This window comes from Carassius auratus, chromosome 21, assembly GCF_003368295.1.
Source record: "Carassius auratus strain Wakin chromosome 21, ASM336829v1, whole genome shotgun sequence".
Classification (NCBI taxonomy): domain Eukaryota; kingdom Metazoa; phylum Chordata; class Actinopteri; order Cypriniformes; family Cyprinidae; genus Carassius; species Carassius auratus.
This window is the reverse complement of record NC_039263.1, coordinates 26,027,429-26,099,517: the sequence shown is the minus strand read 5'-3', so window position 1 is coordinate 26,099,517 and position 72,089 is coordinate 26,027,429. Positions and strand designations below refer to the sequence as shown.

General features: G+C 37.6%; 7 long non-coding RNA genes across 7 annotated transcripts in view; 3 read left to right on the top strand and 4 right to left on the bottom strand.

Moving 5' to 3' along the window:
- Nucleotides 1-14,154: 14,154 nt before the first annotated feature.
- Nucleotides 14,155-18,041, bottom strand: LOC113039123 (uncharacterized). Its single transcript, XR_003274873.1, has 4 exons — nt 17,769-18,041; nt 16,228-16,277; nt 15,862-16,037; nt 14,155-14,925 (listed from the first exon to the last, which is right to left on the bottom strand). It is a non-coding gene; the product is annotated as an uncharacterized LOC113039123 (long non-coding RNA).
- A 10,289-nt stretch (nt 18,042-28,330) lies between these two features.
- LOC113039120 (uncharacterized) lies at nt 28,331-30,076 on the top strand. Its single transcript, XR_003274871.1, has 3 exons — nt 28,331-28,544; nt 29,268-29,436; nt 29,548-30,076. It is a non-coding gene; the product is annotated as an uncharacterized LOC113039120 (long non-coding RNA).
- Nucleotides 30,077-32,923: 2,847 nt separating this feature from the next.
- LOC113039124 (uncharacterized) lies at nt 32,924-35,468 on the bottom strand. The gene is made up of 3 exons (XR_003274874.1): nt 34,405-35,468; nt 34,053-34,136; nt 32,924-33,442 (listed from the first exon to the last, which is right to left on the bottom strand). It is a non-coding gene; the product is annotated as an uncharacterized LOC113039124 (long non-coding RNA).
- A 532-nt stretch (nt 35,469-36,000) lies between these two features.
- Nucleotides 36,001-39,938, top strand: LOC113039122 (uncharacterized). Its single transcript, XR_003274872.1, has 2 exons — nt 36,001-38,332; nt 38,516-39,938. It is a non-coding gene; the product is annotated as an uncharacterized LOC113039122 (long non-coding RNA).
- Nucleotides 39,939-41,628: 1,690 nt separating this feature from the next.
- LOC113039242 (uncharacterized) lies at nt 41,629-45,011 on the bottom strand. The gene is made up of 3 exons (XR_003274915.1): nt 44,878-45,011; nt 43,335-43,476; nt 41,629-43,151 (listed from the first exon to the last, which is right to left on the bottom strand). It is a non-coding gene; the product is annotated as an uncharacterized LOC113039242 (long non-coding RNA).
- A 1,974-nt stretch (nt 45,012-46,985) lies between these two features.
- On the bottom strand, nt 46,986-53,223 carry LOC113039241 (uncharacterized). Its single transcript, XR_003274914.1, has 3 exons — nt 53,101-53,223; nt 47,236-47,417; nt 46,986-47,073 (listed from the first exon to the last, which is right to left on the bottom strand). It is a non-coding gene; the product is annotated as an uncharacterized LOC113039241 (long non-coding RNA).
- An 18,092-nt stretch (nt 53,224-71,315) lies between these two features.
- Nucleotides 71,316-72,089, top strand: part of LOC113039116 (uncharacterized) — a 3,676-nt gene continuing 2,902 nt past the window's right edge. Inside the window, exon 1 of the long non-coding RNA XR_003274867.1 lies at nt 71,316-71,913. This is a non-coding gene — a long non-coding RNA (uncharacterized LOC113039116). The remainder of the gene's footprint in view (nt 71,914-72,089) is intronic.

The window sequence follows — 72,089 nt, the reverse complement described above, 5'->3', positions numbered from 1 at the left end:
ACTCCTCTGGTACTGCTTGGTGACTTCAACATCCACTTAGATAAACCCCAGGCTGCTGACTTCAAAACTCTGCTCACCTCATTTGATCTCAAGCTAGTGTCCACTACAGCGACTCACAAATCGGGCAACAAACTTGACCTCATCTACACGCGCTGTTGCTCTGTGGACACCACTTCAGTTACTCCACTGCACACATCTGATCACTTCCTCATTACTGCTAACCTAGCACTTACTCCTGAAGTGGCACACACTCCAACGCAGGTCACCTTTCGACGGAACCTACGCTCACTCTCTCCATCTCACCTATCTGCTGTGGTTTCATCCTCTCTTCCACCATTCTCTCAGTTTTCTGCTCTGGACATTAACAGTGCTACGGACACTCTTTGCTCCACTTTAACATCTTGCTTGGACAACTTTTGCCCACTGTTGTCTAGACCAGCACGCACTGCCCCATCTGCCCCCTGGCTGTCCGAGGTTCTCCGAGAACATCGCTCTAAACTCAGGGCTGCAGAGAGGAAATGGCAGAAATCAAAAAACTCTATGGACCTCAGTGTGTATCAATCTCTCCTCTCTTCCTTCTCTGCAAATGTCTTCACAGCTAAAACATCCTACTACCACAACAAAATTAACAGCTGCTGTGATGCTCGGACACTCTTCAAGACTTTCTCTTCTCTTCTTAATCCGCCGCCTCCACCTCCTCCATCGACTCTTACAGCGGACGACTTTGCAGCTTTCTTCACAAATAAGACAAGGTCCATCAGTGACCAATTCTCCACACCGCAGACTGAGGAAAACTTCACAATGACCGATGCACACTCTTTATCTTCCTTCTCCCCACTCTCAGAGATGGACGTCTCCAAAATTCTCATGTCCAATCATCCTACTACTTGTCCACTTGATCCTATCCCCACTCACCTCCTTCAAGCGATCTCTTCTTCAGTCATACCTTCACTTACTCACATTATCAACTCTTCTCTTCAATCTGGAACATTTCCCTTAGCATTCAAGCAGGCTCGGGTAAGCCCACTGCTCAAGAAACCATCTCTAAATCCAGCGCTTCTTGAAAACTACAGACCGGTATCCCTGCTTCCATTCATTGCAAAGACACTTGAGCGGGCTGTGTTCAACCAGCTTTCTATGTTCCTTGGACAGAACAACCTCCTGGACAGCAACCAATCTGGCTTCAAAAGTGGCCACTCAACTGAGACTGCTCTGCTCTCGGTTACTGAAGCCCTGCGACTAGCAAGAGCAGCTTCAAAATCCTCGGTACTCATCTTACTGGACCTGTCTGCTGCTTTTGACACTGTTAATCACAAGATTCTCCTGTCCACCCTCAGAAAGATGGGAATCTCTGGAACTGCTCTCCTGTGGGTTAAGTCCTACCTCTCTGACAGATCATTCAGTGTGTCTTGGAGGGGTGATGTTTCAAAGTCACACCACCTTGCTACTGGGGTTCCTCAAGGCTCAGTACTTGGACCACTTCTCTTCTCCATCTACATGACATCTTTAGGATCTGTCATTCAGAAGCATGGCTTTTCTTATCACTGCTATGCTGATGACACCCAACTCTACTTCTCATTCCAGCCTGATGACCCGACGGTAGCTGCTCGCATTTCAGCCTGTCTGAGTGACATTTCTAGCTGGATGAATGACCATCACCTTCAGCTTAACCTTACAAAGACTGAACTACTGGTGATTCCAGCTAACCAATTGATTCATCACAACTTCTCTATACAGCTGGGCTCTTCAACCATAACTCCTTCGAGGACAGCCAGAAACCTAGGAGTTGTGATGGATCATCAATTAAGCTTCACTGACCACATTGCTACAACGACCCGGTCCTGCAGGTTTGCCTTATACAACATTAGGAAGATTAGACCCTTCCTGTCAGAGCAAGCAACCCAACTTCTTGTCCAAGCTCTTGTTCTCTCTAGACTGGACTATTGTAATGCTCTCTTGGCGGGCCTTCCTGCATGTACTGTCAAGCCCCTGCAAATGATCCAGAATGCAGCAGCGAGGGTTGTCTTCAATGAGCCAAAAAAAGCTCATGTTACTCCTCTCCTCATCAGGTTACACTGGCTACCAGTAGCTGCTCGCATCAAATTCAAGGTACTGATGCTTGCCTACAAGACGACCACTGGCACGGCACCAACTTACCTAAACTCACTGGTTAAATCCTATGTGCCCTCAAGAAGTTTGCGTTCTGCAAGTGAACAACGCCTTGTGGTGCCATCCCAAAGAAATTCAAAATCACTCTCACGGACCTTTTCCTGGACTGTGCCCAGCTGGTGGAATGACCTCCCAATCTCAATTCGTACAACTCATTTTCAAGAAACATCTAAAAACTCATCTTTTTCGCCTGCACTTAACCTACTAATACCAGTACTTTTCCTTTTCTTGTCTCTTTTTTCATTTAAAAAAAAAAAAAAAAAAAAAAAAAAAATTATATATACCTGGCTATGCGTTCTATACTAGACTAACTGAGACTTGTCATGGCACTTGTATTCTGTTGTTGTTCTCTTGTTGACCTGACTGCTTCTATTGTTCTCATTTGTAAGTCGCTTTGGATAAAAGCGTCTGCTAAATGATTAAATGTAAATGTAAATGTAAATGTTAATGTAAGTACTTTCTCTCCCGGTGCAAATTTGCGCAATCTAGTTCCCCTGTTATACAGCTGGCTTTTGCGGTCCTGGGCCTGTAACAAATTCGCCATTGATAGCCGCCCCAAAGTGTGGAGTTTTGTTCTCAAGTCCAGCACATACTGAATTTCGTTTTTTTCCCTGAGATGGCCCCTCCTCCCAAGTTTCTTTCAGTACATCCAGCACCCCTCGAGGCTGGCATCTGTAGAGAAGCTCAAAGGGGGAAAACCCCGTGGAGGCTTGTGGGACCTCTCGCACAGCGAATAACAAGGGCTCTAGCCACTTATCCCAATTCTTGGCGTCTTCTTGAACGAATTTCCGGATCATAGATTTAAGGGTGCAATTAAATAGTTCGACCAGGCTGTCATCTGTGGGTGATAGACGCTAGTTCGAATCGATTTAATGCCCAATAATCCTTACAGTTCGCGTAGCGTACGTGACATAAACACCGTGCCCTGATCGGTGAGGATCTCTTTCGGAACCCCCACCCGGGAGATTAGACGAAACAGGGCGTCCACAACACTTTTAGTGGAAATGTTGACATTCCGGACAAGACGCGCACCACCTGCGCACGTTGTCGTGAATGCCCGGCCAAAAGAAACGGGTCATGTGGCGATCCAGTGTTGCTGCCTGTCCCAAATGGCCTGCAATAGGATTAGAATGAGCAGCATGGAAAAGCATTTCCCTGCGGCTCTTCGGGAATCAACAACTGGGTTGTATTTACTTTTGTCCGTGCGTCTTGGGTCACTCGATACAAGCGATCTCTTAAAATGGCAAAATATGGATAGGTGAGCGGGTGGGCAGGTTGGAGAGGCTGGCCATCGATGGAGCGGACCTGCTGAAAAGCATGTTTTAATGTTTCGTCCTGAGACTACTCCAGAGGAAAGTCATCACACTGATTTTGCTCGGTTCCTCTGAAGCAGAACCCAGCGGTCCTGGCTCAGTTTCCCCAACCTGCACCCGCGCGGCCCCCTTCTGTGCCTTATTTCCCCAAGAGGCATCCGCACATAACGACCCCAATAAAACAGTAAACGCGGGCCAATTCGTTCCCAATTATCGCCGGAGGTGGGGACTAACCGCTACCTCCACTCTATGCTTTTGACCCCTGAACTGAATAATTATCTGGACCACCGGATACTCCACCACATCCCCGTGTACACGCCGCACCTTAACCACGTGGCTTGTATCCAATGCCCCCGGTTGAATCAGGCTTTGATGGATTGAGGTTTGGTTACATCCTGAATCCAGGGCGGGAAACGAGAAGGGCCGGGTGGCAGGACCTAGGGAGAGGGACAGGTCGTGATGCAAAAAATTTACTTTCAATCCATGTCAGACGGTGGGGTGGTATTTTAGTATGCAAATTTATTCAAAGAATATAGGAAATGAGAATACAACTCATAACTTGCAATCAGATTAGTATTAAAATCAGCTTCAAATATAGAAAATACAAATCCCAAAATTAATTTAGTTTTAAAAGCAATCCATATATGATGGATGTTGCCCAATTAAGATTAATACAAAATGCATTATAATATTCAAAAGTAATCAAAATGTTAAAATAATAAAACAAAGTATATAACAATACCTGTATATCAAAAAAGTCAAAAGTTATAATAATATTCAAATAGATGATAATTGATAAGATAATTGAGATGAATAAACCTGTAAGAAGTTCAAAGTATTCAAGTGAGCCCGGAATCAAAGATAAAGAAGAAGGTGAGGAAAGACTAAGTCCAGCTAGAAGGGTCTAGGCTGAACTCAGTCTGAGCTGAGGAAGGAGGGGTTTGCACCTCCTTATGTAGTCCCTTCAAGCAAAGAGTTTCGTGACCCAGAAATGAAATCATGTCTCAAATAGATAGAAGGACATTGGTCATATGCCTCTGGTCCATATAAAGATACCAGTTCTTCATACTTCTCATTCCAGCCTGATGACCCGACGGTAGCTGCTCGCATTTCAGCCTGTCTGAGTGACATTTCTAGCTGGATGAATGACCATCACCTTCAGCTTAACCTTACAAAGACTGAACTACTGGTGATTCCAGCTAACCAATTGATTCATCACAACTTCTCTATACAGCTGGGCTCTTCAACCATAACTCCTTCGAGGACAGCCAGAAACCTAGGAGTTGTGATGGATCATCAATTAAGCTTCACTGACCACATTGCTACAACGACCCGGTCCTGCAGGTTTGCCTTATACAACATTAGGAAGATTAGACCCTTCCTGTCAGAGCAAGCAACCCAACTTCTTGTCCAAGCTCTTGTTCTCTCTAGACTGGACTATTGTAATGCTCTCTTGGCGGGCCTTCCTGCATGTACTGTCAAGCCCCTGCAAATGATCCAGAATGCAGCAGCGAGGGTTGTCTTCAATGAGCCAAAAAAAGCTCATGTTACTCCTCTCCTCATCAGGTTACACTGGCTACCAGTAGCTGCTCGCATCAAATTCAAGGTACTGATGCTTGCCTACAAGACGACCACTGGCACGGCACCAACTTACCTAAACTCACTGGTTAAATCCTATGTGCCCTCAAGAAGTTTGCGTTCTGCAAGTGAACAACGCCTTGTGGTGCCATCCCAAAGAAATTCAAAATCACTCTCACGGACCTTTTCCTGGACTGTGCCCAGCTGGTGGAATGACCTCCCAATCTCAATTCGTACAGCTGAGTCTTTACTCATTTTCAAGAAACATCTAAAAACTCATCTTTTTCGCCTGCACTTAACCTACTAATACCAGTACTTTTCCTTTTCTTGTCTCTTTTTTCATTTAAAAAAAAAAAAAAAAAAAAAAAAAAAAAAATTATATATACCTGGCTATGCGTTCTATACTAGACTAACTGAGACTTGTCATGGCACTTGTATTCTGTTGTTGTTCTCTTGGTGACCTGACTGCTTCTATTGTTCTCATTTGTAAGTCGCTTTGGATAAAAGCGTCTGCTAAATGATTAAATGTAAATGTAAATGTAAATGTAAATGTAAGTACTTTCTCTCCCGGTGCAAATTTGCGCAATCTAGTTCCCCTGTTATACAGCTGGCTTTTGCGGTCCTGGGCCTGTAACAAATTCGCCATTGATAGCCGCCCCAAAGTGTGGAGTTTTGTTCTCAAGTCCAGCACATACTGAATTTCGTTTTTTTCCCTGAGATGGCCCCTCCTCCCAAGTTTCTTTCAGTACATCCAGCACCCCTCGAGGCTGGCATCTGTAGAGAAGCTCAAAGGGGGAAAACCCCGTGGAGGCTTGTGGGACCTCTCGCACAGCGAATAACAAGGGCTCTAGCCACTTATCCCAATTCTTGGCGTCTTCTTGAACGAATTTCCGGATCATAGATTTAAGGGTGCAATTAAATAGTTCGACCAGGCTGTCATCTGTGGGTGATAGACGCTAGTTCGAATCGATTTAATGCCCAATAATCCTTACAGTTCGCGTAGCGTACGTGACATAAACACCGTGCCCTGATCGGTGAGGATCTCTTTCGGAACCCCCACCCGGGAGATTAGACGAAACAGGGCGTCCACAACACTTTTAGTGGAAATGTTGACATTCCGGACAAGACGCGCACCACCTGCGCACGTTGTCGTGAATGCCCGGCCAAAAGAAACGGGTCATGTGGCGATCCAGTGTTGCTGCCTGTCCCAAATGGCCTGCAATAGGATTAGAATGAGCAGCATGGAAAAGCATTTCCCTGCGGCTCTTCGGGAATCAACAACTGGGTTGTATTTACTTTTGTCCGTGCGTCTTGGGTCACTCGATACAAGCGATCTCTTAAAATGGCAAAATATGGATAGGTGAGCGGGTGGGCAGGTTGGAGAGGCTGGCCATCGATGGAGCGGACCTGCTGAAAAGCATGTTTTAATGTTTCGTCCTGAGACTACTCCAGAGGAAAGTCATCACACTGATTTTGCTCGGTTCCTCTGAAGCAGAACCCAGCGGTCCTGGCTCAGTTTCCCCAACCTGCACCCGCGCGGCCCCCTTCTGTGCCTTATTTCCCCAAGAGGCATCCGCACATAACGACCCCAATAAAACAGTAAACGCGGGCCAATTCGTTCCCAATTATCGGATGCCGGAGGTGGGGACTAACCGCTACCTCCACTCTATGCTTTTGACCCCTGAACTGAATAATAATCTGGACCACCGGATACTCCACCACATCCCCGTGTACACGCCGCACCTTAACCACGTGGCTTGTATCCAATGCCCCCGGTTGAATCAGGCTTTGATGGATTGAGGTTTGGTTACATCCTGAATCCAGGGCGGGAAACGAGAAGGGCCGGGTGGCAGGACCTAGGGAGAGGGACAGGTCGTGATGCAAAAAATTTACTTTCAATCCATGTCAGACGGTGGGGTGGTATTTTAGTATGCAAATTTATTCAAAGAATATAGGAAATGAGAATACAACTCATAACTTGCAATCAGATTAGTATTAAAATCAGCTTCAAATATAGAAAATACAAATCCCAAAATTAATATAGTTTTAAAAGCAATCCATATATGATGGATGTTGCCCAATTAAGATTAATACAAAATGCATTATAATATTCAAAAGTAATCAAAATGTTAAAATAATAAAACAAAGTATATAACAATACCTGTATATCAAAAAAGTCAAAAGTTATAATAATATTCAAATAGATGATAATTGATAAGATAATTGAGATGAATAAACCTGTAAGAAGTTCAAAGTATTCAAGTGAGCCCGGAATCAAAGATAAAGAAGAAGGTGAGGAAAGACTAAGTCCAGCTAGAAGGGTCTAGGCTGAACTCAGTCTGAGCTGAGGAAGGAGGGGTTTGCACCTCCTTATGTAGTCCCTTCAAGCAAAGAGTTTCGTGACCCAGAAATGAAATCATGTCTCAAATAGATAGAAGGACATTGGTCATATGCCTCTGGTCCATATAAAGATACCAGATGAGCCTTGCAGTCCAGTTTCACTTCCACATTTTAGAAGATCAACAGATAGTTGTTGCCTTTGGGTGCTGCTCAGCTAAATGCAGGGTTGCAAAGACCTCAGGAGATTGGCTGTATTCTCTCCCTTATCAAAAAACCCACAAGGATCAAAAATAACTCAAAATACAGACGTGTGAAGCCAAAACTCAGACAAACAGCGTCATAAGCGCAAAACATAAACGTTCTGAGACTAGATGGAAATCTACATCTTTTTTTGTTTTTCAATTTCTATATTAATACAGAAGTCTTCTAAAGTTCAGCTGAGGCCTTCAGAACAGACTGTCCTGTACTTTTAAGCACGTAGCAAATGTACACATGACAGAAGTCAAAATTTGGGTTACACCAGGTCGAGAGAGAGAAGGAGAGGGGAGAGAGGGGGAGAGACTGAGGTTGCGGGTTCGCCGACCCCTGGGCACGCCACCATGTGGTCCTCCGCTAGATGGAAGCCGAGCGATGAACTGTGTTTCACGTCACTTCCCTCGGCCATCAGCCGTACTGGCCATTGGTCGCGGGGCCAGCCGCACGCTTCCGCTAACTTTTCAAAAAGTTCTTAGGGGGGCCAACTGGTGCGGTCGCACCGGACTCCACACTTGAGGGGTAAACAGACTGAACGCTCCGGGAACGCTCCTTACCTTGTACCTTCGCATCACCTAAGTACGACCCTGCATTCAAGTTTAATGGTAATGAATCAGATGCTGTGGTTTAAGCAGATAAATATAAGCACTATAAACCTAATAAAATTCAGAATACATATTGACAAAATAAGATTTTGCACTGATTTGCTTTGACTTGCCTTTATACTGATTTGCTTTGACTATATGTTTACATTTTTTAAGAACATGTTGTTTAAATGTATTGAAAACACTGAATGTGAAGACATTTTGGTGCAGGGATAAAGAGTTAAAATGTTTCAATTTAAATAAATAATTGTTAACGCATTGTTTTGTGGATTATTATATATATATATATATATATATATATATATATATGTTTTTTTTTTTTACTTGAACACTGAACACCTGAACACCACACAATGAACTCAATTTTAACACTCCTGAAATGTATATATGACTCCCTCCATTTTGGAGTTAAAATAACACTTTCAAAAGTGTGAAATATGTAAATTATGCACAGAGTACATTTTAACACCATGCTGGATTTACAAATAAACTCTTTCAGTGTTAAAATGTACTCTGTGAGTAATGTACACATTTCACACTTTTGAAAGTGTTATTTTAACTCCAAAACGGAAGGAGTCATATATACATTTCAAGAGTGTTAAATTTGACTCAAATTGAGTTCAATGTACACTGGCGTTCTTGCTGTGTGACATCTGAAAACCACGTGACTGCTTCAGTATCTGTTTAAATGAAGCGAACCTCAGTGTTGTTTCCTTTACATTGTTTTTTAATATCGTTATTTATATGTTAAGCTCAAATAAACTTTGCCTATGAAATAACAGTCTAAGGACTGAGGCAGAGTTAAAACAGACAAATCGCATTTGTTTTTACTTGATGAATTTGTTTGATTTACTTATCTTAGTGGCAGTACTACAACACAAACGAATGGCTTCTATGTATTTATTTTTAATGACCATTATTTATATACATTACAATAAAATGAAATAAATCAAAGAGTCAGCTTTAGATCCATATGTGAAACCAGCTGCTGTAATGGAACACAGTACTTTGGAAGGTGCCCTTCATTTTAATGACCACTAGATGGACACAACGTAAACCGTGCTGAAAAGCTTCGAGTAATGAATCTTTTCCTGATTTTACTGTGTTGAAAGCTTTACTGGTTCAGAAAGCTTCACTTCACCATCATAACTAGAAACAAAAAATAAACCACAAACCACAGCGAACAAACTGTGGATGTGTATAGACAGATTAACTGACTCTTTTAGTGAAGCTGAGGTCTCGCTTTATTCTGAGCCCTCAGCTCTGCTTCTCTAATCTAGGCAAGTGATGCAAAAATGCTGTTTTAAAAAGCTGACACAGAAGTCCTGAGTGTGTGTTTTCTCTCTTCAGAAAGCAGCGCTTCCCTTCATCAAACCAGCAAAGTATTCTTCATCACATTCTGTCAGACAGCGCTCTGCGTGTAATATAGTGTTGTGCAGCACCAGTGTCATACATTTGATTCTCAGTGAAAGCATGAAGTCATGAGATATAGAGCTTTAATGCAGTGATTATCAAACTTATCAAAACCCATATACTGTACACTTTTAATGTCTCCTTAAAGTCTGATACATGCTTTTAAAGTTGTGGAGTGAACTAGAATACAATTTTAGATATATAACTGCACTGCAATAAATCTTTAATACGCAAGGGAGTAAACCTATTTTACACTTGTAAAAATAAATACAAGAACAAAAAGTATTTCCTTCAAATGTTTGTTTGTTTTCATGAAGTAGTTTATTGTTCAGTGGATAAACAACAGCAAGAGTAAGAAATGTGTTCAGACTGAACATCATTAAATCAGGGATCTGTTCTGTCTTGAGTTCTTGTACAAGATCAGACATTAAAACAAAGACAATCCAGTCATCTCCAGGAGATCATCAGAGTTACAGAGGAGACACATCACATCTACAACTACAACTACATCTAGAAATGGAGATTACAGGAGTGATGATCACTTTAATCAGTCTGAAGATTATTATCTGATTTCACATAATACTATATCCTTAAATTGTACTGTACTGCTGTATGATATTAGATGGAATATACCGTTGAAAACATGAAGTCATGAGATATAAAGCTTTAATGCAGTCATCATCAAACACATATACTGTACACTTTTAATGTCTCCTTAAAATCTGACACATGCTTTTAAAGTCGTGGAGTAAACTAGAAATGAATTATTTATATCAACAAGTCTGTACTACTCCAGGAAATAAAACCATTTCACACTTTTAAAAATAAACACAAGAAGAAAAACAATGCTTCAAATGTTTGTTTGTTGTGATAAAGTAGTTTATTGTTCAGTGGATAAACAACAGCAAGAGTAAGAAATGTGTTCAGACTGAACATCATTAAAGCAGGGATCTGTTCTGTCTTGAGTTCTTGTACAAGATCAGACATTAAAACAAAGACAATCCAGTCATCTCCAGGAGATCATCAGAGTTACAGAGGAGACACATCACATCTACATCTACAACTATGATTTATATTTTAATCTATCTGACGATTATTATCTGTTTTTACATTATACTATGTGCTTAAATTCATTACGGAACTAATAAAGAGATGCTTCAAACACACTGTCCCATTAATTTAAATATATATATATATATATATATATATATATATATATATATATATATATATATATATATATATATATGTATATATCAGTCATGAAAAAGTCATGATGATGAGATGCAGCAGAGATGCAGATATGTCTTAAGATGGATCATATGGGTTAATACATTTTAATTAATGCTCTCAAGTAAATCCTCTTCAAAATTAAATAATTTGATAATTACAATAATGTTGACATTGAAAAACGTAAAATATATACAAATGCTACAAATTCACTAAACAGCTTTTAAAAACAGTTACACATTTTATGTATTTTATATAATTTTGCTCACTCAGGGTATAGACGGTTTCAACGGCAACAACATAAACAAACGTTACTGCGCATGCGCGCTTTTGTGGCCCTAACTTTACTAAGAGTAGACGTCCAAATAGAATCAATAACAACAGCCAAGTCCCTCTAGAGTAGATATTTTTTGATAACAAACCAAATATGTTTGCTGCGTAAATCAGGTGGACTTAATGAAAATGCAAATTAATTATTTCCGAGCAGGAGATGCATAAAGTGCGAGAAATAGAGGTTTCCCCAGTAACAGCTGTAAACAAAGCAGAGTTACGCTCACAAACACTGTGTTATCAGGGATATAACATGCAAGTCTTCCTTCAGAAATAGTGATATAAAAACACCCGTGCCTCGTTTAGATATTTAAAGATATACATGTAAGGAATTAATATTATTAAACATGCAGTTTACGTAACGTTGCTCATGTTTATTCTACGACGCCTTTTTGAAAATCGATCAGTTTTAAAATCGTGCCGAGTCTCCAAAAATAAATAAATGTATGGGGAACACATCCCACAGCACAACCACCTGAGCCCAACTTCAGTCTACTCATCACCTTGACTTTAACTGCGTTTGTAGAAGATAGGCACCGCAGCCAGACTGATACACACAACACAGACCGGAAGTTAACTTAGGGCCAGATCTTCTTCATAGTCAGTAAATCTGATGCTTAACATACAGCAATCTGATCAATCTAAAAAAGAGGTGGTCATGAAGTAAGCACATGTCTTATTAAAATAAATTAAGCTGATACATTTAAGTAAAGCAGAGGTATTGATAAAGATGTCAGAATGGGCCTTTGTCCATAGTTTTGGACAAAGCTTCACAGAAAAAATGGGTTCGCAGGGCTTTTGCTTTATTAGACAACCTTAGCCTACAATTATAGCATTATTAACCTAAAGTAAAACATGAGCCAAGTGTTGGGCTACATTAGACCGTGATGGATATGTCAAAGTTAGATCATTGGTTCTCCAGCTGTGACTCACTATTGCTGGTACTCAGGATACGATTAATCATACAATAAAATCATTTAAACAAAATCCCTATAATCTATGTTTGGCTTCATCAGAGTCATGCTAAACCTTCAGATTAAGCATTAGTAAGTCTATAACACTGTGCACATCACAAGCCATGTCAATGTTAGTCACAATGGTGGTACTTGGAAAGCCTAATATTTTCTGAGAGGGTACTCTGTGAAAAGTTTAAAAACCACTGACCTAGATTGATCTGAGTCAATTTGAGAGGTGGAGAGCCCATGACCCGTCTGCTTGTGGCCTAGACTGGAGCTATTAATCCTGAGTTAGTCTACTCCAACCTCCATTTAATTAAATCAATTTTCCAATATTATAGCTACCATTACCGAAAAGCAACAGTATGCTAAATAATAAAATGATCACAAATGCATAAAAATGTTAGAATACAGACAAATATGTAAGCATATAGGTTTACCAAACATTAGGCAGTACCTCCAGAATTTCATGATCTTTCTTTTTGTGTTTTTTGACTAAAAAGTGGTTGTGATCAGAATTACAGATTTTGCTGCAGCTTTTCTCAAAATGTGCAATTATATTTTTGGCATTTCTTATTGTTTGCAGTTAGCAGACGTCCTACAGATATAATAAATATATTACATCTGATAAAATGTTCTTTTATTACTGTCATTCAAAATGTCTAAATATCATTTAATGAATACAAAAATATATAGGCTATATTAGGGAGTTGAAATAGCCTAAGTAGTACTTCTCTGCAGCCATCTACTAATGGTAACTAAATATATATTTTTGTTTAGTGCTTTCCTACATTATACAACTTTTAGTTTTATACAAGGGGGGAAACCTATTAAAGATTAACAAATATCGTCACATTAAAAATAACTTTCAAATTCTTAAAGCATTGAAGTGCTGGGGAAAGTTGTGTGAAGCATTTAAAATCACTCGAAAACATTAGACCATTTCAGTTGTTCCTGTAGTTTAATGTTAAGTCCATGGTGATTGCTGTCGTTTTTGTGTTTACTGAACAATGTTTTCCTGGTTCCCACATCAGTGGAGTTAGTTCTGATATCAGAATTCTTCGCTGAATTTGAATGCTCCTCACAAGATTTCACAGAGATGTTATTGATTCTGCTGTCTTCACTGTATCTCTCAGCGCTGTGTATAACGCTGTCTCGGCTCCGGCTCGAGCAGATAAACGGTCTCTAGCGTGGATTCATCCAGCTTTCCGTTTGATTATCCAGTGTAGCTCTTGTAAATCGGTCCTGATGAGAACGCAAGAAGGTCTTTCTTTGACTGAATGCGCATTGCGATGACGTCACGGGACGCTTCTAAACCCATATTCTGCGGAAATTTAGATGTGCGATCTTTTTCAAAAATTGGTCAGAAAACTTGCATTTCCCCATGTTTTAAATTACTGAATGGAAGAGAGCACGCATACAAGTTTGGCAGCACGTCAGCCTGGTACCAGTTTGTTTCAGCGCGTGCGAACGAACACATCACATGATATCGCTCAGGTCCTTCTCTCAACATATAAATACATCCACGCGAATTTTAAAAGAACTGCCTGCACTAAACCCGATTTGAAACTGTATCTCTAAAAAATTGGGCTCAAAAATGTAATACCTCGTCAGATGACGTTTATAACTTTTTAATACTTCTTAATGCCCTTAATCATTTACTACCTTTTACAACCCCGCGGACACCCTGGCTGCATCCGAAAACTGAAAAATGCTGCCTTCGGAGGTCGCATTCAAAGGTAGGAAGGCATCAAGGCACATCCGAAATCAATGTCAGCTTCACTTCCTGTCTCCTGAGATGACTTCATCTGGCCGATTGGTTTTTGAGGGCAGCATAGATGTATCCTTCACTGCCTTTGATATCCCACAATCCCGTTCGTTCCATTCTGTGCCAGTAAAACCAAAAAATAAAGATGGCATCTGAAAGTTGCGGTCGGTGGTCAGTTTGTGTGTAAATGTATGTTTCTGAACAACGTTTTCCACTTTTTATGTGATTTCTAGCGAGAAATCAACATTGCAGTAATGAAATATCCACTTAGTTATCATCAAAGCTCTCTATATTTTGGTGTCGATGATTAAACCATTACACTGCCTCAGAAGACTGTCCGAAATCCGTTTCATGAGGTGCCTTCGGGTAAAAACGCTGCCTGCAAAGTCATTGCCTGATTAGACAGCAAGCAGCAATGTTTCCTTGATCTTCATGATATGATGTCTTTATACTGCTGTCTTGACACTGCACTGTTGATCATGGTTTGGAGAGTTGATATATCTGCCCTTTCCAAAGAACATGACAACATGCAGTAATCTCACTCAACTTGATCCAGATACTTTAGACAAATCCTTGTTTGAAGAACCAAATTATCCAGAGATCAATTATCATGATTAAAAGATCAGGCATCTGTCAAATCATCTCAGATGTATTAAGCAAAGTATGAAGTACAGATCCCTGAAGGGTTAAGGATCTGAACACACTGTAGTCTGGAGTGATGGAGCCAGAGATGAAGATGAAGATGATGATACTGATGATGATGAAGATGATCAGGTCTTCAGCTGCTGCTGTCTCACTGATGTTGTGTGTGTTCTTCAGAACATGATGAAGATGATGAAGATGAGGACGATGAAGATTATGATGAAGATGAAGCTGCTGTCTCACTGATGTTGTGTTCTTCAGAACATGATGAAGATCTTTGGACATCTGAATTAATCTTTACAGGTCTGTCTGGATCATCTTAGACTACACTGTAAAAAATAAGTGTAATTTTAACTGTAAAATTTTGTAAAAACGCTACGGAAAAAAACTGATAATAGGTTAACAGTAAGTTCCCGTACTATATACAGGGAAAAACTGTAAAAGATCTAACAAAGCATTTAATGTAAATTTACCGTAAAATTCTGTTAATTATACAGCTTTTAGAAGTAAAAAAAGAACAAATCAATGTATAATTTACAGTCTAAAACTGTAAACTGATATTCCCAGAATTCCCTGCGTGACACTCCACGTTTGAAAGTATTTTGTTTAAATAATCATGTTTTTAAATAGTTCTTGTTATCAGTTATGTACATTTGAGCTTTATGTTACATCTTCTGTTGCTTTATGAAAGTTTTTTGCATTATTTAAGTATCACGTGTGTTACCATGATGGTGTTTTGTGTTTCCATAAATGTGCACCTTCTATATGTTAATATATACTTCTGCTTGTGGTGAAGCTACTTGTGATGAGCTTTCATGTGGCTTTCTCTTATACAGTACCATCTTTATTATTATGGTGGTTGTCAGTATTTTCAAGGTACAAAACAGATTTAATTTTGTGTGTTGTTGAATTTACTGGTTTATATTCACGTTTTCTTGTTTGTAAATTACAGCTTTATATTGTAAAATTAACAGTTTTTGACGTAAATGTGTTTACAGTTTTCTGTATTTTTACAAAATTATTCTGGCAACCACAGCTGCCAAAAAGTTTTTGTAAAAACAACAAGAAATTTTTTACAGTGTAGAAATCACAAATTTAGATCAGATTATCCTCATTGTTTTAGATTTGTTCTCAGTCTATAAACTATTGTGTCATTTCCACACAATCATCTGTGAGTGCAGGAAGTGGATCTGTCTGAATGTGACACTTTATGACAGGTGTATGAAGACTGAAGACTACAATTCATATCATGAACAAACACTTACAGCTTGGTTTTAGTTTCTCCATACTCTTACATCTCACGAGTGTCTGTCTGTTTTTCTCGTGTGATCCAGTCGTCTGTGTCTCACTTCTGTCCTCCATTTCTCTCTCTGTGCTGTTGGTGGTTTCTGATGCTCCAGCAGTTTTCTCTTTGTGTTTTTTCATTAATACACATTTGTATCTGTAAACACACAAATACACCAGTGGTGTTAAAGCGATATAACATCATGTGACATCAAACCAGCTCCTGATCAATCAGCTGCATGAACTCTGTGTTATTAGTAGATTCTTATTTTAATGACAAATATTAAATGTGATTTTATGTTTGTGTCTCCATCATGTGTCCTGATTGAATACAGTTTTCTCCTCACCTCATGTTTGATCGTGTTTTATTCCTCAGAATGACTCTGTACAGCTCCGTCTGGATCAAGAAAAAAACAGTAAATTAACAAAACTGGTAATAATTTACAGTTTTTTTCTATTCGCTTTGGTATATTCAGTGTATATTTTTAAAAGTCTTAGAACAAAAATCCAAACTAATGACAATAACACAATTCATTCAAAACATGATCTTGTGCTTTCATTAGTTAAACATATTTTCTGTCCACATAATAATTGATTCAAATCACAAGATTATTGTGATATTTAATTAAAATATTTGGTTTAATTAATGTGTTCCCCCGAAATCAATCAGAAATTGCTATATTATAAGCGTTACATTATAACGTAAATCAACAGAACAAAACATCAAAAACAGCCTGATAAAAGGTTTTTAACAGTTAAGTTTACTGTGGTTGCGCGTGAAGCAATAATAAACCATTTTAGCAAAATCAGGTTTTTTTGTAACTCCCATTGATTACTCCACCTTTATATCTCGACAGAGATTTCCTCAGCGCTTGTTCTAAACTCAGAATGAACTGACAGCTCTGAAACCACTGATGAAGAGAAAACAGATCGACTAAAAATGTATCTGAATGAACAATACTTATGATCATCTAAGATTAGGAGCCACATGAACATCCTAATATTCTGTGCGTTTAATTGGATTCAGTTAGTATCAATATTGAAATCTGACATCGGTATTAGAAGGTAAACACACACACACACGTTTGTTTTGGTAAAAGTGGGTTCATCCCATAGGCATAATGGTTTTTATACTGTACAAACTTTATATTCTATGGCCCTACACTAAACCTACACCTAACCCTCACAGGAAACTTTCTAAAAAAAAAAAAAAAAAAAACTCATTCTGTATGATTTATAAGCATTTTGAAAAATGGGGACATGGGTTATGTCCTCATAAGTCACCCTCTCCTTGTAATACCTGTGTCATACCAATCATTATACAGAGTTGTGTCCTGATATGTCACAAAACGAGCACACACACACACACACACACACACACACACACACGCTTTATCGCGCATCTCGCTCTCTTTCGGAGGCACGCGGTCTTTCTCGCTAGTTTTCGGTCTCTCTCAAGCGTTCGCATCACTTTTTCTCCAGCCCGGCGCAATATTATGAAGCTGCAGACTCAGAAAGCAAAGGGCACTAATTCGCCTATTCTCCACACAGTGAAACGATGCATAACAGAAAACCGCTTGGCGGCAGCGGCTCATAGGATTGTTTTTATTATTATTTCTCACTGCTCGTGCCCCTCACGTATCATGAGAACAATGACACACATTAGATCTGCTCTTAAGTTAGGCTGAATGAGTTATTTAGAGAAACTTCGCAGCTCGATCTATAGCAGCCTGGATGAACAGTAAAATATAGAACATAGATTATATAATAACTTCTAATAATAACAATTAGCTATTATGTTTGTTAGTAGTACTTGTCTCTAGCTATTTAAGTGTTAAATTATATATTTGTATATGTAAAGTCATTTTAATGAGTAAAGCTGTCTCACCCTCCAGCAGAAAGATGCATCAGTGAATGCTGAACTGAAGACTGCATACAGCCGTGTACTCGGTACATTAATTGCATTACCCGAACAACAGCTCCACCCAATTACATGAATTGTGCTATTGGCTGACCCTGTTTGTCCGCATCATACAGTGCCCACTGTGATGACGTGACAGAATTCATGCTCTGCGTTAAAACCTTCCAAATTGCACAGACACACACAGCAGTGATAACACACATACACCCTGAACGCACACCCGGAGCAGTGGGAATTCTTTATGCTGCGGCGAGAAGCACCCGTGCAGGTTGCACGTGCAGCCCCGCCCCATACCTACTCTGATTGGTTCAATCATCTTTCATAGATTTACATGATAGGAAATGTGTGCGTAGTTGGTGTAGGACATTTAAAGCTGCAGTAGGTAACTTTTGTAAAAATATATTTTTTACACATTTGTTAAACCTGTCATTATGTCCTGACAGTAGAATATAGCCCCTTTCACACTGCCATTCCGGCAAATTCAGGGGTAAAGTGTTCCTGTAATTGTTCCCTGGTCGCTAGATTTGGCACTTTCACACTGCCAGTGATGACCCGGTATATGTGCGTGCTTTCACACACAACCCTTGAAGATCCCGTAACGACACGTGACATCAGCGCGTGACGTGTAATGTACGAGTCGAAAACGCTTGGCACGTTATACTTTAATTGAAGCAAGCAAACGATCTCTGAGTCAGCGCGGAAAGTGAGGAACTAACTGATCTCTGCTTCATTACAGTTTGCACATATGTTTTCGTCGCGAATGTTGATCTTCCTTCAAAACAGCCGGTAAAAGAGTCGCGCGCGCGTCATCACTTCGATACCGAATTAGATCTGGCTCTTGTTCACACAGCGCTCGTTCCGGATCGATTACCGCAATGTTACTATGTCCCCGACCCGGGTTCGATTCGGTAATCAATTCCGGGACGTGGTTGCTTTCACACAGAAGGCGACCAGGCAATGTTACGGGAATATTGCGGGTCCGACGTGCAGTGTGAAAGGGGCTTATGAGACAGATAATCTGTGAATAAATCAAGCTCCTCTGGCTCCTCCCAGTGGTCCTATTGCCATTTGCAGAAATCGCTCCCGTTTAAGAAACAACCGATACCACCAGAAAAATGAACATAATAAGCGAATACACCATGAATCCATTTTCCAAACCGTGTTTTTAGCTTGTCCTGAATCACTAGGGTGCACCTATAATAAGTGTTTATATTCGGACTATTTTAGATTGCTTCGGGGGTAACGCGGCGGAGTAACCCAGTACCTTTGTGATTCTTCATAGACATAAACAGAGAGAAGTAGTTCCGGCTACGATGTTCTTCCGCAAGACGCACGCAGTTCTGTTAATTAACCGCTAGAGCGTCAAAAGTTACAGACTGCAGCTTTAAACAGCTGGATGTTAATTTAGGTGTCAGCTACAATGCACACTGTATAAAATGTTAATATATATTAAAATAAATAATTTAGGTAAAACCGAGGCCCGTTTATCACTTTCAGGCACGTTCCTGTGATTTTTTTTTTTTTTTTTTTTTAGGTTCATTTTTACGAAAATTACCCATGGTTTTAACAATAACACCACAAATTATCGTTCTTGTAGCCATGGTAACTGCAAATCCATCATGGTTTTGTTACTTCAAATAATAAATAAACAATCTATGAACATGTTATTACAAATGCCTGCAAAGGGACCCAAATGCGTGTAATTGCTTCTGTTACACTTACAGGACAAACAAATTCCTGTTTAGGCTAACCCTAACCCTAACATTCAATTAAGATATTTACTTAGTCTTTCATTTTTGGCCATCTTTGTCAGGGAATAAACGACAGGAAGCAAAACGCAAGTAACAAGATTTATTAATATAACGATGAGTAAGGCTGGGTTGATGGTGGGTGGAGCAGGGACTTCGATGGCAGCACAGGTCGGTGAGTTGGTGAGAGATGATGAAAGGTCCGGGTGATGATGATGTATTCCACTGAACACCGAACAGAAAAGAACACACCAGAAGAATTGCTCAGCAATTAAATAGGCAGTTGGAATTGTGTGCAGCTGCCGCTGATCATGATGATTATTTACTTTTTTATTTTACTAAAGGTCTATTTTCACCCCTATAGTAGGTGTTTTTTTCCATCATCATATTTGAGGAAGAGGGACACAACAGATGATCTACCGCAGCTCTCGTGTGATGTGCACCTCACTGCTTCTGTGCTTTTACATTCTACACCCGAACAGAAATGACTCAGCATGCCCCCGAACAGAAATCATGTCGCGCATGCGCACAGATGCAGCCGCACTGCAGCTCTAACAGACTGAGTTACCAGAACAGACTCATTTAAGAGAACAATGTAGTTTTGAAATATAGACGGGGTGTGTAGTGTATATTTGTCTGCCATGTATCTGAGGAATCACACAGTCTCTGGGTTTTGTTAGCAGAAGATAGTCTTTATTTCAGAGAGAAGCAAAGCCAAGATATTCTCTGTGAGAAGATCTCCCGAATGCTAGGTAGCATCTCATTATATACCCTATACAGGGTGTTTCCAAATAGTCAGACTTTTCCTTATGTTTACATTTTTGATACCTCCCTCGGGAGAAGGGGCCCATACTTGGTTTGGAATAGAGAAAGGCCCATTCTGTATGTCTGACCAGATGTTTCTCATCTAGCCTCTATACAATCTTGCCATGTGGGCAAATTCCTTTCTATCCTTAATCTATAGGATTATAATGGAATAATAACTAGCAACAAAAATGGCTAGATTCACATTGATTATTCTTGATTGATTAAAATCTTATTAATAAAAATCTTCCACAGGTGTGGAAGACATTCAGTTTGGATGAACACAATGATTCTGGTCTCATGGGACAACACATGTCCAGCAAATTGTCAGTTTGATTTTGCCTGAGAATCTACAGTTTATTTAAATGCAAATAATATGATTTGATCTGCAACAGTTTAATTACTAAGAAAATGTTGTTTTGGTGAAAATAAATCATAATAATAAGAAAAATCTACATATACTAATTTACAGCGTTGATATAAGATCATATAATTCATATAATTGATATAAGATCAGGGAAGTAGATAAATAAGGAAGTTATCGTAGGACTCCTAGGCTATTGGTGGAAATTACAACTCTCACCATGTTACACCCAAAACTCCTTGGTGTGTGAACTTCCTAATGCATGAAACTTCAACTATTTCTGAAGTGATTCTTTTATAAAGAACACCTCTTTCTCACACAAAGCAGTGAAGCAGCCCGTGCATGAGAGAATAATTGATTCTGGAGCCGTGGATATATACAGATTCAGCACCATCGCCACGGACAGCTCCTGTAGAGTCACATGTGAGTAGGTATATCTTAAACAGATCGGGGAACACGCCTAGAAATGGTATACCTTTAATAAAGTTATACGTTAGGAGTCTTTGTAGCGACTCTAAGAGACAATGTTATCGAGAAACGCAGCCCTGAAATATAACGTTTTCTCTTAGCACGCTACGAAGACTCTTAAGGTATAACTGTATCGATGTATAAAAACCTTCGTAGTCACAGGAAGAAGGAGGTGGGAACGGCGGACATTTAAATAAAAACTTTAATAATAAACACAAAACAGCGCGACAGCCCTTCACGGACGACTGCCGCGTTCAAACAAAACCAAGCCACAAAATAAAGCCCAGGCCTGTCCTCTCTCGTCCTTCACTGTCGTCGCTCCTCTCTTGTATCCTTCGGATCTCCTCCGTGGGAATCGAGACCGGTGAGAGGAGCAGGTGTGGCTCATTTCCAAATCACTCCTCCTCCACTCCTATTTATTAAAAAAGAAGCAAACCAAGAACGTCAGATGTGGATTGAAGTGCGTATAGGACCTATATGTTTCCACAGCCAATGTCTTTCTGCTTTTAATCAAATTCTTGAATTAATGTCTCAATTACAGGCTATTTGTGGATTAAAAGCAATATGCTGTATCTATATTGTATAAAAGCAATAAACGTGGCGTGACTTATAGTGCTGAATTACAGAGCTGGTAAAAACATAAAGAAACATCACTGTGATCAGACCAGACGCTTTCTTTCTATTTTTTATTTTGTATTTTTTTACCCGCTGTCATATTTGTTGTGTGTTGATGTTATTGAGAGGAAAGCGCTCAACACATATTTAGGTTATAATGTGGTGTTATTTCGAATACGTTTTCCACTTGTCTAGTGCAAGGTGCTTGCAAGAGAAGTTCTCAAACATTCAAAAAAAATATATATATATTAGCTTAATTATTTTGTAGTTTACATTTCATCAGCTGTCAAAATTGAGCTAAACACATAAGCCATAGGCTTTGGCTACCGAGCAGAATATAAGCTGATGCTAAGGATTGAACATAACACAGGGAATAAATTAATTTGTTTTATTTGTACAGATTGCAATGTAACTAAAAATAATGTAAATATGTAACTTTGTAGTTCTGTGCATATTTGTTTACATGTGCACTACTGTTTGCAAGTGTGTATTTCTACTAGATCTTACATTTCAAAGTAAAGCTGTACAGTAAATATTTTCTATTCTATAAGTTCAGTATAATGAAAGTGTGTAATATATTTGAAAGGGACATGAAAAGGTTAACTGTCATGTGATCATAGTGGAGGGTCACGGGATTACCTGGGAATACTAATATTAGTCACCTGTTCACTTAGTATGGTTGATGGAGAGGGGGTGAGTCAGGACAATGTATTCTTTGTTGACCATTCATTCAACATTCATTTATACAAGCATACCCATCTACAAACTTTTAAAGTGAAGAAATATCTGTCTGTGCAATAAATGTGAATAACAGCTGTTTGCCTCACTGATACTTTATTATATGCGTTGCAAATGCATTGAGTTCCTGCTTCAGCCTCTCAGTGGCCTTTTAACAACGTAAGATAGCCGCTACAATATTAAACTGATACAGTAATTGTCAGGTAAAATACTATTACAAACATTATTACAGTATGTTAACCATTGCCTTTTTAATTACATTGTTACCCTTAAAATTGTTATATTGCGAAGCAAAATATATTTTACATGCAGTACATGCATCTTCAAGAAACATCTAAAAACACATCTTTATTTGACCCTCGAACTCTAGCTCTGTCTATTCTAATGATATTTGATCTATTTTTATTTTTTATTTTAAAATTGGCACTCTTCATTCATTTTCTAACTACTTGATTTTCCTCCAACACTAGCTTTCTGTATTCTTTTTCTTTTTTTCCTTTTTTAAATTGTTATTTTCATATTTTCTTCTTACCATATACAGAACCAGAGAACTTATATATGAAAAAAATAAGAAAAAAGAATTAAATAAAAATACAAATAAAAACAATGTTATTGCTTGCCAATCACATTCAAAATAATCTTTAAGGGGAAACCGATCATTTATAAAAGTATCCAGAGTTCCTTCCAGTACATTATGCCGTCTTTCGTATGGTAACAGTGCCAAGAGTTTTTCACACCACAGAGTTAAAGAAGGAGGATGTTCTTTAATCCAATCATGAAGTATGGAAAGGCGAGCAGCAAAAAGCATTATACACATTGTTTTTGCTTCCAGTACACAATTGTTCATACCAAGGATACACAATCTGGGATCCAGTGGCACTTTAATCCCAAAAGATCTTTCAATTTCCTGAACAACCGAAGACCAGAATGATGCAATTAAAGGACAGGTTTAATTTAACTAGCCGACTGAGGGATAGCTTTTTATTATAACTAATACACCCCAAATCATCACAGACTGTGGAAACTTAACACTGGACTTCAAGCAACTTGGACTATGAGCTTCTCCACACTTCCTCCAGACTCTAGGACCTTGGTTTCCAAATAAAATACCAAACTTGCTCTCATTATTAGTATTTCCTGATTTCACTGTAAGCTGTGATGTTGTTCAGCGCTGTAATACTGCTGATCTCCAGTAGAGAGCGACACCTGACTGATCATCATCTCCTGTCTGCAGACTGCAAGACGGGGGCGTAACTTGACGAAAAGAGGCATAACTTGAATTGTTTAAATCACACAGAACCACGCGAGATGTCAAAACGAGACTTTTTCGGGATGCGTTCGAAACCGTATAAGTAGGCACTTAATTTCAATAAGTACTAACTTAACAAGCGCTAAAAGAGTATATAGCCTACAAAACATCCTTAAAGAAAAGCTCAAAGTCATTGTGTATGAAGTTTACAATGAATTGGCAAATATCTTGCCAAAGTTTTCTTATGTAAACACATTGCCAAAAAAGATGCGGGACAGACTCTGGTTGTGAGTCACAGAACGTACAGTTCACATCTATGTTTAATTTGAATTTCGACACAATAAATGTTTTAACAGGATAGTACTGATGAATGAGCTTAAAAGAAATCTCTTTAACCTTATTTACCAATAAATACCTAAATGCGTATGTATGAAGTATGAATGCAAATTGTATATCGTCATCCGCTGTGTTGATCATGTGACCTACAAAGTTAAAACAAGCACAACAATTTAAAAGATATAAGTGACAGGTTTAATAAATGTATTTGTAAGTATCTTGATAATGAAGAACATTGTCCATGTTGTAGACTTGTTGCAGAAACGGCTGCCTTTTTATTTTGTGATTGTAGTATAGCCAATACTGTTGATTTAAAATGTTTATATTTTTAACTCCACTAATGTGATCAAGTGTTATCAAGTGTTATCCTTAAAGCATTTTTTTATAATTAGAAAACCCCAAATCGTTATCTCTTGAATATTTTTTCAATTATTTTATTTTTTATTTGTTTATGGCATTATGACTGTAACAACCCTCTTACTGTGATCTTTTATGTAAAAATTTGTCCATCAGCTGATTTCTGATCTTCAGATCGAGTTCAGTTTTCTGAAGATCAACACAAATCTGATCAGCTTGATCCTGATGAGGACACATTTCTCTCCTGATGGGAGTGTTGTCCTCCAGGATGAGGACACGAGGATCACTGAAGGGTTCAGTCTCCAGATCTAAACTCATTTAAACAGCTGAGAGATTGATGAAGACAGCGCTCTGTGTGTAATATAGCCTTGTGCAGCACCAATGTCATAGATCTGATTCTCAGTGAAAACATGTAAAGCTTTAATGCAGTGATTATCAAACTCATATACTGTACACTTTTAATGTCTCCTTACAGTCGGACACATGCTTTTAAAGTTGGGGAGTGAACAATAAATCTGTACTACTCCAGGAAATAAATACAACAAGAAAAACATGTTTGTTTGTTGTGATGAAGTAGTTTATTGTTCAGTGGATAAACAACAGCAAGAGTAAGAAATGTGTTCAGACTGAACATCATTAAAGCAGGGATCTGTTCTGTCTTGAGTTCTTGTACAAGATCAGACATTAAAACAAAGACAATCCAGTCATCTCCAGGAGATCATCAGAGTTACAGAGGAGACACATCACATCTACAACTACAACTACATCTAGAAATGGAGATTACAGGAGTGATGATCACTTTAATCAGTCTGAAGATGGAGGTAAAAGTTAAATACCACGACAATAATATCAAAATGTAAAAATATATTTTATTAATAGAACTGAAACCCTGCTTCAATTTAGATCTGGACATGTTTCTTTGAGATTCATATTTGTAGTAATAAAATCCATATCATACTACAGCTGACAAAGTAAGATAACAAGACAAATGTGGATTTACTTTTATAATTGTGTCATTTAATAAAAGTTGAACATGTTCAGGATGATGGTTCATCAGACAATGTGTTATTATAGGACATAAACACAAACATCTGCTGATTTAGTTGATAAAGAACAACATGTCAAATATTTATTTTGAGATCACGGAAAAATTAAGATAACGAGAGAACAAGTTTTATTAAGTCGTGATGACGAAAAACAAGAAGGATTAATCATAATCCATGGCCTTTTAGGACTTTCATACAAATGCGTCAACAGAATATAGCGACAATAATAATATTACACGCAATAAATCGTTATTTATATACGTTATACACACTTACAATATAATCCGATGATGTATCCGAATCAGAAAAGTGTCAAATCAAGAGTATCTCCTGTAACTCTCAGAGTAACTCTAGTGAGCAGCTCTCGTGTAATCGTGCAGCTCACTACTTCTGGAATTGTATATTCTACAGCCGAACAGAAACCAATCTTTCCGCGCATGCGCAAAGATGCAGCCGCACTGCAGATACTTTACCATTCATGTACACTGAACACGTGTGTGGCGCATTACGGCTGCGACAAGGTTTTATTCCGTCCTCCACGCGGTGCCAACTCACACCGGGAGCAAATCAGAAGCGGAGCGCCTGGATGCGAGAGACCACGTGATTTGCCTGTCCGACGTGTTTTTCTGATTCCAGAATGAATCTCTCGTCGTCCATTTCTTGTCTTCTACCAAGGATATATTGCATTCATGCAATACGTTTGGGAGTCTGCACAGGGTGTTTATTTTGAAATTGACAGGGATTTTTGACTTTTATTTTATATTTCCGGTGCGACTTGGACGCGCGTCCGTCAAAAATAGACTAGGCGCCTATAGAGTCTGGGGGGCTTTATTATAGGATATAAAGCCCCCCCACCCCCCCTTTTTTCCTTCTGGATATTATAGATTATACTGTAAACCTACTGACTGATCCACACTTCGGAACAGAAGGTGGCGGTAATGCACCATTAAGCTGGATGCCAACCGCCGTTAAAAAAAAAGAAGAAGAAGAAGAAGAGTCTGGGAACATGACGTCAGCAACGCAATGCATTCTGGGACTTTGGGAAACGGACGCTGCTGTATGTATTGTATTGTATTGATAATAGACTGTTTTGTTTGCTCTCTACAGCTAATGGTAAAACCTTGCTGTGTAATTAACTGCCACACTCGTACTCATGACCGGCATGGAAAAATAATTTGAATGGAGTGAGATTTTTCAACTTTTCCGCTGGAAAACCGCACCTTGATCTCAGGTCTCCGAGTTAACAAAGCGGCGTCACATAGCTTGGTTAGCAGCAGTAAGAAGGAAAAGAAGGATTGTCCCTTTGGTCTGATATATACACACGTATGTATGTGCATATATATATATACAGAAATGTACGTTATATAAACAACTTTTTTTGGATGTGATTAATCGATTTGACAGACTTACATTAAATGTTACCAATGCATGAACCACATCTCCTCCATTATCAGTGTTATGCATATTACATACCACCTGTTACAGTAATAAACGGAAAAAAATCGATCAATTCTGTATCTCTTTATTTGTGCATCATAACACACTGAGGTCAATTTGTACATTTTACAATAACGCATATTAAAAAGTAAAGGGACAGTGTAACTCGCTCGTTGACGCGTAAAATGTGTAGGTTCTGCACCCATCCATTTGTAAATTGCAGGTGAGACTCGAGAAATTTATCATTTTTAAACTGATCAGAGGTTTACGCTCTGACACTACAAACAAGGTTAGAAAACACATTGGGGAAGGTTACGAGCGGCAGCTCTTTAAGATCATCCGACCACTCTTTGTGTTCGTGCAGATTGAGTTTGTTGATTGTCTTGATTTTTTTCTAAATACCGCGTCTTTGTTTCCTTGTTGAGTTTTTCTTTATATGTTATCTTACACTTGATCTGTATAACATGTCCCTTTCACTTTTACTGATAAGCGTGTCCTCCAAAATGGCCGCGACTACCCAGAATGCAATGCGCAGTGACGTAGTTTCCCAAGCTCTATATTTAGCGAAGAGGCGGAGAGCCGCTTCTGGGAAGCTTCTGAAATGCGCCGCGCTGCGGCCGGTGTAAAGACAAGCATTGACTAGAAAGGGCTCGATCAGCTCCGGTAGCCGTGTCGCAGCCGTAATGCGCCGCACACGTGCTCAGTGTAAATGAGGGGTTAGTCTATTCCGTTTGCTGTGCTGCATGCGCTGAATTAAAGTGACAGCGCATTGTTCGCGGTAAAAATGAACATGGATTGATACGGAAATGCAGTCATTTCACAATAAATTTATACTAATCAAAGCCTACTGTGTTTCACACGCAACACATGAGTTTTGGCTTGATTTAAAACAAGAAAAAGAGCAACTTTAGAGAAACAAGGCTACATTATATATGCACTTTTATAGAGGCAGAAAAACAAAGTTATTTCAGACCCATTGGATTGCGTTTAGGCTACTAAAGATTTAAATGCAAAAGGCACGAGATTCGACTGTTTCGGTCTGTGGTGAGTTTTAATTTTAAATGTTTGTGATATCCTAACAAGAAAAGTAGGCTAATGTTGTGTTTAAATGTGTTGCAGCTTGTTTTATCAACTTATTATACAAACCTAGCAGTCAAATGCACGAGTAATACGTTGTTTATATTTGAATTTAAATGTGTCTATGAAAGATTGTTACTGTATTGTGATGAAAGAGTACCACAATGCTGAAAAAGCGTTTTGATTTTTTTTTTTTTTCTATTACATGATTTTATATCAAAATAATGGACAAAGCTTGTGTTTTGTGTCTTAAACTGCCGCGGATCAGTAGCGGACTGCAAAGGCGTCCTGTGTGAAAGCACAATGAGTCCGTGCTGCTTCAGCACCACATACATGACGCACACGGACTGCAGACGGATTATATGTGAAACGGAAAGGCGGGTCTTTGGTATAAAAAGACAGAACCTTCTCTAGACATAATCTCGCTGTAGAACATGAACTGACGCCTTTACTGGAGCTGCTCTTGATTTGCTCATTTCTGGATTATAAACACCGGATTATTCTGTAAGTGTCTATGATCATATCAAACGATTTATTGCTTTTATTATTATTATGTCTGTGGGTATATTCTGTTGACGCGGTTGAGCACAAGTCACATTTATTTCTACAGCACTTTATTCAATATCAGATTGATTCAGAACATTTTCTGAGCCTTATACTTAGGGAAATATCATCATCATTGTTGTTATTATTATTATTATTATTATTATTATCCACTTGTGAGATCGCGAACTGAAGTGAGATGAGTGACAGATTTCTAGTTATTATAAAGTGAGCAGTCTATCACACTTTCAGTGCTATATAATTATAATCTGTTGAATAAAAGTATTGTTTTTCATGCAGATCATTGCAGTCTGTAAAGTTATGAGTGATATTATCTTCATATAAATGTGTGATTCAGATTGAAGCTGCATCTGATAGAGTTATAATAGCACGAGACAAAAACATGACATCTCAAGATAGATATGATCAATGTGAATGAGATGATCTGGATCTAGTAAAGTCCTTGAGAAGAGTTCTGCTCCAGAGAATGACGTCCATCGCAATGATGAATTATCCAGGAGTGACAGATATATTATATTTATTAACATATTTTAAATAAAAACCATCAGAATTTATTCACTGAGAAACTAGAATAATATAACTGACCAAATCTGGGAATAATAAAGATTTATTTTTATGAAGAATATGACCATTATGGATGTTCTTGCATATTATTTGTAACAGATAATCTTTAAGGAGACATGACTAAGTGACTAATGAAGGAGCGATCTGTATACAAAAGACAAGAAGAGAATGAAAGAGAAAAATGTCAAGTTAAAACCTAAAGAACCAGGAGAGGAAAAGACGCTGATGTTAGTCAGAAGAAACAGCTTTGATGGCTTCAAACCAAACTGTGAGTTTTTATGATGTTTAAGACAAACACACTTTCATGTCTTTAATCAGTTGATATTTCCTGAATCAGATCTGAACCCGTGATTATTGAACCCGTGTTTTTCATTTCTAGTTTCTCAAGATGTTCCAGAAAAAGTGTCCGACTCTCACACATCATCATCTCCAGCAGCTGATTTCTGATCTTCAGATAGAGTTCAGTTTTCTGAAGATCAACACAAATCTGATCAGCTTGATCCTGATGAGGACACATTTCTCTCCTGATGGGAGTGTTGTCCTCCAGGATGAGGACACGAGGATCACTGAAGGGTTCAGTCTCCAGATCTAAACTCATTTAAACAGCTGAGAGATTGATGAAGACAGCGCTCTGTGTGTAATAAAGCGTTGTGCAGCACCAGTGTCATAGATCTGATTCTCAGTGAAAACATGTAAAGCTTTAATGCAGTGATTATCAAACTCATATACTGTACACTTTTAATGTCTCCTTACAGTATGACACATGCTTTTAAAGTCATGGAGTGAACTAGATATGAACTAGAAAATGATTTTACATATATAACTGTACTGAAATAAGTACTACTCCAGGGAATAAAACTGATTCACACTTGTACAAATGAATAAAAGAAGAATAAGTCTTTCCTTCAAATGTTTGTTTGCTTCATGAAGTAGTTTATTGTTCAGTGGATAAACAACAGCAAGAGTAAGAAATGTGTTCAGACTGAACATCATTAATGATTAATGATGTTCATTGTAATCAGTCTGAAGATGGAGGTAAAATTTAAATACCACGACAATAATATCAAAATGTAAAAAATATATTCTATTAATAGAACGGAAAACCTGCTTCAATTTAGATCTGGACATGTTTCTTTGAGATTCATATTTGTATTTATAAAATCCGTATCATCATACAGCTGACAGAGTAAGATAACAAGAACAACGTGGATTTACTTTTACATTTTATCATTTAATAAAAGTTGAACATGTTCAGGATGATGATTCATCAGACAATGTGTTATTATAGGACATACACACAAACATCTGCTCATTTAGTTGATAAAGAACAACATGTCAAATATTTATTTTGAGATCACGGAAAAATTAAGATAACGAGAAGTAGACAAAAATCATAATCCATAGCCTTTCATACAAATGCGTCAACAGAATATAGCTACAATCATAATAATACACGAAATAAATCATTACAATATAACGATTGCAATCATACACACTTACAATATAATCCGATGTGGAATCCGAATCAGAAAAGTGTCAGATCAAGAGTATCTCCAGTAAATGCGTCAGTCCACTCTCTGAAGATCTGCTGCGCACTGCTTCTCTGTATTTACACCTCAAACAGAAATCATTCCGCGCATGCGCACTGATGCAGCCGCACTGCGGCACTACAGACTGAGACACGAGAAATCATGTGACTTCTCAAACAGAGCAGACTGATTTACGAGAATAATGCAGTTATGAAATATAAACGGGGTGTGGAAGACATTCAGTCTGGATGAACACAAAGATTCTTGTCTTATGGGACAACACTGTAACTGCTGTTAGGATTAAAAATAAATATATTTTAAATTGTAAATGTTATGGGGGATTAATAATAGAATGTAGTCAAGTCAAGTCACTTTTATTGTCACATCACCACAGCACATGTGCCTTGGTGAGTCAAATTCTTGGGATTGTGCTCCAGAAATTGCAGAAACAGTTAACATATAACCATCAGTAGTGTAGCCAGAAAAGAGACTCTGGGTGTTCATATGAAAATCTGGGTGTGCCACATTTATTGTCAGATTACTGTGCAAAAATATGGGATAGTATTTTTGTCACACTGCTTCCGTCCAACCATACTCCTACCCAGACAGCAAGCCGTTTCGGCCTGAACATCATTAAAGCAGGGATCTGTTCTGTCTCGAGTTCTTGTACAAGATCAGACATTAAAACAAAGACAATCCAGTCATCTCCAGGAGATCATCAGAGTTACAGAGGAGATACATCACATCACATCTACAACTACAACTAGAAATGGAGATTACAGGAGTGATGATCACTTTAATCAGTCTGAAGATGGAGGTAAAAGTTAAATACCACGACAATAATATCAAAATTTAAAAATTTATTCTATTAATAGAACTGAAACCCTGCTTCAATTTAGATCTGGACATGTTTCTTTGAGATTCATATTTGTATTAATAAAATCCGTATCATCATACAGCTGACAGAGTAAGATAACAAGAACAATGTGGTTTTACTTTTATAATTGTGTCATTTAATAAAAGTTGAGCATGTTCAGGATGATGATTCATCAGACAATGTGTTATTATAGGACATAAACACAAACATCTGCTCATTTAGTTGATAAAGAACAACATGTCAAATATTTATTTTGAGATCACGGAAAAATTAAGATAACGAGAGAACAAGTTTTATTAAGTCGTGATGACGAAAAACAAGAAGGATTAATCATAATCCATGGCCTTTTAGGACTTTCATACAAATGCGTCAACAGAATATAGCGACAATAATAATATTACACGTAATAAATCGTTATTTATATACGTTATACACACTTACAATATAATCCGATGATGTATCCGAATCAGAAAAGTGTCAAATCAAGAGTATCTCCTGTAACTCTCAGAGTAACTCTAGTGAGCAGCTCTCGTGTAATCGTGCAGCTCACTACTTCCAAGTAGGTATCGCTGCAGCCCGGAGACCTCCATGTGGGAGGAGCTTTTGCCGCAAGTCGGCGGGACTTTACAAATGGGCGGGGTTTAAGCGAAAATTTCACATTGCGTCATTGCCGGGGTGCGCGCGAATGAGGATGGCATAAAGTAGCAGTAATGGAAAACAGATTTATTGTTTTTCATTGTAGTTTAAATTTTATTAACAAGAGGTTATATAATTGTGTGACACCTGCAAACATTCAAGTATATTAAATTATATTAATTTTAGAATTATATCAGTATCGAGAAAGTGAATGAGTAATTTAGAGCAATAAAATGTTTACTGTATGTGAATGTTTTTCTGTAATGCAAGTTGAAATCTGAGGGAGAATTATATTGTTTAGATTGTTACAACCCCCTTGGCTCTAGGTGAAACAACATTACAAAAGGCCACACGTGGAAATAAATTTTGCAAATAAACATTTAATTTGAAAAAAGGAAAAAAAAATCTAAATAGTTAAACAAGACTTAATAATAATAAAAAAACATTCCAAGACTTAAGAGGAAAATATTATTGGTACCAAAGTCCAATTTAACACACTCTTTTCCCCATCTCCTTTTTATCACCAACTCAAATCACAGGTAACGCTCCACACCATTAAAAATTCAAGTTTTATTTGTTATATGACATGCAAAAAGCAGTGAAATGTAGGTCTGGCATACTCTTTTTAGACTGTGCAAAAAAAACAAAAAACAAAAAAATAAAATAAATACAAATAATGAAACAACAGGAAAAAAAATACAAAGGTTTTTTTTTTTTTTTTGGAGATAATTAAATACAAATAATGAAATATACACAATATACTGTATTAAACTACTATACAGATGATTTGTAGAGATGCTACACAGAAATTGCTACACAGATGATGTGCAGAGATGTAGACAATGTGCAGTGAGGAGGAGTTGCCTAGTTAGGTTGTCAAAAAAGCGCAGTGTGCAGAGAGTTATTATGTAGCCCTAAACAAACAGTCTTTAAAGTGCAGTGTGTTAATGTCCATGTTTAGTAGTCTGATAACATGAGGGAAGAAACTTCTCCTGAGCCTCTCCTTCTTTGCCATCAGACTGCAGAAGCGTCTGCCTGACTGTAGCAGATTTCCAGGGTGTGTGGGATCTTAACAGCCCTAGATTTACATCTTCTGGTGTGGATGTCTTGCAGAGAGGGGAGAGATGTTCTGGACATGTGCTCAGCTACTCTTTGCAGGGCATTTGAAGGTATTGAAGCTGCTCACTCTCTCCGATGGGGTCCCATTAATGATGATTGGGGTAGATCCGCTGCTGCCTCAAATAGAAAAGAGTTATTGTAAAATATTATTACAATTTACAATATGACTGTTTCTACTGCATTTCTGAACAAATAAATGAAGGCCTGGTGAGCATCAGACTTCAAAACCATTACAAAATCTGTCCAACCCCAAACAGTCCTGTAGAACAGATATTTAAGGAACCTGAGGTTTTAACCTGCTTGATTTTTATCAGCATTGGAACACTTTGCTGCTGCTTTCACTCTAAGGCTATGGATTATATTTTTACTGGAATGAAGTGTCATTAGTCACTAAAAATTCAGTCCAATGACATCCTAAAATAATTCACTGTTGACAAGTTAACATTAACTAAAGTACAATGCACATTTATGTGAGACGTCCACAGAATGTAATGTCATTTACATTCCAACATTTGTCATTTAGGACAGTCTCTGACCTTACTCCTGGAGCAATTTTAGGGACAAGCGCTGTTGCAAATGTCCACCTTTAAAGTATGAACATAATTTATCCACACAAGTACCCACATACATACACACACACACACACACACACATTAGTGAAAAATCTTCAGAAAAAATAAAATTACACATCTTGATTCATAGAAATAACAAAAAAAAGTTTACAGGAACGTGATCCTTTGGGTTTGCAGAGAGAGGCGGTAACTAGATCACTGAAATTTAACTTTTGGCCACCCAGACTTGAACTTTCTGTAACACAAAGTTTACAAATAATGATTTTGTTTGTTTGTGTTTCCTACAATGACAAAATTAATTCTACACCTGTTTATATGTAATGCATGGAAGTGGACACTGCAGTTATCCTCATATATCCACTGTTATGATTATTAAATTGAAAAATGAATTTGGTAATTAAACCAAATGTTTCAATTGCATTACATTATTTGGATTAACGTTACACGTAAAAATAGATAACATTTTTCGCAAATTGTAATACGTCGTACAAGTCTAAACTTACCCCTTCAAACTCCTCTTTCTTGACGCTGAAAAGCCTCGGGAAGTTGACGTCGTCTTTTTTTTTTTTTTTTTTTTTTTGTGGGGGGGGGGGGGGGTTCGCAGCGTGCATTAACCCCATGACATTAAATAAACCAATCAAAAGGCTCCGGAGGCTTGTACAGCCCACTTGGAGCTGAAGTCCCACCCATTTGGAGGTGACCCGCCCATTTGGAGCTGGCTCCGACCTCCGTTTATACCTATCTCGATCAAACGAGAGCTGCTGTAGATCTTCTGAGAGTGGATTCATCTATTTACTGGAGTTACTCTTCATTTGACACTTTTCTGATTCGGATACATCATCGGATTATATTGTAAGTGTGTATGATAATGATTTATTGTGTGTATAATTATAAGTGTAGCTATATTCTGTTGACGCATGCGTATAGAAGTCCTAAAAGGCCATGGGTTATGATTTTTTCTTCTTGTCGTTTTTCGTCATCACGACTTATTAAAAGTTGTTTTCACATCGTAATTTTTCCTTTATCTCAAAATAAATATTTGACATCTTGTTCTTTAACAACTAAATGAGCAGATGTTTGTGTTTATGTCCTATAATAACACATTGTCTGATGAATCATCATCCTGAACATGTTCAACTTTTATTAAAATGATAAAATGTAAAAGTAAAACCACATTGTTCTTGTTATCTAACTCTGTCAGCTGTAGGATAATATGGATTTTATTAATACAAATATGAATCTCAAAGAAACATGTCCAGATCTAAATTGAAGCAGGTTTTCATTTCTATTAATAAAATATTTTACATTTTGATATTTTAATTTTACCTCCACATTCTCATAAGTGTCATGATGTTTTATTTGTGAGTTTTTTTATTGTAGTTGTAGTTGTAGATGTGAGGTGTCTCCTCTGTAACTCTGATGATCTCCTGGAGATGACTGGATTGTCTTTGTTTTAATGTCTGATCTTGTACAAGAACTCAAGACAGAACAGATCCCTGCTTTAATGATGTTCAGTCTGAACACATTTCTTACTCTTGCTGCTGTTTATCCACTGAACAATAAACTACTTCATCACAACAAACACTTTTTTCTTCTTGTGTTTATTTTTACAAGTGTGAAATGGTTTTATTTCCTGGAGTAGTACAGACTTATTGATATAAATAATTCATTTCTAGTTTACTCCCCAACTTCAAAAGCATGTATCAGACTTTAAGGAGACATTAAAAGTGAACAGTTTAGCTGTTTGATAATGACTGCATTAAAGCTTTATATCTCATGACTTCATGCTTTCAACGGTATATTACATCCAATATCATACAGCAGTACAGTACATACAGTAACCAGTGATTCAAATAAACATGAACATGTATAAAAATACATTCTTGTGCATTACACTGGCCTGCGGTCTGTAAGTAAACAAGGTTGTGTGATAGATACAGCATCACAGAGACACAGAACCACTTTCCAGAACATTCTCGTTCACCGTTCCTTCTTCCTAAAGATGTTCCTGGTTTGGTGTTTTGATGGAGACGCAGAGCGCTGTCTTCATCAATCTCTCAGCTGTTTAAATGAGTTTAGATCTGGAGACTGAACCCTTCAGTGATCCTCGTGTCCTCATCCTGGAGGACAACACTCCCATCAGGAGAGAAATGTGTCCTCATCAGGATCAAGCTGATCAGATTTGTGTTGATCTTCAGAAAACTGAACTCTATCTGAAGATCAGAAATCAGCTGCTGGAGAAGATGATGTGTGAGAGTCGGACACTTTTTCTGGAACATCTTGAGAAACTAGAAATGAAAAACACAAACATCTGATTACAGCAGTTCTGTACAAGAATGATGCTCGCAACACAAGATCACGGGTTCAGATCTGATTCAGATAAAAACTCTATCAGAGATTAGAGAAGGAGAAACAGTGTTGATGATTAAAGACATGAAAGTGTGTTTGTCTTCAACATCATAAAAACTCACAGTTTGGTCTGAAGTAATGAAAGCTGTTTCTTCTGACTAACATCAGAGTCTTTTCCTCTCCTGGTTCTTTAGGTTGTGTCTTGTTATTTTTCTCTTTCATTCTCTTCTTGTCTTTCATCTGTAGATCGCTCCTTTAGACATTTATATAGTCTACATTTATAGGCGGGGACTTGAGCTGACGTGTACATACGCTGTATGTGTTGCATCAATGATTGGTCAACAGACAGACAGACAAGTCCCCGCCTATAAATGTAGACTATATATATATATCAAATTGAAAGAAAAAAATATCACACAAAATGCCTATCAGTATATTGGATTAAAGACACTGACGTGATTTTGCAGGAACGTTTCTTTGGAGTGAAGTTTCAAACGACGACGGCTTTTGGCCATGCATTGGATTTACAGCTCTTAATGTCAGCAGCTCTGGCGGGTTTGGTCTGAAATTCCAGAAACAGAAGCAGTTTACAGTGGATGAACTCGAAGGCTTGGTTGCATTCACATTTGGGTCTGACTGCAAAGAAAGCGAAGATTCCACGTTCACATACACGGCCCTGGCTAAGCACACAAAGGGACCCCATACAACTCAACTTAATTTCATTTACTCCAGGGTTGTTAGATGTAGCTCAGTTGAGCTCTTAATCGACTTCAAGAAATTCACCTGCCGATCGAGTCTTCGCTGAAGTAAGCAGAATGTCAGGTAATTCATAATTCGTCGAAAGTTTGGGTTTAATAAGTTACGGAGTTGGGTGTAAAGCGTTATGTGTTGCTGTAATCTAATTACTTTCCTGATAACGCAGTAAATGCATTACAGTTTAAATTTATGTAATATGATTGCAGTTACTAAAGTTACAAATGCAGTATTAATAAAAAAAGAAGAAAAATTCATTTTTAAATCCCGTTGAAATCATGTCTTCAGCCAATCACATTACTTCTCTGGTGTTGCATAGATTGCTTATAAACTACGAACCATCAGAATTGAAGTAATGTGATTGGCTGATGAGGCAGAGTGCTTATAAACTAAAAGAAAATGTAATTTAAATGTATTTAATTTTTTTCTTTATATTTCATTTAAGGTAATGTCTTTTCAATAATTGTGTCTCTCACTGTAAATTTGCTATTCTGTTTATTCTTGTTAGGGTGGAACTGTTTAAACATTACATCTGCACTTTATTAAAAACCCTCTGTAACATTTGATTATTAACATTAATTATAACTAGTTATGATTAATTATTCATATTGCCCAATTGAGTTGTTTCGCTACACCTCACTAATTTCACATAGTTTTCCAAATCACAGTAAAATTAAAACTTAAAGCTAAAGTTCAAGTAAATGTTTATTTGGCCATCTGACAGTAAAATGAAAATATGTGACTTTGCAAATCCATTAAAATAATTTGTGTGTTGTTTTTTTTTCTCCATCTCAAAATGTTTATGAAGAGGAGACTTTCACCTTTAGAGAAAACATTATTAGGAAGGATATCCCTAAATGAATCTGGATTTGTTTAATACTGCTTTAACCAGTTTTTCTTAGAAGTATGATTTAAGGAGGTAAAATCTTAGATTCATATTTATTTCTAAGAACAGACGTATGCTTCCACAGAAAGTTTATTGTCTCTGACAGAATCACAGACTGCTCTGGTGTGAACACCACATGCTTTAGTCGTTTCACACTGCTTTCATGTGCACACTCATATTTCTGGAAACAATGTGAACCAGGAAAATAAAAGATCAGAAAGTGAAAGCTCTTTGTGTGGATGTGTCCTAAACTGTGCTTCCATATTATTTGTAACAGATAATCTTTAAGGAGACATGACTAAGTGACTAAAGGAGCGATCTGCAGATGAAAGACAAGAAGAGAATGAAAGAGAAAAATAACAAGACACAACCTAAAGAACCAGGAGAGGAAAAGACGCTGATGTTAGTCAGAAGAAACAGCTTTCATTACTTCAGACCAAACTGTGAGTTTTTATGATGTTGAAGACAAACACACTTTCATGTCTTTAATCATCAACACTGTTTCTCCTTCTCTAATCTCTAATAGAGTTTTTATCTGAATCAGATCTGAACCCGTGATCTTGTGTTGCGAGCATCATTCTTGTACAGAACTGCTGTAATCAGATGTTTGTGTTTTTCATTTCTAGTTTCTCAAGATGTTCCAGAAAAAGTGTCCGACTCTCACACATCATCATCTCCAGCAGCTGATTTCTGATCTTCAGATAGAGTTCAGTTTTCTGAAGATCAACACAAATCTGATCAGCTTGATCCTGATGAGGACACATTTCTCTCCTGATGGGAGTGTTGTCCTCCAGGATGAGGACACGAGGATCACTGAAGGGTTCAGTCTCCAGATCTAAACTCATTTAAACAGCTGAGAGATTGATGAAGACAGCGCTCTGCGTCTCCATCAAAACACCAAACCAGGAACATCTTTAGGAAGAAGGAACGGTGAACGAGAATGTTCTGGAAAGTGGTTCTGTGTCTCTGTGATGCTGTATCTATCACACAACCTTGTTTACTTACAGACCGCAGGCCAGTGTAATGCACAAGAATGTATTTTTATACATGTTCATGTTTATTTGAATCACTGGTTACTGTATGTACTGTACTGCTGTATGATATTGGATGTAATATACCGTTGAAAGCATGAAGTCATGAGATATAAAGCTTTAATGCAGTCATTATCAAACAGCTAAACTGTACACTTTTAATGTCTCCTTAAAGTCTGATACATGCTTTTGAAGTTGGGGAGTAAACTAGAAATGAATTATTTATATCAATAAGTCTGTACTACTCCAGGAAATAAAACCATTTCACACTTGTAAAAATAAACACAAGAAGAAAAAAGTGTTTGTTGTGATGAAGTAGTTTATTGTTCAGTGGATAAACAACAGCAAGAGTAAGAATTGTGTTCAGACTGAACATCATTAAAGCAGGGATCTGTTCTGTCTTGAGTTCTTGTACAAGATCAGACATTAAAACAAAGACAATCCAGTCATCTCCAGGAGATCATCAGAGTTACAGAGGAGACACATCACATCTACAACTACAACTACAATAAAAAAACTCACAAATAAAACATCATGACACTTATGAGAATGTGGAGGTAAAATTAAAATATCAAAATGTAAAATATTTTATTAATAGAAATGAAAACCTGCTTCAATTTAGATCTGGACATGTTTCTTTGAGATTCATATTTGTATTAATAAAATCCATATCATCCTACAGCTGACAGAGTTAGATAACAAGAACAATGTGGTTTTACTTTTACATTTTATCATTTTAATAAAAGTTGAACATGTTCAGGATGATGATTCATCAGACAATGTGTTATTATAGGACATAAACACAAACATCTGCTCATTTAGTTGTTAAAGAACAAGATGTCAAATATTTATTTTGAGATCAAGGAAAAATTACGATGTGAAAACAACTTTTAATAAGTCGTGATGACGAAAAACGACAAGAAGAAAAAAAAAAAACCCATGGCCTTTTAGGACTTCTATACGCATGCGTCAACAGAATATAGCTACACTTATAATTATACACACAATAAATCATTATCATACACACTTACAATATAATCCGATGATGTATCCGAATCAGAAAAGTGTCAAATGAAGAGTATCTCCAGTAAATAGATGAATCCACTCTCAGAAGATCTACAGCAGCTCTCGTTTGATCTGGATCATATCACTGCTGCTGTCTGTGCTTTTATACACCATCAACCGAAACCATGCTGCGCATGCGCACTGCAGCTCTACCAGACCGAGTTACGAGAAATCACGTGACCTCTCAAACAGAAGAGACTGATTTACGAGAAATCATGCAGTTATTAAAAACTAGACTGACTAAGTCCGAAGACATTTCAGATTGGATGAATTATAATGATTCTTGCCAGCAATTGTAACTGCTATTCGGTTTAAAAATGAAACTGTCTTCAATGGTAAATGTTATGTGGCATTAATAATAGAATGTATTTAACACAGTTATCTCCTTCAATTTAATTTTATTATTATTATATCAAATCTATGACACTTATTGTCTTCTCACTGCATCTAAACTGTGTCCACAGAGAAGGATTCAATCGTTCATATATAAAATATATCAAAGGCAACACTTAATAATATCTCAATCAAAGCAAGGTTGTTTTTCAAGGACACACGTGTTTCATAAGGTTTCAAAGTTATGTGTCCACTTTTTGTCAGCACTGTCAGACATTGATTAAAATGTAATAAAATCATATACACAACACAGTCTGATCATGTTCTTATCATGTGTGTTCTGATCATTTTTAGATCATTTGTGAAGATGTTTAACTGTGAATATTAAGATCCTGATAGAGGTAATAACTAATTGTTGTATTTCTTAATTTAACAGTTTTTTTATTTTACCGTGTTATGAAGTTTTCATAAAGTTTTGAAAATGGTAGGATGGAAGGTTCCTGTAACGTTCGCAGAAACCCCACTAAAAATGTTCTTAATGCATAAAAAGAAAAAGAAAAAAACATGCAGTTTTCACCCTGTATAAAACTTTTCGAAATAATTTTTTCATAACTCAAAGAAAAATGTTAGTAAAACGTTCTGACAACTAATTTTTGTGAGCTGGGGCGTACATTCAGTTTGCAGTTCTAATTTTCTTTTTGGTGATTTCATGACTGAGCTGATGACAGAACGAGGTATGTATGAGGTATGAAGCTCGATGGTAATATTATCTGCTTCAGGAGAATAAAATGATCTAAACGTCTCGAATAATTTCCTCAGAAACTGGAGGATGGTGTTGACACATCATCAGGAAATATTAACATTAGGGTTTAAATGATTGTGAAAGTATAAAGTGAGCCGAGTGTGTGACACTGATGACTGATGTTCTATTATTAATGCCCCATAACATTTACAATTGAAGATAGTTTCATTTTTAAACCGAATAGCAGTTACAGCTGCTGGCAAGAATCATTATAATTCATACAATCTGAAATGTCTTCGGACTTAGTCAGTCTAGTTTTTAATACCTGCATGATTTCTCGGAAATCAGTCTGCTCTGTTTGAGAGGTCACGTGATTTACTCGTAAATCAGTCTGGTAGAGCTGCAGTGCGCATGCGCAGCTAGCTTATATATATATATATATATATATATATATATATATATATATATATATATATATATATATATATATATATATATATATATATATATATATATATATATATTATATAACGCGCAACTCCAGTCACCTCACCAGTGAGATCCAGATCAGACGAGAGCTGCTGTAGATCTTCTGAGAGTGGATTCATCTATTTACTGGAGATACTCTTCATTTGACACTTTTCTGATTCGGATACATCATCGGATTATATTGTAGGCTAAGTGTGTATGATAAAGATTTATTGCGTGTTTTATTATTATTGTCGCTATATTCTGCTGACGCATTTTGGGTTATGATTTTTTCTTCTTGTTTTTCGTCATCACGACTTATTAAAAGTTGTTTTCACATCGTAATTTTTACTGATCTCAAAATAAATATTTGACATGTTGTTCTTTAACAACTAAATCAGCAGGTCTAAATTGAAGCAGGTTTTCAGTTTATTAATAAAATATATTTTTACATTTTGATATTATTGTCGTTGTATTTAAATTTTACCTCCAAATTTTAGTTACTATGCCAGGATGTTTTATATTTTCGTTTTTTATTAATTAAATTACGTTAAATTTCTGTTTGAGCTTCATGACTGGAGTATATCGTTTTCTGAAGCATCTCTTTATTAGTGCTGTAATGAATTTAAGGATATGGTATTATGTAAAATCAGATAATAATCGTTAGACTGATTAAAGTGATCATCACTCCTGTAATCTCCATTTCTAGATGTAGTTGTAGATGTAGATGTGAGGTGTCTCCTCTGTAACTCTGATGATCTCCTGGAGATGACTGGATTGTCTTTGTTTTAATGTCTGATCTTGTACAAGAACTCAAGACAGAACAGATCCCTGCTTTAATGATGTTCAGTCTGAACACATTTCTTACTCTTGCTGTTGTTTATCCACTGAACAATAAACTACTTCATCACAACAAACACTTTTTTCTTCTTGTGTTTATTTTTACAAGTGTGAAATGGTTTTATTTCCTGGAGTAGTACAGACTTATTGATATAAATAATTCATTTCTAGTTTACTCCCCAACTTCAAAAGCATGTATCAGACTTTAAGGAGACATTAAAAGTGTACAGTTTAGCTGTTTGATAATGACTGCATTAAAGCTTTATATCTCATGACTTCATGTTTTCAACGGTATATTACATCCAATATCATACAGCAGTACAGTACATACAGTAACCAGTGATTCAAATAAACATGAACCTGTATAAAAATACATTCTTGTGCATTACACTGGCCTGCGGTCTGTAAGTAAACAAGGTTGTGTGATAGATACAGCATCACAGAGACACAGAACCACTTTCCAGAACATTCTCGTTCACCGTTCCTTCTTCCTAAAGATGTTCCTGGTTTGGTGTTTTGATGGAGACGCAGAGCGCTGTCTTCATCAATCTCTCAGCTGTTTAAATGAGTTTAGATCTGGAGACTGAACCCTTCAGTGATCCTCGTGTCCTCATCCTGGAGGACAACACTCCCATCAGGAGAGAAATGTGTCCTCATCAGGATCAAGCTGATCAGATTTGTGTTGATCTTCAGAAAACTGAACTCGATCTGAAGATCAGGAATCAGCTGCTGGAGATGATGATGTGTGAGAGTCGGACACTTTTTCTGGAACATCTTGAGAAACTAGAAATGAAAAACACAAACATCTGATTACAGCAGTTCTGTACAAGAATGATGCTCGCAACACAAGATCACGGGTTCAGATCTGATTCAGATAAAAACTCTATCAGAGATTAGAGAAGGAGAAACAGAGTTGATGATTAAAGACATGAAAGTGTGTTTGTCTTCAACATCATAAAAACTCACAGTTTGGTTTGAAGTAAAGAAAGCTGTTTCTTCTGACTAACATCAGCGTCTTTTCCTCTCCTGGTTCTTTAGGTTTTAACTTCTTGTCTTTCATCTGCAGATCGCTCCTTTAGTCACTTAGTCATGTCTCCTTAAAGATTATCTGTTACAAATAATATGGAAGAACATCCACACAAAGATTCTGTCAGAGACACTAAAAACAGAGAAGAAGAGCTGAGCTGATGACATCATCGCTTCACAAAACTACAGGAACACACCAGTGCTGCAGATACTGATGTAATCTTATTCACTTTCTGTGGAAGCACACGTCTGTTCTTTGAAATAAATATGAATCTTAGATTTTACCTCCTTAAATCATACTTTTAAGATAAACTGGTTAAAGCAGTATTTAACTGATTTGCAAAGTCATACATTTTAATTTTACTGTCAGATGGCCAAATAAACATTAACTTGAACTTTAGCTTCAACTAAAACTTAACGTTATAATTTTACACTGATTTAGAAAACTGTGATATCAGTGAGGGTTTTTAATAAAGTGCAGATGTAATGTTTAAACAGCAAGAGTAACAATAATAGCCATGTATAGTGAGACACAAGATTATCTACAAGACATTACTTTTACACATAATTATAATGTAATTTAAGAACTATATTGTCTCTAATATCTTTAATCTATTAGTCTGCATTCACATTGATCATATCTATCTTGAGATGCCATGTTTTGTCTGGTGCTATTGTAACTCTATCAGCTGCAGCTTCATTTATATGAAGATAATATCTCTCTCATAACTTTACAGACTGTAATAATCTGTCTGTCCTCTTACCAGCATGAAAAACAATACTTTTATTCAACAGATTATAATTATATAGCACTGAAAGTGTGATAGACTGATCACTTTAAAATAACTAAAAGTCAGGGGGATGTTGTGGCCTAATGGTTAGAGGGTTGGACTCCCAATCGAAGGGTTGTGAGTTTGAGTCCCGGGCCGGCAGGAATTGTGGGTGGGGGGAGTGCATGAACAGTTCTCTCTCTACCTTCAATACCACGACTTAGGTGCCCTTGAGCAAGGCATCGAACCCCCAACTGCTCCCCGGGCGCCGCAGCATAAATGATGAACACTGCTCCGGGTGTGTGCTCACAGTGTGTGTGTGTGTGTGTGTGTGTGTTCACTGCTCTGTGTGTGTGCATTTCGGATGGGTTAAATGCAGAGCACAAATTCTGAGTATGGGTCACCATACTTGGCTGAATGTCACTTCACTTTCACTTTCACTTTCAACTAGAAATCTGTCACTCATCTCACTTCAGTTCGCGATCTCACAAGTGGATAATAATAATAATAATAATAATGATGATGGTAATAATAATAATAATAATATTGACTTCAGTAGAGCTGCTCAGAAATATTAATGTTTTAAAATAATCTGTATTGAATAAAGTGCTGTAGAAATCAATATGACTTGAACTCAACAGCGTTACAGTAATAACACAGACAGTAATAACAATAAACACAATAAATCGTTTGATATGATCATAGACACTTACAGAATAATCCGGTGTTGTATCCGAATCAGAAAACTGCTAAATCAAGATTAGTTCCAGTAAAGGCGTCAGTTCATGTTCCACAGCTGAGCTTCTGTCTGCAGCCCTTTACAGTTGAGTCTCCCTGTTAAAAAGGCCCGCTATAAATGAGCTTTTATTTTGAAGTTTTCTGGTGATCAGCCAGTGTTTGAATGTGATGTCATCGCAGCCTAAAGACACTACACTCCGCCCATTTCCAGCAGGTGGCAGTGATTAGTTTTTTTTTTTTAAATTTAGTTCCATCACACAAATGATTAATGTGAACAGAAAAACATTGCACATCTCAAAGCATGCAAAATAACTGCGGCAACAACAAAAATTACAATTGATTACAAACGTACATATAAACAAAGACAAATAAAAATAAGAATACAAAAAAAAAAAAATACAAATTAAATAAATGAAAAATAAAAACTGCATTAGGGCAATTACATAAATTTGAAAAGCTTTAGAATTTGTATTGTTTTTAAAAGCTTCTTGTTTTGTGATCTTATATTAGAAAGGGTTTCAAAATATATTTTAAGATCAGTGTTACAACATGTAAAATATGATGGTTTCTTTTGAAATACTTTTGACTTATGAATATAAAACTTTGCTAAGATAATTAACAGATTAATAATATACATATGTTTATCAGAAAAGGATGGGTTTTGATAACAAAGTAAAATATTGTGAGGTTCTAAATTAAGGACTTTGTTCATTTTTTTTTGTTATGTCTATTTTAAAGTCAACCCAAAAAGAAATAGACCAAGGGCAATAGAAGAAAAAATGTTCAATATCCTCAACAGATGCATTATAAAAGGTACACTTATCACAAACACTATGAATATATCTGCTAACAACTGCATTTACAGGATAACAGCTGTGAATAATTTTGTAAAATACTTCTTTTACTTTATTAGAAATTACATATTTATATGGCAGCATCCAAATGTTGTGCCAAGATATACAGTGAGGTTTAAGCCATTTTGATTTACATGGAGGACCGGATCCAACATTAAGGGAGTTTCTTATAAAACTATTATTAAAACGCTTGTCAAAAAGAGAGACCATTTACAAAAAGTTGGAGATTTTTTTGGCTTGTATTATTGATATTAATATCAGAGGATTTGGTTAAAATTAGTATGGCATTAGGAATAGCCTTGATTACTTTGTTAAATTCTTTTTCACTTACAAAAAAGCCATATCTTGTAATAAAATTAGGATAAGTGTAAAATTGCCCATTATTGTCAATAAGCTGGTTTACAATTAATATGTTATGCCGAACCCAATTCTCCATATATAATGACTTGTTACTATGAGTGATATTACCATTGTTCCATATAAAACACCTGAGTAAGTTTTTCAAATAAATAATATGGGACACTGTTGAAAATACTTGTCTGATTTTTTAAAAGGTTTTTAAGCCAGTTAATTTTTAAAATTTGGTTGAAAATTGTAAAATTAAGAACATTTAACCCACCATCAGATAGTTTATTAATAAGAACACTTTTTTTAACTTTATGAGGCTTGTTTCTCCAGATGAAATTAATAAAAAAAAACTCATAGTTCATATTTATTTACAATTAATTCTAGTAATAGTTTTATTACATAATGTACAGTGTGGGGACATGACCAGAACAAAGGCAGGGAGACACTCAGTCAAAAAGAGAGTTTATTGACTCACAACTAGATAGAACAAACAATACAATAGAACAATAGAAATCAAACATTCATATCAATAATGTAAAATAAACAAATATAAACAAACAAACAAACAAAAAAAAAAAACAGGGCATAGCCCAAAGATTAAAAATAACTTATGACATCGTCACATACAGAAAAACACTGTTATAAATTGGCTGTGTTCTATCACTACAGTAAAAAAGCTGATTATATGACAGATTACTATAAAACTGTATCATATTCATTCAGAATTATGTGTGTGTACACAGTACAGGTGAAATAAACTGAACCATTGGTTGTGATCAGATGAGTGTGAAAAGAGTCCAGGAACTGATCAGACTGTATTCTGATGATGATGATGATGAAGAATAATATGATGATGATGAAGATGATGATGATGATCAGTCTTCATCTGCTGGTGTCTGGTCTCTGTGATGTTGTGTTTTCTGAATAACATCTGAATGAACATCACAGGTGCGTCTGGATCACGTGAGACTAGAAATCACATACATATAGAAATATTCTCAGTGTTTTTTTTTTCTATAATCAAAATAATACATGAATGAAACAATCACACATGTGTAAATATGCAGTACATCTAGGTGAGTGCAGAAAGTCTAATTAAATCTAAAAGTTTAATAATAATCAAACACTTACACACTGGCTTTAATATCTCCATACTGTCACATCTCACAAGTCTCTGTCTGCTTTTCTCTTGTGATCCAGTCATTTCTGTTTCATTCCTGTCCTCCATTTCTCTCTCTGTGCTGGTGTTTTCTGGTGGTTTCTGATGCTCCAGCTGATTTCTCTGTGTGTTTTTGTCTACATCTCATTTATATCTAATTTGCAGACAACACAACATAAATAATTTAGTTCCAGCTAGTGTCAATAATGAATCAAACATCAGTTTATGTCAAATTCAGATGAAGTCGTCCATCCTAGAAACACAGTGGGGCCAAAATAATTAAAACATTAGTATTTCCAGCAGATATATTTTTATTATTTCTATCTTTTGTTGGAGTGTCTCCTATGAGTTTCCATTTCCAAACATTAATTTGAGACAGACTTTCTGGAAGCGTCTGGGAGACACAGTTGTTCAGATTGAGTCTGTCTCAGTTTGTTCTGTTTCTTCATGTGACTCCAGACAGACTGATGAAGATCAGATCACATCTCTGTGTGCAGCAGGGGCCACCGCTATAAGATTTTTTTTGTGATTGGTTTATTTTATGGCCGATCAGTTTACTTTACTGAAGTTCGCGATTCAAAGAAGTGCAGCGAGCGTCAGAGAAACAACAGTCTTCGCGGACTTGGACTCTTACTTTATTAAGTGTGGGAAGTCAAGACACCAAACAAAGAGCTGGTAGGTAACCTTTATGTATGGTTTAATTTGTTTGTATGGTTTTCTCATACGAACAACACAAATAGCGCCTTCAAGCGCTCACAGCTGGGCGTTTCAGCAGAGCCCCTGCCGTTTTCAGCTGCCTAAACGCTTTGGTGGACACAGGGCCTAAAAGTAAAATACGCTGGGCGCTATCAAACAATAAACATTGTTATGGTGATTGACCTGTCCTTTAAAAAAAACTACAGTAAAAATAATTAATGTCGATTAATTAATGTTAATGTCGAGCATTTACAGTGTGCTATGATTTGCATATTTTGTATCTGTTTATTTTGTGACAGTGACCATTTTTAGCTTTGCTAGGATTTATGAATATGATTGATGACATAAAACATGAACTGCATCAAGTGAGGAGGGTGTTAGAAAGTTACCAGTCAGCAGTGCAAGATGTGAGCACACTTAAGCTCATAAAAACACACTTACGCACTACCATGACTGATTACACACTCAGTAATCTTGGCGTCTTAAGCATTGAGGTGAGGAAAGCCTAATGTCTTGACGGTTTTGTTCGACGGTTTTCCAGTCACCACTGAAACAGACGAATCCAGCTGTTTTAGTTGAGGTCTACCTTTCTTTTTTGACTGTCTTCCTCTCTTTCTGCTAATGTTTTTATTGTTTCTAAACTAAAGACTAGTGATGGAAACTGTGATTCTTTCAAGAGATTCGCTCATTTTCAGTTCGTTCACCAAAATGATTCATTCAGATTCGTTCACTCATTCGTTCAGTGACCATTTCTTCGTATTACTTCGAAAAAGAGTGTCTTATGTGTTATGTCTTAAAGGGTTAGTTCACGCAATAATCTAAATTATGTCATTAATTACTCGTTCCAAACCCGTAAGACCTGTGTTTATCTTCGGAACACAGTTTAAGATATTTTAGATTTAGTCCGAGAGCTCACCATCCCTCCATTGAAGCTGTGTGTACGGTCTACTGTCCATGTCCAGAAAGGTAAGAAAAACATCATCAAAGTAGTCCAGTTCACCAAATCGAACTGAATCGTTTGAAACGGTTCTGGTCTCCAGTAAGCATTAATCCACAAATGACTTAAGCTGAACACACTGAATCACACATACGCAGTATCATCAGCTCCTCGGTTCTCGAATCGGACGCGTCTGACAGAAATGGTTCTTGAATCGAGAACGAATCAGTCTATTGTTCGTTATCTGGCTCGGCTCGATAGCTTGGCTTAGACTCCAGAAGGTTAAACTGTGGTGTTGAACTGTTACAGTGCTAAAACTTTAACTCTGTGTTACTCAGCTTTTTTTTGTAAATTAATCTGAAAGAAATGTTGAATGAAACACTATGATGTCTTGGCCAAACCATTTGAATTATTACAGTGGGGGGAATTTTAATTAATTAATTGATTTATTTTATTTATTTATTTATTATTTTAAAGAAATTGTGAATAAAACTACTGTATATTGTAATGGCCAAACTACTTATTAAAAGAAAATAGTTGACATCGTTTCTGTTTCTTGGTTTTTAAAATTGCTTCAATAAAAAATGTGCTTCATTACTACATTTGTTTACAAGTAACTTTATTCAAGTTAATAAAATAGTAATAAATAATAAAATTAGTAGGATTTACGTAATATACTGTAGAATTTAGTTTTTTGGTCACTTGCAGCCACCCCATTTGGAGGCAGTGCCCCAGCATGCCACCCCCCCCCACCCACTGAAATGCTCAGACACGCCCCTGGTGTGCAGCACACACATCTCACTGCATTATTAACCCTCATGTGGTGTTCAAAACCCAATAACACCTGTGGTGTTCCCGGTCAAAAATGACCGGCCCATAAAAAAAGCTTATAAATCACTCATTATACCGTATTTTCACCCAATCTTGGATTCAATCTTTTTGTCAACTTGTTATCTTTCAATTAGGACTGGTTTTGCATTTAATTTTCAAACTATTTAAGTTTAGGAGTCATTTATCCGAGCTTATGCACCTCAGTTTTTGAGTGAAAAAAGCATTATTTGTTAATAATTTTGTCAATATTGTGAAAAAGGTGAAAAAAAGTTTCATCTGTTGATCACACTAGCCTACTTTAATGTTTCACCAGGAATTTTGTTTTGAAACTTTTGTTTTGTAAAAAATAATGCACAAAGTCACACTTGTGGTGTTCCCGGTCAAAAATGACCGGCCTATAAAAAATAGCTTAGAAATCACTCATTATACCATATTTTCACCCAATCTTGGATTCAATCTTTTTGTCAACTTGTTCTCTTTCAATTAGGACTGGTTTTATATTTCTGTTTGCATCTGATTAATCGTGGGCCTCATTTATCTGAGAGTAGGCATCTCATTTTTTGAGTAAAAAACAAATAATTTATGAGTAAATTTGGAAATATGAAAAAAAATTATGAAAAAAATGGCTACTGTTGATCACACTAGTCTACTCTAATGTTTAACCAGGAATTTTGTTTTGAAACTTTTGTTTTGTAAAAAATAATGCACAAAGTCACACTTGTGGTGTTCCTGGTCAAAAATGACCGGCCTATAAAAAATAGCTTAGAAATCACTCATTATACCATATTTTCACCCAATCTTGGATTCAATCTTTTTGTCAACTTGTTATCTTTCAATTAGGACTGGTTTTGCATTTAATTTTCAAACTATTTAATTTTAGGAGTCATTTATCCGAGCTTATGCACCTCAGTTTTTGAGTGAAAAAAGCATTATTTGTTAATAATTTTGTCAATATTGTGAAAAAGGTGAAAAAAAGTTTCATCTGTTGATCACACTAGCCTACTTTAATGTTTAACCAGGAATTTTTTTTTAAATGCTTTTATTTTGTACAAAATGGCACAAAGTCACACTTGTGATGTTCCCGGTCAAAAATGGCCGACCATTGAAAGTGAATGTAGAAGATTACAAAACACAGGGCTTTTACTTTGAAATGCTTTAATTTTTCAGAAAAGGGGTGCACAGTAACACTTGTGCTGTTCCATGACAATACTGACCATTGTGACATACAAAAAATAAACACATTAACGCTGTCATATAGAGAATACAAATCAAATACTGTTCATTTTCTTTCAGTTTTCCAAATTATGAACTAACCAAAATAAGAAACTGTGACGGTCTCTGTGTGAACTCATGCAAGTGACTAACAAAAGCATTTTTAAGGTAACTTGCAATTGGTCATTTTGTGTCACTTATGCACATGACTGACAACAGTATAATGTATGTGCCTTGCAAATGTGCACTCTGCATTTGAAACAGACAGTGCCTGTTTTCACATCTTTTGGGGCACACAAAGTGCATCTCTTTCGTTTCTCTCCTTTGCCTGTGCCAGCTGAAGGACCTGGTTCTGGTGTTTGTATGTCTCTCACCAATGTAGCAGAGGGCAGTGCTCTGGGTATATTTTGGGGCCTCTGTATCAGGGGGCTCACCATGGATTCACCCCAGCTCTTCTAGGAACAGCCTCCTCCTGAAGGTTTTCCTTGTGTAATACTCAAAAAAGTTTGTGTGTTTTAACGTGTGTGTGTCTGGGTAGCGTGTGTATAAATGTATCGATACATGCACAGGTCCAAGGGCTCGATGTTTGCAAGCACATATGCACATATGTGTACATGAAAGTAATGAACATGCTCCTGAAAACTAAATTGTTCTGTTATTTTCAGTCTCTCCCATTCACTTTCAATGGTCGGCCATTGTGACCATTTTTGACCATGCCTACTCTCAGATAAATGAGGCCCACGATTAATCAGATGCAAACAGAAATATAAAACCAGTCCTAATTGAAAGAGAACAAGTTGACAAAAAGATTGAATCCAAGATTGGGTGAAAATATGGTATAATGAGTGATTTCTAAGCTATTTTTTATAGGCCGGTCATTTTTGACCGGGAACACCACAAGTGTGACTATGTGCCATATTTTTTACAAAACAAAAGTTTCAAAACAAAATTCCTGGTGAAACATTAGAGTAGACTAGTGTGATCAACAGTAGCCATTTTTTTCATAATTTTTTTTCATATTTCCAAATTTACTCATAAATTATTTGTTTTTTACTCAAAAAACGAGATGCCTACTCTCAGATAAATGAGGCCCACGATTAATCAGATGCAAACAGAAATATAAAACCAGTCCTAATTGAAAGAGAACAAGTTGACAAAAAGATTGAATCCAAGATTGGGTGAAAATATGGTATAATGAGTGATTTATGAGCTATTTTTTATAGGCCGGTCATTTTTGACCGGGAACACCACAAGTGTAACAAGGTAACAAAACCCCCACAAAAAAGTAAGAAAATTTCCCAATTTTTTTTTTAATTGTAGTTATACCCTTTGGGAACAAAGTCACTAAGTTTCAGTCCAAAGCGATAACATTAACTATTATTTTCGGGAAAAAGAAAATCTTCTCCGGGTCAAATTGACCCGAACACCACTTAATATTAATGACACAATCAGTGTTTGGAAACTGATATTTCCATCTGACACACTACAGCAAAAGATAGAAATAACTGACTTCAAACCAGTTTCAGCAGCTGATGTATGCAAATGAGTACATAGGCCTATTAAATAAGATAATGTCTCATTTGCATATTTAAGCATAGCATTACAAAAACTTTTAACAGAAAGATGTTTGCATCTCTTAATGTAATCAATCAGGTGATGAAGTACGGTGATGTCTTCTGTCTTGAATTAACATGAGTGTACCTGACATAAATACATCTGGAATAAAAGTACTCTTATTTATGAACTCACTGGGGAAATGTGAAATGTTCATAGATACACTGAAGAAAAAAAGATTAATTGAGTTTACTACATTTTCTTAAGGTAATTGGTTGCAGTCAATTTATTTGAGCAACATTTAAATACAATTATTTGACTAACTTTAAACATGATTTTTTTTACGAAGCTTAAATAAATAGTTAGCAACCAAAAATGTATTATATATTTTTTCAGTGTAATATTGATCATAATTCCTAGGAGACAAATGAAATCTATCACATGGAATATCACAATGACAGATTTTACTAGTCTCTGTGTGGTGATGTAAAAAGTGTTTGTGTCTCCAGATTTACACTTCAGTTTCACTGAATACAAACAGCAATGTTCAGATTGAAATAAACCAATGAAATACAACAAACAATGAAATATAAAAGAGTGTAATGACCTTGTGAAGATCTGAAGAGAGAGATGTGTCCTCTGTGGATCTGAGAGATCTGCTGCTGGTTTATATACAGTAGATGTGATCAGAGGAGAGAGAGTTTAACTCACACAATAGAGAAGAGCTCTGCTGCTGTTATATACAGATGGTTCTGGGAGGAGGAGCTAACTGTACTGCTCTACAGATATATCCAACTTTTTCATCAACCATGTACTGGTTCTACAGGTTCCTGTGTTTTCTTACTTTCACGCTAAACTAACAGTATTTTCTCACTCTCTTTTTCTCTGTTTCAGTCTATTTGTTGGTAATATTGAGTGTAATATTATTGTCAGTGTTGATGCAGTTCATCATTGTGTATTAAGCTGAAAGTGTTCATTATCATAACTGTTCTATAGTATTTATTTCATTGGTTGGGTCTGATGTTTTAGGATGCAGAACAATCAATCTTCAAATTGATAATTGCATTGACTAGCTGTTGTGTTGTGAGCAGTGTTTGTGTTGAAGGCAAGACAGTGCAGGTGAATAGGGAAAAATTATTATTTAATAGTTATCACCTTACTTACTAAATTGATTGATTACACTGATAATTGCAAAAAAAATTGTATTACAAGTTTTCTCAATTGTTATGTTTAAACATGCAAATGAGGCATTATTTAATGAAATATGCACTAATTTGTATACATTTCATGAACACTGGATGAAGTCAATTTCAAAATATATTGTAGATGCAAGAAAGCTCTTTCTGCTTCTGATACAGAGCTGTGTCTCTGTATCTCTTCCACTTCTCCCAGCTTATTTAGTTGAGTATGTGAAATAGGACAACCCATCTGTGGTCAGATCTGCATCTGTATACCAGTGAAACATTAACAGAAAAAGACACTGTTTGAATTCAAGTAGCATTCCCATCTGACCTGCAAGTTCACTTGAGTGTGACTCAGAAATTGTCATTCTCTTCTCTGAACCCACAGCATTATTTTATATAATTGATTTATTTATTTATCTAGACAACATTCAAAAGTTGTAACCCTTGTGTTCAGAAGTACTCAGTGTTGTCATCTTCTGAACTGGTACATGGCATTGTGATTTGGTGCGTGTTGCTCTTTATCTACTTTTTTATTGTGTTATGCATATATGAATATTTAGTTTTTAAAGTTTTTTTATCATATCATATAATCAATCATTTCATGTTTTCATTATGTCTGATGCAAACTAAATCTATATTTCTGCCATATCAACATTCCTTTGACACAGTCACTCTTATTTGTAATATAAAAAATAAACTTTCTGTGAAGCTGCTTTGATGCATTGTCAGACAAATAAATTAAAATGTGTAAAAAAAAAAAAAAACAGATTTAGGTGAAGGAACTCAAACATTTCTGCAGAATCCAGATCTCTTTCATTTCTAGGCAAGGCAAGGCAAGTTTATTTATATAGCACATTTCGTACACAATGGTAATTCAAAGTGCTTTACATAAAAGAAAGTAAAATAATCATGAAGAAAAATAATAACAAAAATAAAACAAGCAATTTTAAAACTTTTAAAATGATTAAAACATTTAAAAACAGTTAGAAAATGATTTTACATAATAATAATAATAATAATAATAATAATAACTCAATTCTGAATTGGACGTATGCTTATTAGATAACTGTACTGTATCTGAGTTGATGTATATTCTTTATTTATTATTTTTTATCATTTTCTATCCAAACCATTGTTCGATGCAGTGCTTACTGTAGTTATGCATTGCATATGATTTGGATCCAAAAATCCAATAGTAAACTTTTTCTTATGGTTTTAAATCTGCATTAAACTTTTTTTTTTTTCCCAGTACAACCCTCGTGGAAATTTATAGCGTGATAAAAGTGATAATTTCCCTTCATTTGGACCTAGACCCTGTTTCTTCCTCTGCGCGTCCTACCGCGCCGTGACATTGATTAGAATTCAAACCTGTTCTCTTTTAATCAGTTCTTAACAGCAGTCATTGTCAAAATCGGCGGAGTCAAGTGTTGTTCCAAACCAAGAAACCGAGAAACCCCAAAATGCACAAATACTGAATTCAAAAAGAAGAACTAACAAAAGCCACATTCATCTGGACATCTACAGTTGCACGTTTCTGTTTAATGTTGAATCCCTCTATTTTCTGTTGTGGCTGTTTTTTCTGCTCATCTTAAATGTATTTATTTTTGACTCTGTGTTTGTGCTTTTCTTGTTAGTATACTGCTATATTTTAAAGTATAAGTGTACCAGCAATTTGTAAATATTGTAAATTCTTCAATCTGTACATTCTAATTTATATCCTTTTACTTTATTCCCTTAATTTTAAATTGTGTTATAAAAAAAAAAGATTTTACTGCATGTCATACCATGTATTTAAGGTAGAATATTGTGAAACTTGTCAAACTTCAGATTGTCCCCTTGTAAAACACAACCAGCAAATAAAAATACTGTAGTTTAATTAAAAGCTACTAAAATATGAACAACATTTCTCTTTCAATTGAGGATGTTGAAAAAAAAAAAGTTGAATATGGCTATACAAACTGACCTGATTTCATGTCTTGAACGCAAACGTGTCTGAGCCTGAATGTAAAACACCTTAATGCAAACCCATTTCATGTTCTGACTTGTGACTGTTGTTTGTCTCCCAGATCTCTGTCAGTCTGTGATCATCATCTGCATCTTTAGAGAAAGCATTCCAGCATGAGATTATTGATTCAATCCTGAACTGATGCTGTTCAGAAATAAAACATAAGCTTTAAGAACTGCACAATATACACTGTTCACTATTTATAAATAAATATCTTTCAATCTCAGTCACAATAGCAGCAGATCTCAAAGCTGCAGTAGATAAAAACCCTTTTCAGCTCATCTTAAGGTGATTAAATGCAACCCTCGATGGTGATTTGCCTGATTTAATGCTAATAATCCTCAGTAAAGTGTGCACTTCACAGACTAGCACTGAACCTGTGTTTAGATGTTACTCTACAGTGTTGAGCACTTCTGTAAGGTTAACCCTGCGTGGTGTAAACGGTTGAAAATGATTAACAGTTGAAAATAAGCATTCATTAGAGATCTAGAAAAAGTAATCAAAAGTAATCAGTTCCATTACTTTAATAAAGTAATTAAAAAATGTACACTACTATTACATTATAAACAGGGTAATTTGTAATCTGTAAACTATTACATTTCCAAAGTAACCTTCCCAACACTGATAACTATTACAAAACTGTTTTTAAACCTTTCTTAAATCCTGAAACAACAGATCAGGGATATTACATTAACACACACCAGAGATCTGACTGTACACACTCATGAATATAAAGTAGAGTAACATCTAAACACAGGTTCAGTGCTAGTCTGTGAAGTGCACACTTTACTGAGGATTATTAGCATTAAATCAAGCAAATCACCATCGAGGGTTGCATTTAATCACCTTAAGATGAGCTGAAAAGGGTTTTTATCCACTGCAGCTTTGAGATCTGCTGCTATTGTGACTGAGATTGAAAGATATTTATTTATAAATAGTGAACAGTGTATATTGTGCAGTTCTTAAAGCTTATGTTTTATTTCTGAACAGCATCAGTTCAGGATTGAATCAATAATCTCATGCTGGAATGCTTTCTCTAAAGATGTAGATGATGATCACAGACTGACAGAGATCTGGGAGACAAACAACAGTCACAAGTCAGAACATGAAATGGGTTTGCATTAAGGTGTTTTACATTCAGGCTCAGACACGTTTGCGTTCAAGACATGAAATCAGGTCAGTTTGTATAGCCATATTCAACTTTTTTTTTTCAACATCCTCAATTGAAAGAGAAATGTTGTTCATATTTTAGTAGCTTTTAATTAAACTACAGTATTTTTATTTGCTGGTTGTGTTTTACAAGGGGACAATCTGAAGTTTGACAAGTTTCACAATATTCTACCTTAAATACATGGTATGACATGCAGTAAAATCTTTTCTTTTTTCTTTTCTTTTTTTTTTATAACACAATTTAAAATTAAGGGAATAAAGTAAAAGGATATAAATTAGAATGTACAGATTGAAGAATTTACAATATTTACAAATTGCTGGTACACTTATACTTTAAAATATAGCAGTATACTAACAAGAAAAGCACAAACACAGAGTCAAAAATAAATACATTTAAGATGAGCAGAAAAAACAGCCACAACAGAAATAGAGGGATTCAACATTAAACAGAAACGTGCAACTGTAGATGTCCAGATGAATGTGGCTTTTGTTAGTTCTTCTTTTTGAATTCAGTATTTGTGCATTTTGGGGTTTCTCGGTTTCTTGGTTTGGAACAACACTTGACTCCGCCGATTTTGATAATGACTGCTGTTAAGAACTGATTAAAAGAGAACAGGTTTGAATTCTAATCAATGTCACGGCGCGGTAGGACGCGCAGAGGAAGAAACAGGGTCTGGGTCCAAATGAAGGGAAATTATCACTTTTAATAAAATAGAACAAAAAGGCCCACACGGCAAAAACAAAACAGAAACAAATCACGGTGACAAGCCAAGAAGCAAAACACGAGTATCAGGAACCACAGCATATACAATGTTTTGGAGTGTGACTAAAAAGACTGTATTAGGTGAGGTCTGATATCCAGCCTTGCTCAGGGGGTGTCAGTCAAAACACAGGGTCCGATCAGTTCCATCCAAAGAGTTTAATTTCTCTTAGAATAAGAGTAATTTGCAACCAAGATGCACACAACACAGCTGTACATGGGCATTACAGGTGATCAATTGGGTATTTGTTATGAGAGTGGGTGTGTATGTGGTTTTTGTTCAGTGACGCACACATTAACCCACGCACAGTCTTTGCACTTCTCCTACTGAGTCACTCTCGCACTTTCTGCGCATGCAGACTTGTCAAAGGTGGCGCACGCGCACAGACCCGACCTTTCTAACACTGCCGCCCCCAAATTTGGATTGAAATTTGCTCTGTTGAAAGGTCGACATTATACAGTCTCAGTTACCGGCAGGAGTGTCATCTGGATCATTAGGGATCTCTGGCAGTATTACTAGGCGTGCTATGGGTCTTGTGTAGACTCTGTCCTTTATCTGGATCTCAGCTGTTCGTACACGATCATCAGCCCCAGGGAAGATCTTTACTACTCTGCCAATTTGCCAGAATGACCGAGGCATCTGAGGGTCAACCAGCATGACGACTGTTCCGGGTTTGATGTCTGCTGATGGGTTATGCCACTTCCCTCTGGTTTGCAATCCTGGTAAGTAGTGCCTTATGAAGGCCGTCCAGAATCTGTCAGCCAACACTTGTGAATGCCTCCATCTCCGTCTTCCTAGGAGTTCTGATATTGGGTAGATAACTTGGGGCAGGGAACCATCTGGCCGCCCCATCAGAAAGCAATTTGGGGTGATCGGATCTAAATCAGCAATGTCCGCTGATACGTACCCAAGTGGTTTGGAGTTTAGGATGGCCTCGATTTCTATGAGGACAGTTTGAAGAACTTCTTCAGTCACTGTATCTGATCCCAGAGTTGTGTAAAGTGCAGCCTTAACCGAACGAATCTCTCGTTCCCACACCCCTCCGAAGTGTGGAGCAGAAGGAGGATTGAAATGAAAGCTAATCTGTTGTTTAGCTAACTGCTGCTGTAAATCCTGACTTAGTTGACGAAATGCCTCTTTAAGTTCTGTCTCACCACCTCGGAAGTTGGTGCCTTGGTCTGAGTATAACTTTGCCGGTTTCCCACGTCGACCTATGAACCGTCGCAGTCCCATGAGGAATGCATCACTATCCATTGATGTCAGAACTTCGAGGTGCACAGCCCGAGTGGTCAGGCATTTGAATAAAAGGCCCCATCTCTTCTCTGTCCGACGTCCCACCTTGACCAAGAATGGTCCAAAACAATCCATTCCAGTTGAATGGAATGCAGGTTTGAATAACCGAAGTCTAGTTGGAGGAAGATCGACCATTTTCTGTGAAGCTGGCTTTGACCTCCATTTACAACATTCAAGACATGTTCGCTGGTGTTTCTTTACAGCTTCTCTGCCTTTCAAGATCCACACACTTCGGCGCAGCTCTGCAAACACTCGTTCCGGTCCTGGATGGCAAAGGCGAGTATCATGATCTTTGATGAGTAAACGGGTGTTAGGATGATTGGGATCCAACACAATAGGGTGTACTGCACTTGGATCGAGGCCTTCTACACGTCTTAATCGTCCTCCGACTCGAATTAGATTACTGGTTTGATCAAACTCTGGAGAGAGACAAAGGAGTCTGCTGTTAGAACGAACAGGCTTACTACTCTTTAACAACTGGTAGTCCTCTGGAAAACTGTCCATTTGGGCCTTTCTCAGTGCAATCAGCTCTGCCTTTTGGTAAGTACTGGCTGGAGGAGAACATTTTGCAGTGCCGCCCCATGCAGCTCCTGTGCCACCGACTCAATCAAGTCCTTCCAGCTGCTAAATTTACTACCATCTGCAGTTTGTGGTGCGGAGTTAATCACACCACAGAAGATAGCTCGTTTTAACTCAGCTTTATCATCAGATTCCAGGCTGTGCTTAGCTGGAGGTGATGGCCAACTACTCTGAGGTTGGAGGAGAAATTCTGGTCCCTGGGTCCATCGATTCCGTTCAGTGAGGTCCTTCAGATTCTTGCCACGGGTTAGATCATCTGCAGGATTACTTGTGGAGTCAATGTAATGCCATGCCTTAAGGTCCGTTAATTCTTGAATCTCTGCTACCCTGTTACCCACAAATACCTTGAAACGGCATGATTCTGAATGCAACCAGTGAAGGACAGTTGTTGAATCAGTCCAGAATGTGACCCTTTGGGCTTTCAGGGTAAGCTCAGTTCCAATGAGTTTGGCCAACTGTGCTCCTACGAGAGCGGCACACAACTCAAGCGTAGGTATGGAGCACTGCTTACGTGGGGCAACACGGGACCGGGCCAGGAGAAAGGAAAGGTTTACTCTCCCACTAGGATCTTTGGAACGAAGGTAAGCAACTGCCCCATATGCTTTCTCTGAAGCATCAGTAAAAATGTGGATCTCATGAGTGACTTCAGGGTGGTCCATGCTGTATGGTGTGTAGCATCGAGGGAGTACTACAAGCGGTAAATACTGAAGCTCAGCTTCCCATACTTTCCATGCTCGTTGAACGTCCTCAGGGAGTTGTGGGTCATCCCAATTTCTGTTCTTGACCCAAAGCTGCTGAACAATCACCTTTGCTCGAGTGGTAAAGGGAAGAATGACACCAAGGGGATCATACTGACTTGCTAACACACGATATATGTTCCGCATTGTCAGAGCTCCATAGTTAAGAGGTCTGTGCTTGAATCCTAGGTTGTCTGACTCACAGTGCCAACTTAATCCTAAGGTGGATTCACGTGGATCTACTTTATCATGTGAAAGCCATAGTTCTAACTCCGAAGATTTGGCATCTGTTGGCAAGTGACTGACGACATCTTGCACATTACTGGCCCACTGGCGGATGTCAAACCCTCCAGTTGCTAGTAGTTTACGAAGTTTGTCCAGTAACTGCCTTGCTTCTTGAGCAGATGGTAAGCTCTGAAGACAGTTATCCACATAGAAGCATCTCTCCACGGAATGTCTCACATCTTCTTCTGGTGTGCTGTGCAATGAGCTGTGTTTTTGAAGGGCGAAGGTTGCACAGCACGGACTGCACGTGGTGCCGAATGGCAGTACTCGCCATTCATAGATATCAGGTGGTTCGTCTCGTCTCATGCCGCGCCAGAGAAAGCGCAGGAGGGGCCTGTCCTCAGGTAAAAGCAGGACCTGGTGAAACATCCCCGGATGTCACCACTGATACCTACACTATGCTCTCTAAATCGAAGTAAGACACCCAGGAGAGAGGGGCTCAAGACCGGACCAGGTAACAGTGAATCATTCAGGTTCAGGCCTTTGTATTGGAAGGAGCAATTAAACACAACACGGTCCTTTGCATTATGGCTGACCAAATGGTGTGGTATATACCAAGACTCCCCTGTTACATTGCCTCCTTCTGGGGGAAGTCTAGAAGCTGCGCCACTCAGTTCCAACTTCTCTATCTCTGTGTTGTATATGGCTGCTTTCTCAGGAGTTTGAATCAGTCGTCGCTCCATATTTCTGAGGCTTGGCATCACCGCCTCCTTCGGAGCATGGAAAAGGGAAAATCTTTTCTGCGCAGCAAGGGTGTCGCATAGCGTAATATCCCATTTACCTCCACACGAGTTGTCTTGGTCTCTAGAAGGTTGATGGCTTGCCGATCCTCCCTGGATCTTGTGACCTGCTTCTCACTTCGGAAAGGCAGAACATCAAGTTGCCATAACTTCTCAACATCTCGTTTGAGTTCCAGTTCTGCGGGAGTAAGAGACAGGAAAAGGCACTGTTGTGGCTGCAACTGAGTCTCCAGGAGCTTAACTGGTCCCTGCAGGGTCCATCCAAGCCTTGTTTTAATGGCAGCCGGACCACCGGGTGGGCCAAGACGGACAGGTTCGATTGGTGTTATCAGGTGGGTATTATCAGCCCCAATGAGCAGTAGAGGGCATACTTTTTCAAAGGTGTGCAGAGGGAGATCTCTCAGGTGTTTATATTTCTTAACGATGCTCAAAAGATACGAGTGATTAGCCAAACCAAGGCGTTTGGCAGTAAAGGCAGCTGTAATCTTAAACATCTTCTGAGGCTGATTTGCTGGAGATATGTGAAAGGAAATCGACGCACCACTGACAGTCTGCACCTCTTGGCGAATTGTCCGTAAAGCTATGCTTTCAGCTTGGCCTTGTATTCCGAGCCCACTGGCGGCATCAGGAAGAAGTATAGTCCGCTCCGACCCGTCATCCATGACAGCATAGGTGTCGAGCGTTTTTTCTCCGTAGCGTAGCAAGACTCTGATGACTTTCAGGAGAACACGTCTGCAGTCAGTGGGTCTATCCAAGTACAGGGTCTCTGCAGTCGAGCTGACAAGGCAGAAATCTTCTTTGGCAGCCTTGGTGTTGACCTCATGTAAGATTTGCAAGTGCTTACCCCGACAGATACTGCAAGGCTTCTTAAGCCAGCACCGATGATTTGTTCGGATCCAGTCTATCATTTGTTGTTTACTGAAGGACTTAAAGGTTGCACACTGACTAAGATAATGGTCCTCTTTATCGCAGTATGGGCAAAAGGCTTTAGGTGGAATTTTGGTCTCCACTCTCGCTGGCTTGGCTTGACATGGCTCAGTAGGTGCCTTAACAACAATGTCCTCAGCTCCAAGGAGGATAGTGGCTGAACGTGCAGCTGGTTTTGTCTCTCGTCTGCGCTCTGATTTCTGTTCCACTCTCTGGACTTTGTAACTGACCTGTGCTTCACTGCTCTGGCACCAGGCCTCATACTGTAACCATTCAGAGAACTCACGAAGGTTATACACTGACCCAGGACGGTGGTACATCTGTCTTCGGAATCCTGATCTCATCTCAGCAGGCAACTTACTTAGTAGTCGCTCCACATGTGACCCGCATTGAAGCTCAGCTTCACCTTTATCTCCAAGAGTCTCCAACATACCAACAAGAGCCCTTATCTGCAAAGCAAAATTGTCAAATGCCTCATTATCTCCTCGCCTTATGTCTGGGGAATCCATCACTTTGGCGATCTTCTTAAGGGCCAACTTGTGTGGCTGGTCGAACCTTTCATTTAGGGCAGCCATGGTGTCTGAGTATGGGAATGATGAATTGAGGTAAGAGTCTGCCACCAGGCGAGCTTCATCCAGCCTCAGATGATCTAACAGGATTTGGTATCTGAATAGTTCTGTAGCGTCAGGTGGTAAGAGGTTCTCAAGGGCTATTTTCAACCGTGTAAACTCACTAGGATCTTTGGTGCTAAAGTCTGGTATGGTTGGCACTGGACCATCCATCACAGGCCTATCCTCTTTAGTGTAGGATGTCTGTGGTAAAGGAGTGGGCTGCTGAACTTCCCATGGCCGGTAATATGGAGAAGGCTGATGATGGGGAATAGACTGCAGTGGGGTGTAATTGGGACTAGGTGGCTGCAGTTTAGTGCCATCCACATTCTGAAAGGATTGTTCCCTCTCGTAGGCATCCGGCCATTCATCCAAGGTGTCCCATGGACCTTGACTAATCGGACTCGATACTCTTGAAGAAAGTGAGAGGATGTTTTCTGCACCATCTCCATGCCCTTGTGTACACTGTGTTGTGTGAGGGGATATTGGCTGACTGACTTGTCTTTGATGTACAGTCGTGAGGTCATAGTCTTTAAGGTAGGCAGGAGGATGAACCTGACGTTTGGGTCTTACTACCTTTGCAGATGCTTCTTCTTGTTGCATGTTGCTACTGATCAATTCTTTGTCCATGAGAAATGCCAGATCCGGCTCGAAGGACCATTGTTTTGGAGTGTGACTAAAAAGACTGTATTAGGTGAGGTCTGATATCCAGCCTTGCTCAGGGGGTGTCAGTCAAAACACAGGGTCCGATCAGTTCCATCCAAAGAGTTTAATTTCTCTTAGAATAAGAGTAATTTGCAACCAAGATGCACACAACACAGCTGTACATGGGCATTACAGGTGATCAATTGGGTATTTGTTATGAGAGTGGGTGTGTATGTGGTTTTTGTTCAGTGACGCACACATTAACCCACGCACAGTCTTTGCACTTCTCCTACTGAGTCACTCTCGCACTTTCTGCGCATGCAGACTTGTCAAAGGTGGCGCACGCGCACAGACCCGACCTTTCTAACATACAAACAACGATTAATGCAGCCAGACAGAGTGGTGTGTGAGACAAAACTCTTGAACAAATGGGGAACAGCTGTGTGTGTGAGTATGTGAACAGGTGTACAGAGTGAACCAGGTGTGTAGAGGGAATGTGTGAGTGGGTGACACAGCTGTGCAGAGTGAAGGTGATGAGTCCAGGAGAATGGAAGTGGCGCCCTCTGGTGGTGAGAGGGAGGACCACTGGGTCTGGACTCATGACAATCAAGAGTAATGAGGAAAAGGATACAAACACTCTCCACATTTATAGATTCAGTCACAAGTTAATCATGTTGTGAAAACAGAAATCAGGCTGTTGAGGAAAAGTATATTTAGAACAGATGAAGACATGAATCATGAAATGAATCATGCGGGTGAAGATTAAATGTATGATCCATTATGAGATAAGGAACATATTTAGCATGGTGTAAGAATTACAGAACCTTAGATGATTTGATCTTCTGAGACATACAGTAAACACACAGTGAATTAATATACAGACATCTTTTCTCACATCTCACTGAGAGAAAATGCAGGAAACGCCTCTCTCAGATATGCAACAGTTCCTTCTCACCCCGTCCTTCCCCTCACCCAGATCACTCAGAATAATCAATAGCAGAATATAATGTTCTACATGAATGCAAGTGATATTTACAGTCATGTTTGATGTCATTTGAATTGTCTCAGGGAGACTGGTACAATGGTCTCAACCTTACAAGAAGACGTGGACTAAAAGGTGATAAAGATCCTAAGAGTTAAGAAATATTTTCTCACTGTAGAGGGTCTTTTATGCAAAATAACTTTTGTGTCTCAAGGTTAGGGCTGCACGATATTTGGAAAAATTTACATTGCGATATTTTATTTTTCGGCGATATATATTGCGATATGAAATAAAAAAATATTCTTACAAACAAAAATGGGGTGAGCAAAAAACATTCTCATTTTAAATGATTTAAATATCGACACCATCGTGTCAATTGATTAATATGCGCGAGGGAGAGAGAGCAAGACAGCGCTCGTGTTGTTTGAAGACATTGAGCGTGCAGCCGGGGCTTTGCGCGCGCGCTCTCTCTCTCAGGCCGGTGACAGGTGCAATATAAATAGGCGTCGGGTCTATTTCTAGCATGCACGTGTTTTCCGCGCCGACGCGCGCATCTCATGCAGGCAGTCTGCAAGATCTAACCTGTTAACTTGGGAGCCGAATTAAAAACGGACACGCCACGCGGCTGAGACTCTTGCGCCACGCATCTAGTGTGTTGCTGGCCGCGCGCTCGCTCTCTCTCTCTCTCTCTCTCTCTCTCGCGCGCGCGCGCGCTCTTTGGCCCATACAGTTAATGAATAACGGATCAACTACGACAGCCTACATCGCACATCCTGCGATGTGACTGTCGTGGATTTGTACATCGCGATATCGATGCTTAAACAACACATCGTGCAGCCCTACTCAAGGTGATACTGTAACTGTACATGATCAATGCAAATTACAATCGTTATTTCTGTCTCCATCTCATGGATGTTTGTCTTGGTCTGAGGTACTTATTAAGGAAATGTTGCAAAAGGGTTGGGACAATTCTGTAGCCAGAATGAGTGTTCACACACTTCATACCAGTAGTGTAGCCAGAAAAGAGACTCTGGGTGTGCATATGAAAATCTGGGTGTGCCAAATTTATTGTCAGATTACTGTGCACAATTATGGGATAGTATTTTTGTCGCACTGCTTCCGTCCAACCATACTCCTATAGTGGTAATTTGCAGGTCGTGTCAAAATGTAGTTAATTGTTAAATGTAATAATTTTCTTCCAAATACGATAATTTTGAACTTCTGGTACGATACTTGGACATTTCCAATCTGGCAACACTGTCTGTTGATGTTGGGCCCGGGGAGGGAGAAACATCCTCAACAGGTGGAACGTTAGGCCTTGTGTCCGGCTGTCCATCAAGCCAAGGTTTTTTGCTAAAAAAAAAAAAAATAAGAAAGGAGCTCTGCGACATATTGCTAGCTAGCAATGTGCAATCAAAAATTATCTGTTTATATCATAGACTGCTGAGGTCACAGTCAGCTGCTGTTTGCTGATTGGTTGGCAGTCCAAATGTCGGCAGATATATTTTTACAAAAATAATTTTAAATGTAAATTACACTTTAACATTTTGAGCATTATTGCACCATATATTGGATTCTTATTTCTGTGAACCCTGAGAGTATGAGTTAGAATGTTCAGTGGCGTCTAGGGTGACCACCTGCTAATAAGCACAAGGGGGGGACAAGGGGTATGTTTGTGAGGGACAATGTGGGACGGTGCCCCCACCCCATGTACAGACTCACTGATAGTGGTTTACCCATTTCTAGCACATACCACCTTACATGGTATATTAATAATGCCCGATTCCCCTAAACATGTGTAATTGCTGATGTATGCTCATGACAGAATTGACAGATGCACTTCCACTTCGATTCACTTTAGCTATTTAATTTATTTTTCATTACAATTTATTCACTTTAAATAAATTATAACATACATTTATAGGATTAAAATGAACTGTGGTTGCTCAACACCACAGGAACAGTAAAAAAAGAAAAAAAGTCTAACACCACAACTCAAGGGAAGGGAATTCACTCATTCACTAATCCCTATATAGTGTATGGCAGTTGAGTTCACTATATCAGGAAGGAGTGAACAAATAAATAAGTGAACGGATTCGGACAGTGACGTATAGCCTCACTGCGCGTGAGACTTGGAGCTGTTGCAAAAACATTGCCATGTGTACTTTTATATTACATGTACCTAATTTTAGAAAATAATACTAATAGCAATAATACTCAAAATTACTTTATATTGCAGTTATACATACGTCCCGCATTAGCTTTGTGGTTTCATGGTAGGCTATATAGTAATAATAATAATAATAATAATATAATAATAATATTATATATATATATATATATATATATATATATATATATATATATATATATATATATATATATATATGTTTTTTGTAATAATTTTATGCTCATAATCATTAATTGCTATTAAAATAACGTACTGAGAACAAAAGTAAACACACATAAACTTTCATAATTATGTATTTATTACTTTTAGTATCTTGACACTCGGTTGTTGACCGTCCTCAGGCTACTGTTAATTTTACATCTGAATACACTACCTGCGGAAAAATGTAAATTATCCACCAAATTATCATCTTTTTTGTAAGTTAACAACGATGCCACCTCAGTAAATTAGTCATATAGTAAACTGAGTTATTGCCTACATAACATATTTTAATATAAATAATGTAGGAAAAACGTTAAAACAGAAATAATAAAGATGTAAACTTCATCTTTCATTCAAACTCGCTCGCTCCCGCTCTCGCAGTAGTGCTGAACTGTCAAGTAATGTTCGTTTGGCTGCCTGGGGCTCGAGGATACAGAGCCATCAACTTTTTTTTGAGCAAGCATTGATTATGCGTGACACAGTCTCAATTTACGGGACGCATGAATTGGGCTTCAAACGCTGTGCGCGCACTCGCTACGCGGGACGGGTGGTCACCCTAGTGGCGTCACAGAACTATGAGGTGTATCTTGTGCAAGTTCTGCTACTCACTAAGCAAACTGAGAGGAGAACTAACGTGTATACGCTCGCCAGCCGTCTGGCCAAAATCCCATAGTATTCAGGCGTCAGACGTAAGATATGAGACGTCAGACGTCACGGTCACGTGTTGGAGCTGCGCTCAAACTGCGCGGCGGCGTGGCGGCGGCGTAGCAAAGAAAGGATTTTTTTTACTTTGCGTCTGGATAACGTACGCGTTGATAAGCGTCTGGATAACGTACGCGTGCATAAGCGTCTGGATAACGTACGCGTGGATAAGCGTCTGGATAACGTACGCATGGATGACGTACGTGTGAATAAGTACATTAATAATAATTTGGCTTTGTCCTATTTTGCCCTAAGGAAGGCTTTAAGGTAATGATAACAGCACCTAAAGTACACATCTGTCTCCTCAGTGGAATAGTCTGGGTCCAGGATATGCAGGTGCATATGAGCCCTGGCAGTTTTGGGACATAGCTGGGGAGAACTTCTAATTAAAACAAGGGAACGAATAGAGAGCCCTGAATGGGCCCGGCCTTTGTCCAACAGCTTGTGTGAATTCTTTGCCCAAGTCGACTGGATACAGTGACTTTTTTCTCTCTCTCTTCCCTATTACACATCTATTAAAATAGTTCACTTTTGATTTTTAATAGAAAAGTTGTCATTTCTATTTGTTTCTTTAAGTTAATTTTGAAATATGTTTGGAAAATTTTGGGTTTGGTAAATTCAAGTTTTTGATTTTTAAAGGAACGAGCAAGCTGCAGCTCGTTCAGACAGTAAGTTGAGCATGTTTGATCAATTTAGCCTTCTCAAACCAACAAGACTTACCTAAAATAAACAGACATAATAGGCCTACACTTCATGCATTTCACAGTATTACTTTAAACATTTAACTTAGGTAAATGAGCACTGTTAGGCGCATATTTGTGCGGAGAGTGAGCGCTTTGCAGGACATGGAGGAGCCAGCTTGCATTTTTTTTTTTTTATGACAGTAAAAATTTAAAAATGCGCCGTCATTTTTGCTCATAAAGGTAAGAGTATGCATCATTCGGAACTCCAAAAGGTCTACTTGTACATGTGTGCACTCACAATATCAACAAAACCTTATGCTTTTGTAAAATAAGGAAAACAAACAGGATGCGATTTCTGTCTTCTTGGTCTTTATAGCAGGAACGCTTCTCCAACATGATAAATATATCTATAGAATGCTTTTTATGTTTTAAATTATTATTTTAAAACGAAATAATTCAAATCGAAAACAAAAACTGTTATATTGTGAAGTAAAAAAAAGTCTATGGCATCCATCTTTCTTTTAACTTTTTTTTTAACTAACTCTGATTGATTCATGAGACATTCGTTTGCATTAAACTGTTCTGGGCCGGGTTTCCCGTTAACGATTGATCTTAGCGCTTAAGAGCGTTTTCTACGAGTAATTTTACGATCGTTCGTTATTGTTTCACGTGAATTTCCCAACTATGCACGTAAAGCAATCGCAAGTAGCCGTGCTTTAAGTGCTACTTAGGAGTCGCTGTCCGTTTGTCAAGTGCTGAAATCTCACTTTAGAATGGCTCGTAACAGTAGTACACGATCGCTTATTGATGTTAAACTAATGCTGCGTTCCAGACAGACAACTTGGATATAATAATTTTAATTAATTCTAATATCTACAGTACAATATTATATTATATATACAATGTTCTTTATATACAGTATAGAGAGAGAGAGACGTTATTGGTTTTCTGAACTTCAGCAAGTCGTTGACATACCCCCCCCCCACCCAGTCTTTGAAGTATTTCCCACATTATTTATTTTATTCGTTTCTTTTAATTATTATTTTCAGTCATTTAATTTAGATGTGTATTTCAATTTTTTAGATGTGTATTTCTTTTTTAATTAAATCATTTATAAATGTATAAAAAAAAAATAAAGAAAACGAGTCATAATGTGTACAATAAAGCACAATCAAATCCTTATAATGATCATTTTTAATGAGCCGAAAAGAACACACGTCACACCGCTGTTTATCAATTTGCACTGGGTACCAATAGCTGCTGGCATGAAATTCAAGGCATTGATGTTTGTCTACAAAACTACCACTGGCTCTGCACCCATTTACCTAAATTTGTTACTTCAGATTTATATGCCCTCTAGAAGCTTGTGTTCTGCAAGTGAACGTCGCTTGATTGTTCATCCCAAAGAAGCACAAAGTCACTTTTACGGACTTTTAAATTAAATGTTCCCTTCTGGTGGAATGAACTCCCCAACTCAATCCGAGCAGCTGAGTCCTTAGCCATCTTCAAGAATCGGCTTAAAATCCATCTCTTTCATCTTATATCTTTTCATGTATTATGCAATTATATCTGTATGTATGTATAAAGATATAAAGACCTCTAACACTACCTCTAACACTTCTTTTTATTTATTATATTAGTTAAAATCCCATGCTACGTGTACTGTGTTAACCTAACTGAGACTTATTATAGCACTTATATATCATTGCTCTTTTGTTGTTTTTGATTGCTTCCACTGTCCTCGTTTGTAAGTCGCTTTGGATGAAAGCGTCTGCTAAATGAATAAATGTAAAGGTAAATATAATCACATTTCGCTTGAATCAAGTTAAAGGTGTAAACTGCCGATTGTCCTGCATGTGACCGCATAAATCTGTCTTCTTACGATGCACTTAGGGCTTAACGATTAGGCTACTCCAGAGCACCCGTAGATCTACGATGATTTTCAAGTGCTGCTTAAATTACGATGCTTTTGGGAAACAGACTGTGATATTAAGATCAGTATGATCGTTTTTACGAACTTCTTAGGCAAATGTATGATGCTACCTTAAATGTTCTTTAGGCTTTTGGGAAACTCAGCCCTGATTTTTTCAACATTCATTAAAATATTAATATTTATTTCGTGCTGAAAATATTGAAGAGGAAAATATAATTGATTCATGTGCAGTTACTGAACGAATTATCTCACTAAATGAATCATAAAAAGCGTAAAAAAAAAGACGTTTATTGTTTGTACATAGAAGTTTTTTGCATATATGTCCGGAACTGACTTGCTACGACACTCCCTGTGATGTGTGATCATAAGGCTTCAGTAGACATCAACACAAAAGAAGGCTACTATATAGTACCGACTTATTTTAATAGATATAATAATTGAAAATGAAAATGTGTCAAAACAGTTTCAAAAATGTTCAAATAGGCATATATAAACGTATTAATTAATTATCAATATATAGGCTATTAATTTGAACATGTAGAGTAGACTACAAGAAACTTCTGTTGTAATAAGCAGCTTTAAGACATAAAAAAAAACCTTAACTGTAAAATAATAATCATCTGCTGATCATACAATTATTTCGTTTTCAGAAATGAGGTCTAATGTATAGTGATCGTTTTTTCTTTAGAGACGTGTTGTATGAACTATTACCAGTAAGTTCATATGTGCTCAGATTAAAATTAGCCTATATTACTATTGTATTATTTTATTTAAGCTGTAACTGTGAATACATTTGGACACTCCATGTTAGTCACTGATTAGACTTACATGATTTAAAATGGATTTTTAGGTGATATTGCTTGAAAAGTGATTTATAATGAGCGCTAAAAAAAAACTATGTAATGCAGTTTATTTTATTATCACGTGCTGACATAACCTGAGACTAAAAGCTGTGATATACATTTTGTCCACTAGAGAGAGCCAAATTATATGGACAAGGCCTATTTGAAAGTGAAAGTCCTGACATTTACCAAGTAACCCATCCTTGGAGCTGGTGCTCTGCATTTAACCCATCCAAGTGCACACACACAGCAGTGAGAAGTGAACACACACCCGGAGCAGTGGGCAGCTACAGATCCAGCGCTGGGGAGCAACTGGGGGTTCAGTGCCAGGGTATTGAGTTCAGTCATGGGTATTGAGGGTGGAAGAGAGCGCTGTTCATTCACTCACTCCCACCTACAACTCCTGCCAGCACCGAGACTTGAACCAGATACCTTCTTGTAAGTAGTCCAAGTCTCTAACAATTAGGCCACAAACTTGTGCGAACTTCTATGTCAAAATCAAATTCTCCAGTCAAAAACCCTTACATGATCTATCAATATCAAACTTTGGCCTCAGATGACAAAACCTACAGTACAAATACACACACTACAATAGTTTAGCTTCCTTAAATATAATAAGTTATCTTTACTTAGTTGTTATACTTACTAGGTTTTATTAAGTTACAAAATTTGCTAATTTTAAGGCAAATAAAACAACATGCTGCAATGAGTAATTCTTTCTTAAAATATTCAAGTAGCTACAACAAAACCGATTACATTAATTCACCAGTGAGAGGCAGCAGTGCGCTAATGTGCAACAGGAACAAAACAACAGAAGAAGAAATAAGGACGGTGAGCATGCGCAAGTTTTGAAGCTGCGTCGAATTTGCTGAAACTATAAGAAGTAGAAAGACTGTTTACATTTCACCTCTGGACAAAGAATGATTGATTACTTCTACACAATAATAATAAGGTAAGTAAAAAAAAAAAAATAGTGTGTGGATGTATCTTTCTGTGTGCTGCTAATTTGAACTGACTAACATTAGCTCCTTTGTCAGCACCAGTGTCAGCTAACAGGTAACGATCTTTGCTATTCTGCTATTAGAACAAAAACTATAGAAATACACAACTTGTGGCACATTTGGGTAA